A 72,089-nucleotide genomic window follows, 5' to 3' on the forward strand; every position below is an offset into this window, starting at 1 on the left:
CGACAATCGACACGACATCACGATACCCCGCCAGAGACGTCAATATGGAGCGCCCTGGAAAGCAGCTTTGACAAGGAGGTATCACAGGTGTAAGCAAGAGGGATAGACGTGCATTAACAGCCCTAGCGGCCGTCTTATAGTCAAAATTTAAAAGGGTTAAAGGACGAAAGTCACTAGCTGTCTTCAAACCAGCAGATTTAGGTATCAGGACAACCGTACCTCTCTTGAAATCGGCTGGAATTGTGCCACCATTCAAGATTTCATTCACAATATCCGTAAAAGCAGGCCCTATAATAGGCCAAAAGCGAACAAAAAACTCCTTAGGTAGGCCATCAGGACGAGGAGATTTGTGAGATGCTGACCAAGCAATGAAAGCTGAAATTTCGTCTGCAGTAAAAGGAGCTAAAAATTTCGCATTATGGTCCTCTGTTAAAACTGATGGGATAGCAGTTAAAATCTCGTCAACATCAATCGGATCAGAATCAGCCGCAGTATATAACGTCTCATAGTAGCAGGTAAGTTCATGGGTTATTTGATTCTGTAAGGTAAGCCGGCGACCATCAGCTGCCATAAGGCCGTCAATCAATACACGTCGACGGTTCTTGTGGTGACGAAACAGATGGTACATAGAAGTCATTTCATGTGCTAACGTGGACGGTGGTTTAGATTTAATCTTCAATCCTTCCATCTGAAGCCGCTTAATACTAAGAAGCTTGGCCTTAATTTTCCGAATCTCAGAAAGGTGGGCACATGTCATTGTAGAATTATCATAAAGTTCGCGAAGCACCGAATAGTAATATTCAAAAGTCAGTTTCAGAACTCGCGCTCTATTATAACTGTAGGACATTAAAGTGCGACATAATTTTGGCTTCACACAGTGGAACCACCAGTGAAGCTTAGACGGATAGTATCGCAGAGAACGTAAACAAATGTCCCACGCCGTCTGTATTAGAGGTTCGATGTCAGGGTCATCGAGCAAGGAGACATTTAATTTCCACAGCGGCCTATAAAGTTTAAGAGGTTGACGCTCCAAATTAATTATAACAGCAAGGGCACAATGATCCGTAAAACTGGCTGGAATAACATCTACATCTAAAACAGAAACATTAAGGGGATCAGAAATATACAATCGATCAAGTCGACTACTTGAGGTGGCAGTAAAAAATGTAAATTTAACAAAAGTGGGGTGTTTAACCTCCCACGCATCGCGTAGTCGTAATTGACGTACAAGAGAATGTAGCTCGAAACAATAATTAAAATGAGGGGATTGGTCTTTAGCTTGTAACACACAATTAAAATCGCCCCCCAATATCAAGGTCGCAGGATTTTTTCGTAAAAGGTAAATCAGATACTCTTTATAAAAACGAGACCTTTCCTGCCGCTTGCTAGAACCAGAGGGGGCGTAAATGTTAACCAAGGTCGTGTCAAATAACCGACAACCAATGTCCCGTCCCGAGTCTAAAAGCTCAATTTCGGTAACGGGGATACCGTCACAAATTAGGAAAGCAGTACCTGCAGAAAACTCAGGTGCAAAATTTATAATAGTGCGAAAACCAGGAACAAACAGGTGTGCAACGGAGACTTCCTGCAGGAAAACAATATCAGCTGCAGAGTCATAAATAAACTGCTGCAGAGACGCTAACTTCAGAGCAGATTGAATGCCATTTATATTTAAGGATATAAACATGTACGCCAGCAACATCAACCAAAAAATGGGAAGAAAACTCAAATTACACCACACTAGAAGCAACTACATCCATATCATCAACATCAGACATGGCAGAGGGTGATTGTCCAGAATCAACGGAATCAGAGTCGTCCTTCGCATGCTTATGTTTCTTCCGCACCGCGTGGAGATTGGGGGGCACTTTCACCCGACGACGTATCTGATGCACACCAGATTCAAGAGCAGGCGGAGTGGGGGGTTCGAGATCAGGCACGTCAACCAAAGCGTCCGAAGGATTAGCAGGGCGAGAGCAGTCAGAAGGAGGAGCCATCATGGGGAAAACTGCATCAGGAACATCGGCACCGGTTTCAGAATGTGTAGGAGGTGGTAAGATAGGTTTGGAGTCTGCTGATGCGGAGCGCTCAGGTCTAGGAGCGGTTTTCCGACAAACAGCCGTCTCCACCGAAGTGTCGTCAACATGTTGTGATGCCTGTGGCGGTGGGGATGTCAACAACACCTCGACCGAATGTTGTGGCTCTTGCACCGACGGCCTGGCAGCAAGTTTGACGTCATCAGGCAAAGCAGTAGACACAGCGGGAACAGAATCCGAAACAGGCATGGGAGATTCTGGAATTCTCTCATCAGATTCGCAAACCGGCTGCGTAACAGCAGCTTCGTCATCAGTGCTACCGGTATCACTAGCACGACGGCGTTTGTTGTTGGAAACAGACGGAATCGGTATAGGACCAGCCGATACGTCTGGGCGAGTGGGTAGCGGAGGAAAACCTGCATCAGGGGAGGGTGACACCTGTTGTGAAGAAGCTACTGCAGGAGCCAGGTAGGAAACAGTGGAGGAAGCTGCTGGCACAAGATCGGCAACCGTTAATTTGCGGCGCAGTGCTGGGCCATTTTTAAGCACAAATACCCGCTTAGGGCAATTAGCTCGAACATGACCATGTTCATTAAATAGGAAACATGTACCAAGCTGCCCCTCATAAGTAAGATGTACACGATAACCACATACAACCAGATGGGACGGTATATTAGACTTAATATGCATTTCAACTGATCTGACACCATTATAACATTGCAGCTTATGTTGTGCAGACCAACGTTCATTTCGAATTGACCGAACAGTACCATAACCAAGCAAAGCTTCCTTAAGATAGCTGTTGTCAACTTCAGGGGGTAAATTATACACCCGAACTGTGGTATACGTAATTTCAGCATTTGAGACAGTAACACTGCTAACAGAACCATCCCTATGACGGAACGACACTTCCTCACCATGTTTAAGTAATATCTTATCCAGCAAAACCGGGTTCAACAATTTCACAAAAAAGCAGTATAATTCTGTATCAAAATACGCAATATGTACCTGGTCCGATGTAATGCCAATCGTGTCCACAATCCATTCGTGAATTTCCAACGATGTCGGTTGGACATTCCTGGTAGACTTGTTAAACTGAGAGTACACTTCCGCGGAAACAACCGGGAAGCCATAACACTTAATTAATGCGGCAAAAGCCGCAATACAACGCAAGACACAAAACAAACACTAAGGCAAAGAAACAACGAAAAACAGAAGACAAAGAAACGTCACACACAGAAGGTAAATATTCACAACCCGAGGGTAACGGCGAATCGAATACACAGCACGTCCGATCGCTGTCGCGTCTCAAGCGGAACTGCCACTGAGCTAAAGAGGCGCGGCCTAGTGGTACTCTAGCGTACTTCGGCCTCACTGTCGTCTGCATCATCAGACTTCAGCTGACAACACTTCATATTACCGTCTAATATTTGCAGCTATGGCGACCCATTACTGCTTGGCTACACATCTGACACGTAACCGATGGGCTCTCCAAATAACAACACTTGCATTTCAGAACATGTCTTTCATACATGTCTAAAAAATCACCTTCACCTTCAAATACAGTTTCCTTGCGACTCACAGAGACGTAGGCATAGTTTAATGTTGCTATTTCCATTACATCACGTTAACCAGAAAAACGGTTATTTACATCTGCAGCGGAACAAAATTCCGTGCCGCCCAGCGTGGGGCTCGAACCCACAACCCGGGGATTAAGAGTCTCACGCTCCACAGACTGGGCTAGCCGGCTGCCTCGGTTAATACCTGCCGGGTAGCACGTCACACAGTAATCGTTTGGGTTGGGTGGTCCCATACAGAATCTCTCCATGCTGCCTAACGTTTTCCTAACGTCACACTCGTCACGTACTTCACTTTAATTTCATAATCATATCTGAGTGGTAAAGGAATTGCATGACAACATGCAGAGCTAGTGGCGTCAAAATTAACACACATACTTGATGTGACTCAAAAGCCGAACGAGTTGATTTCCGACGTTGTTTTAGATGTGCAAGTGCCAGTCAAAACTCGCGGTGACGGCACTCTGCCGACCATTTCGCTCGTTAACACCGGTCTTGTTGTGTGTGTTTCAAGCTGAAGAGCAACTCCAAGCAAAAAATGGTCAACAGCAACATTCAGACGGTTTCGTACTGCTCAATTGCTACATCAAACGGTATGTTTCCCTTTCAGAACTGGAAAAACACGAGCGTGACAGCATTCGAACCTGTAATCTTCAGATCCGAAGTCTGACGCCTGATCCATTAGGCCACACGGTCACTGACGACCAATTATAACTTGTATAGGACTCATCTCGATACGCTCACACCCCTGAGGAATTGTGTTTTCGTTCTACACAGCCGCTGCCCCATGCTCTTTCCACCCATTCGTTACATTCAACCTTCTATGTGACCGACCAAATATAGACTGGGAAACAAGACCACACACTTTGTGCATTCGGAATCGAAGGCAGGGCACCCCTCGCCACATTTGCTACGATGGCCATTTGCTACTTCTGCAGAAGCGGCGGCGACGACGACGACGACGACGACGACGACGACGACGACGACGACGACCGCAAGAGGCTCTGAGATATGTGAGAAATACATCTATAAAATGTAATTGAGACTGCCTCGTCCCACCTTATGGTGTACCGCTTTGGCAAATGCTTTATCTGCGCCATTCGCCTTAATCACATCTGAGAGTAATTCTTAATAATACGCCGGTCGCTAATTGTTCGTCATCACAGATACTGCTTGCTATACGGCCACGACGCGAAACTGATTTCCAAAATTCGTCTTCCTCCTCTGAGGAAGGAACTTATAACCCCTCGTTTACTAGACCAGCGCTCTACCACTGAGCTACAGAGGCACGGCCTAGCGGTACTCTCGCGTACTTCGGCCTTACGGTCGTCTGCATCATCAGACTTAAGCTGATAACACTTCTTATTACCGGCTAATGTTTGCAGCTATGGCGACCCATTACTGCTTGGCTACACATCTGACTCGTAACCGATGTGCTCTCCAAACAACAACACTTGCATTTCAGAACATGTTTTTCACACATGTCTACAAAATCACCTTCACCTTGAAATAGTTTCCTTGCGACTGACAGAGACATAGGCAAAGTTTAATGTTGCTATTTCCATTACGTGAACCAGAAAAACGGTAATTTACATCTGCAGCGGAACAAAATTCCATTCCGCCCAGTTTTTTTTCTTTTTTTTTTTTTGCGCCTCCCAACTCCCCTTACAGCCCGTCCTTGCGCTCTCCAATTATGCCTTCTTCGGCGAGCTTCTTTAGCTATAAATAAAAATACGCTGCTTCTTCCAAACTTAGAAGACGAATTTGTTAACTCTTCATGTAGTCTGAAAAGAGGAAACTTCTCGGTACATGTTCCGTGGCCGTCGACGTCCTGTGTAAGACGTGCACGTTCCAGTTGAAGTGATGAAAGCGGAGACACTGAATTCCTAAGTGGAAAATTTCTTGTGTTCATTGACCGCAATCGAAGCATCGAAGAAAAATAAAGTCCTCTTGAAGTGGAAGCTCATGCTTATGACGACAGCGAATCAGTCGCTTTGCGCCTACACTTCATAAATTAAAAATTAGAAAATAAAAGTATGACAGCGTATCAGGCGCATTGCACCGAAAATCGATAAAAATAAAGAATTTAGGTTGAAAAAAAGGGAATAAAAAGCAAATAATGCCTGAGTAGTCCTCTCAGCCATAGGGGCGGTACACCCTTCACGCGTTCCATGATATTATGTTCCAAAGCTTCGTGGCGGCCAGTAAATATATTTAATGGTAAAGTATCGACGCATATTATCAAAGGAATAAGTACACTCCCGACCTTTACAAACTGTCTGTCGTCTAAGGAAAAGGAAAACACAATTCTCCCCGACGTGTTAAAAATAAATTAAAATTAAGTAAAAGTCCTCCTTTATTGAAACCCAAATAACTCCGTGGCAGCGTCGTGCGCAACGCATTCGTGATGGGACGCCGATGACGCAGGAATCAGACGTTGGAAAAAAAAGAGAAAGAGAAAACATAAAAAAAAAACACTAAACGACAGCGAACACAAAACACACACGAACACAGGATAATACATTGGGAACATTCGTCGTAATTTCCACATGGCAGTTCTTGTACAATAGGCACTCTTCCTGTAGCATTCTATTTGCAAGGACCATGATTTCGTACTCAAAAACAGTTCAGAGCACTGAGGGAAATAAAGATTGCAGCAATGAAGTCCGTATTATAGCAGTCTGTCGTGGGCAAATGCGAGTGCAATTTGCAGGAAATTGGCAAAGAGTTTAAGATAATCGTTCCTGGTTTTAGTAAGGTCATGTTGCGTAGCCAAATAAACCAAAAAGGCATAGTCACCCGTAAGTCTTAAACGCAGGATGGCGAACACAGTGTGAGCCACGATCCATACGGTAGCGGCACGCTTCGTAGGCGGATACGGATTAAAGTCTGGGATCAAATCCGTGTCCGCAGAAAAACTGGCAGCTCTGGTCCGGTTAATAAGTGCGAGCATCCTGGCGGCAAGGTTCCAGATCGACAATGACCGCAGGCACACGAAACGATGTTCTAACGTGTCGTCTTGTCGACAGTCTTCACACAAGCTCGACGGAGATAAATGGATGCGGCGCAGCTTTTCGTTGGTGGGGATAATTCTGTTAACCACTTGGTACCAAAAGCTGCTGACTTCCGCTGACAGGTAAGGAGCGTGAACGTGAGCCCACGCCGTCCTCCACGCAGACCGCGGGTAGCGCGCCTCCATCTTATTGCCGACTGGCCGTCCTCTTAGTCCCTGGTAGACACCTTTCACAGTCCGCGTTCGATGGTCAAGTACGTCGGCGGCGAGATAACTTTTCTGAATGTATTCTCGAACATACCGCAGCTGAAACGGTATTGTAGTCGGGTCGAGAGGGGCCACGTCAGACAGAGGACGATGAATATCGAACAAGACAGCCGTTGGGCCAAACGGATCCTGTTCAATGGTGACGCTCGTCCGATGAACGAGCAACGCCGCGGCTTTCGTTGCGAAATGAATAAGGCCGAGTCCTCCCTGTTCGCGCGGCAAAGTACATGTGTCGTAAGCCACCTTGAAAATATGTCCCCGCCACAACAGCCACTAGACTGCCTGAGTTATGGCTCTGCCCAAATTCTTGGGTACCTGAAATAACTGTGCGAGGTACCAAGCTTTGCTGAGCAAGAAAATATTTATTAAAAGCACCCGCTGTGTTAATGCGAGGGTGCGAGTCGCGCACAGGCTAGCCATAGCTCGTATGCCATTTAAGACAATGCGCCAGTTGTAAGACGCAGTCTATAGCAGATTGGGTTGAAAACGAACACCCAAAATTTTGTGTTCCCGTTTCACTGTAAACCACGGGCGTTTGAAGCCCCGCGTCGCCGCATAAACGGGCAGAAAAACCGTCTTTCGGGTATTGATGCTCGCACCGGATGCACGTTCATACTGGGTGAGAACTACGCGTATTGTGTCGAAGTCTGTGGCCGAGGATCCAAGAGGCCAAGGTCATCGGCGTAAGCGCGACAAACGTGCTTCTCATCCCCAATCCGTATTCCCCTGCAAGAACTGTGCAAATTACGCAACAAAGGATCTATGGAAATTGCGTAAAGTGCCATTGACAGAGGGCACCCTTGTTTAACAGAACAGCGGAGTGGCACAGGTTCCGACAAAAATCCATTGATGCTAATCCGTGAGGTGGAATTATTGAAAAGGTTAAAAATCATAGTGATAAACTTTACACCGAAACCAAATTTCTGTAGCACTCGCCGGAGATATAGGTGGCTAACTCTGTCAAATGCCATTGCGAAATCGATGGATAAAATGCCAAAAGGAATTCTATTCGTCGAAGCATAGGCAATGGCATCTCGGTACGTCGAGACAGCACCATAGATAGTGCGTTTCGGCACTGCACAGTATTGAAAGGGACTAATCAGTTTTTTCATGACTAATTTCAAGCGAAAGGAGACACATTTGGTAAAGAGTTTATAAGCGCCATTCAGAAGGGTGATCGGTCGAAGATTGCACAGTTTCCTTGTGACTGTAACCTTTGGAGCCAATACCACAATACCCTCCAGGAAGGACGCAGGGACGTCCACGCCATTTAAAATTTCATTAAAAACATCAGTCAGGGCCGAGCCAAAGAAGTGCCAAAAGTGTAGATAAAATTCCGGTGGCAAGCCATCTGCACCCGGGGATTTATTAGGGGAACATAGTTTTAAGACATCACGCACTTCCTCTACGGTAAATTCTTCAGTGAGGTGACGGCGGTCCCTTACTGATAAGACGTATGGAACGTCATGGAGAAGCTCGGAAATGGCAGCAGCATCCGTGCGTTTCTCACTGAAAATTTCGACAAAGTGACGGCGGGTCTCGGCAAGAATTGCCGCCTGGCTGTAAAGACGCGCACCGTCAGCTGATTCCAGCTCCGTGACGTAACGTCGCGTAGCGCACCGGCGTTCGCGCAGCTGGTGAAAGACGGAGGGTGCTTCATCGACAAGCTTCCTGGGGGCCCGACTCCGTACGACAGATCCGCGCAATGAGTCCCTTTTCAAGTTAAGAAGACGGTGTTTTATTTGCCGAATTGTCGCCATCCGAAGAGCGGGATTATCTGTGTGCCAGTGGATGGCATCATTTAAACAGCTCTCATAAAATTGCAATGTACATCGCTCCTAATGAGCAACATTCTGACTAAACTCCAGGATGGTCTTGCGTAAAGCCGGCTTAACAGATTCTACCCACCAAGACAAAGTGGAGGCATATAGGCCGCGATATTTCAGCACCCTCTGCCACACACGCACGATAACCGGCGCAAACTGTGGGTGTGAAATATGTCTCACATTAAACTTCCATAACCGACTTGCGCGGGGTTTAATCGCCAACAGAGAATGAAATCTGCAGACATACGCGCAATGATCGGAAAAAATCACGGGGTGAACACAGGACTCCGTGAGACAGTGCTGTTTCTCCCGAGAAACATAAATTCTGTCAAGCCGACTCCTACCCGTGGGGTAAAAGAAAGTAAATCCCACGTCCCGTGGGTGTAAACAACACCAAGAGTCAATTAAATTCATCTCCGTAACGAGCGTCTGCAATTCAAGGCACTTATACGGCCGCGGCTCCTGATCTCTATCGTCCAGCACACAACTAAAATCGCCGCTCATGACTACAGGCAGGTGGGGGCCCTGTAAAAGGTGACAAACATCACTACTATAAAAAACGCGGCGAAGCGGCTGTCCGTCGGCTCCAGAACGGGCGTACACGTTAATATATCGTACGTTGTTAATCGTGGAAGCTATACCACGACCATTCGGAATTGTAGCAACATTACTAAAATCATGACCAACCCGAATTAAAATGGCAGTACCACAATTACACTCGACATCCAAGTTCAAGAGGACTTGATATCCCGGAATCGAGTGAATTAGGTCTGTCACAACCTCCTGCAAAAACACTACGTCAGCAGCAACGTTATTTAAAAAACCCACAAAACTTGCAAACTTTACATATGACTCCAATTTATTAAGATTTATAGTAGCAACGACAGATGGTGAGCGTGCTACCATAGACTACAGGGGAAAAAAAACTACACAAATTTAAACAAATTAGACTGCGGGAGTGGACCCACCCTCCTCCTCCATATCGTCTGCCCAGTCAGAACGTGCAGACGGTGCAGCCGAAGTAGGCGGTTCTTGTGTGGGAGGTGCAGACGCCGAATCCTGCGAAGAGGGGCGCGTGCGCCGCTGGGGGGTGTCCTCCGCCTTACGCTTAAACGAAAGTTGTGCCGGGTTCGTTGCCTGAGACGTCGTAGTGTCCATCGCTAACGTTGCATCAGAGTGGTGCAACATTTCTTTTAACTGCCGGACAACCTCTTCCCGCCTGTCTTCCGACACACTTGTCGTAGGCGCTGGCTGACTGCTCGCCACAGGACGCTGTGGACGACGTCCTGCCGCAACCGACGGCCGAGATTCGACTACGGGGCGGGGCAAGGGCTTGTGCGCCGACCTTTGCACAGATTTTGGCTTTTGTTTCGACTTTGGACGCGGAACCTGCTTCCATTCCGGAGACGGGCTTCGTTCTCCGCGAGAAAGGGATCGCTTTTCTAAAATCCGTGAACTACTGGCACTGCGGAAGCGTTCGGTATTACCACGCCTCTCCGAAACACTTTCTCGCCGTGGCTTTGGTTCCTGTGTGGCAGTAGCCCCGTCCGGAACACCTTGAAGTACGGCATTTGATGGGGACGAATCCAAAACCACAACAGGGGGAGTAACCACCTGAACGGGTTCTGATCCGGTCCGTTCCGGAACTTCAGGCACAGCCAGAGGCTGAAGTACTACACTAGCTACAGGAACTGACTGCGAAGGGACGGACATGGCTTGAACAGAATCAATACCGGTTGCAATGGGATCAGTATCCACCGCGACCGCAGCAATTAAAGGCGTTGCCATTTCCACGGAACGTGCCAATGAACGGGGAACATCTAACAACACGGCCGCGTATGACGCGTCGTCATCTTGGCCACGGGGCGGCAGCTCCACAGGGCGCCGACGCCAAGGACAATTTTGCCTAAAATGGTCTGTGGCATTACAATAGGAGCAGGTTTGCGGCTGACCACTATACGAAATAAAAGCCCGGTGGCCGGCCATAATCAAAAACGAAGGGACGTGCTTCCTCACAATCATTTTAACACTACTGATACCGTTTTCCACTTGATATATATAAGCGGATGACCACTTTTCTTTCGTAACAGACAAAACTGTACCATAAGGCGTAAGGCTACGAGCTATTGTCTCATTTCTAGTTTCGAACGGAAGATTAAATACTCTCACATTTCTGATACCAAAACCCGCATTTGACAAAGTAACATTGCTAATTGACCCATCAGAGTGTTTAAATTTTCGTACACCACCGTTTTCACTGACGAGGGCATCACACAGTTCCGGACTTTTCAGTTTGACGAAGAAAGAGTTCAGGAACGCGTCTAATTGCAAGCCTAGCACATCACTTTCAGAAAATTTCAAGTCAGTTTTCAGCCACGAATGAATTTCGAAAGCAAAGGGTCGGGTTAAGTTTCTGTCAAATTCACATTGGATATTATTTTCGCGTTCTTCAGAATCCATCGTAACTTACAGTTCAGCTGACTACAGCAGCGAAGAAACAGGCACCGCGCCGAACCGCCGCCAACCGCGAAGCACACGTAAACACCGCACGATACGTCGGAGCGAGCGCGCGATGTGTTCGGGCCCACGGCTCCCAAAAAAGCCTGTCGCTAATTGTTCGTCATCACAGATACAGTTTGCTATACGGCCACGACGCGAAACTCATTTCCAAAATTCGTCTTCCTCCTCTGAGGATGGAACTTATGACCCCTGGTTTACTAGACCAGTGCTCTACCACTGAGCTAAAGAGGCGCGGCATAGCGGTACTCTTGCGTACTTCGGTCTTACGGTCGTCTGCATCATCAGACATCAGCTGACAACACTTCATATTACCGGCTAATATTTGCAGCTATGGCGACCCATTACTGCTTGGCTACACATCTGACACGTAACCGATGTGCTCTCCGAACAACAACACTTGCATTTCAGAACATGTCTTTCACACATGTCTACAAAATCACCTTCACCTTCAAATACAATTTCCTTGCGACTGACAGAGACGTAGGCAAAGTTTAATGTTGCTATTTCCATTACATCACGTTAACCAGAAAAACGGTAATTTACATCTGCAGCGAAACAAAATTCTGTTCCGCCCAGTGTGGGGCTCGAACCTACAACCCTGCGATTAAGAGTCTCACGCTATACCGACTGAGATAGCCGGCTGCCTCGGTGAATACCTAACGGGTAGCATATCACACAGTACTCGTTTGGGTTGGATCTTCAGATCCGAAGTCCGACGCCTGATCCATTAGGCCACACGGTCACTGACGACCAACTATAACTTGTATACGACTCATCTCGAAACGCTCACACCCCTGAGGAATTGTGTTTTCGTTCAACACTGCCGCTGCCCCTTGCTCTTTCCCCCCCCCATTCGTTACAGTCAACCTCTTACGAGACCGACCAAATATAGACTGGGAAACAAGACCACACACTTTGTGCATTCGGAATCGAAGGCAGGGCGTCCCTCGCCGCATTTGCTACTATGGCCATTTGCTACTTCTGCAGAAGCGGCGGCGGCGACGGCGACGGCGACGACGACGACGACTACGACGTTCGTGAGAGGCTCTGAGATATGAGAGAAATACATCTATAAAATTTAATTCAGAGTGCCTCGTCCCACCTTATGCTGTACTTTTTTTTTCTTTATTGTTATTTCATACCTATACATAGGTAGGCCAGAAGTGGCGTAACTAAGGCGCTCTTCGGCCACAGACAAGAACATAGTACAAGCAGTAGGAGATACAAAGGGACATGGAGGTTAAAAAACAGTAGACAAACAGAGTAAAATAACAGAAGCCGTTCACTGTGGAGCAGTCAAGTTAAAAGCAAGTCACACAGCACATAACGGAGAGATACAAAGTAGCACACGTGAACGATGGAGCACGGAACAAGAGACACAGATCCACTAACAGGACGACAAAACACATAATCACTGCGGCGACAATCTCCGGCGGTTGGTGATGCACTTGTCACACGAGTAAGGCCGGGGACCTGCCAGAGGGAAGGAGCGAGGGTAGGAAGGAATGGGGGAGGGTTTGATGCCAATGGGGAGGGGATGGGAGAGGGAGGGGTGGTGTGTGGAAGCCCAGGGAGAGGGGGAGGGGAGGGAAGGAGGGAGGGAGAGAAGGGAGAGAGGGTGCCCACAGGATAAGGAGAGGAGAGGGAAGGCAAGGCTCAAAGTTGGTAGGAGGGGTAGATGGAGGGGAGGAGGGCATCATCTGGGAGGGTGAGTTGGGCGAAGCCACCTTGGGAGAGGGTGTGGAGAGTGTAAAGATGGAGAGCAGGCGGGATACAGGAGTACAGGCGCGGCAGCAGGTTGGGGTGGGAGAGATGGGAGAGACAAGCGGGTGGGGAGGATCAAGGTTGCGGGAGGTGTAGAGGATCCGTATCCGTTCGAGGAAAAGGAGGAGGTGTGGGAAGGGGATGAGGTCATAGAGGATCCGCGTGGGGGAAGGGAGGCGGATGCGGTAGGCGAGGCGGATCGCATGGCGTTCAAGTATTAGAAGGGATTGGTAAAAGGTAGGAGGGGCGGAGATCCAGGCGGGATGGGCATAACAAAGGATAGGACGGATGAGGGATTTATAGGTGTGGAGGACGGTGGACGGGTCCAGACCCCATGTGCGGCCAGATAGGAGCTTGAGGAGGCGGAGTCGGGAGCGTGCCTTGGCTTGGATTGTCCGGAGATGAGGGGTCCAGGAGAGGTGACGATCAAGGGTGACGCCAAGGTACTTGAGGGTGGGGGTGAGGTTAATAGGACGGCCATAAATGGTAAGATAGAAATCAAGGAGACGGAAGGAAGGGGTAGTTTTGCCTACGATGATTGCCTGGGTCTTGGAAGGATTGACCTTGAGCAACCACTGGTTACACCAAGAGGTGAGCCGGTCAAAATGGGATTGGAGAAGGTGCTGGGAGCGTTGCAGGCTGGGGGCGAGGGCTAGGAAGGCGGTGTCATCGGCGTACTGGAGAAGGTGTAGGGGGGGTACAGGCGGAGGCATTTCCGCCGTATAAAGAAGGTAAAGAAGAGGGGAAAGGACGGAGCCTTGGGGCACAACGGCGGAGGGGTAGAAGGTGTAGGAATCCTTGTTATGGATGGTGACATAGGAAAGACGGTGGGAGATGAAGGAGGCGACCAGACGGACGCAGTTTATGGGAAGGGCAAAGGTTTGGAGCTTGAAGAGGAGACCAGAATGCCATACACGGTCATATGCGCGTTCAAGGTCGAGGGAGAGGAAGATGGCAGAGCGACGGGAGTTGAGTCATTCTGATAGGAGGTGAGTGAGGTGAAAGAGAAGGTCATCGGCAGAGAAGGATGGCCAAAACCCACAATGGGTGGAGAGAAGGAAGCGGTGCTGGTGGAGGTGCTGGTGGATGCGGCGGGTAAGAATGGATTCCAGGACCTTGCTGAAGACGGAGGTAAGGCTTATAGGACGGTAGGAGGAGACAGCGGAAGGTGGTTTATCAGGTTTGAGGAACATCAGGATCCGGGAGGTTTTCCACAGGTCGGGGTAGAAGCCGGTGGACAAGACCACATTGTACAGTCTGGCCAGGGTGGAGAGGAAGGAGGCGAGAACTTCACGGAGGTGACGGTAAGTAACACGGTCGTGACCAGGAGCGTTGTTGCGTTTGGTGCGGAGTATAGCTAGGATGTCTTGAGTAGTGATAGGGGTATTGAGTTCGGTGTGTGTAATGTTGTCCAAGTATTGGAAGCCAGGAGCGAGTGGAGGGACAGAGGTGTCAGTTCGATCGTGGACATCGGGGAAGAGGGAATAATCGAACTGGGGATCGTCAGGGACGGTAAAGATATCCGTGAGGTAGGAGGCAAAATGGTTGGCCTTACTAAGGTTGTCAGGAAAGGGACGGTCATTATGCAGGAGAGGATAGTATGGGTGGGGGGGGGGGGGGGTTAGATCCGGTAAAGGCGGCGGAAGGCAGACCAGTACTTGGACGAGTTAAGAGGTAGGGTAGCATTAAGACAGGTGCATGTCTGTCGCCAGTCCCGGCGTTTCTTAGCCGCGAGCAAGTTCCAGATGTGTCTCTGGAGTTGCCGGTGACGTCGTAGTGTGTCCCGGTCACACGTGTGAAGGAAGGCATGGTAAAGACGACGGGATTCTCGAAGGAGGAGGACGGCCTGTGGGGGTAAAGTGGGACGGTGCGGGTGGATAGCGATGGTAGGGATGTGGGCCTCCACGACCTCAGACAAGGTCTGTTGGAGAAAGGACGCGGCATGGGCGATGTCATCAGGTTGGTGGTAGGTGAGAGGGTGGCTATCGACTCGGGCAGTAAGGGTATCCCAGTAGGCATTCCACTCGGCATGGGAGTAATCATGGACATACTTGGGGGGTGGGTCAAGGCGAGGGTCAGGACGGGGACGACGACCGTCAGATATGGTAAGGAGGACAGGGAGATGGTCACTGCCAATAGGATCAAAGACGTCCACCGCGATGCGGCCAAGGAGGTTGGGGGAGGCCAGGACAACATCGGGAGTGGTATTGGATTCAGGGCGGGTGTGTTGGGGAAGAGGAAGGACATCTCCTTGGAGGGTGGCGAGGACCGATGCCACCGCTGTAGCTGGGCAGCGGAGAGACTATGGATATTAAGGTCGGCAGCAATCACGTAGGAGGAGAAGGTACGGTCGATGTGGGAAAGGAAGTCGAAAGGAATAGGGGCAGTGGAGAGGACATAAATGGTGGCACAGGTGATGGTGAGGCCGGGGAAGAAGAGGCTGAGGATCAGATGTTCTGTGGGGTCAGGAAGGAGGGGTTGGAGCCGAACAGGGATCTGGCAGTGGTGGCCAATGGAGACTCCACCACACGCTATTGGGAGGGGATTGTCGGAGCGATGAAGGAGGTAGGGGGAGGTGTGGACGGTGAAGTGGGGCTGGAGAAAGGTTTCGTTCAGGAGGAAGGCATCCACGCAGTGGGTCGTGAGTGTATGCAGAAGGAAGTTCTTGTTGACAGGAAGGGAGCGGATGTTATTGAACAAGATACGGTGCTGTCGCGCCATGATGGGAATTTAGACGAGGGTGTCAAGACGGGAGAAGGTGAAGTGAGCCTGGTTATGGGAGTAGGTGGCATAGGTATTGAGATGGAACACGGAGCATGCGGCGAGGGATATCTGCTGGAGGGTGTGGGGGTGCTGAAAAGGATGGACGTTTTGGAGGACAATGGTGACAAAGCGGATGATGTCCTCGGCGGTGGGGGGGGGGGGGACGAAGTGAGTTACCAGGGGGGGTAGGGTCATCCAGAGGGCGGACAGGGACGGCGAGTTCAGGAGTGGAAGGGGCTGGTCTAGCCTTGCATTTCTGGGAGTATGTGGGGTGAGGGAGGTTACAGGTGTTGCAGGATGGAGGGGACTGAAGGTTGCGGCACTGCCGGAGGAAGTGAGCTTGTTTGCAGTGCGGGCAGACAGGGGCCTTGCGGCACTCAGATGTTGGGTGTGCATTATAGTGCAGGCACCTCTGGCATCGGATGGACTGGGGAGGGGAGCGGGAAGGGTCGACCTTGTAGCGGCGGTTGAAGAGGAGGGCACCCTCCTTAAGGAGAAGGTCGATCGAAGGAGCGTGCTCAGAAAAAACCCGCATAAGGTGGGTGGGGCCGGCAGGGTTGTGGATCCAGCGAACGGAACGAAAATCGAGGTAGGGATGCGCCTTAAGCTCTGCCAACACCTCCTCCTCCGTGATCGTCGGACTAAGCCGAGTGATCACGGCGGTGAGGGTTGGCGGGCGACGCGGGGGTTGGGGTTGACGGGAGGAGGAAGAGGAAGGAGCAGGGGCGAGAGAGGCATTGGGGCCGAAGCGGGTAATGGGGATGCAGGATAGGATGTCGGTGTGGAGGGTGGGGCTAGAGGAGGCGATAAGGACGGAGTCCCTACGAGGGGTGAGAAGGGAGATAGGGGCGCCAGGAAAGTGTTGGCGGAGGAGCAAGGTGAGGTTGCGGGCCTCCAGGAGAGAGGGATATGGATGGGAAAGGAGGTATCTGTAGGAGGGGGTGGTAGAGGAAGCGGTAGAAGGGGCGGGCGGGGAGACATCCATGACATCTTTGGGGGGAGGAGGGGGAAGGGGCTGTGATTTCTTGGGAGTGGAGTAGGCAGTGGTGCCACTTGGACGTTTTACAGGAAGGGAAGAGGGGCGGGGTACAGGAGCAACCAGGAGATGGTGGGAGGAGGCAGGTCCCGGCAGTGGTGCTGGGGCCGGTTCTGCAGATGATGCAGGTGCGGGCGCACGTGCTGGTGCCCGTGCTGGTGCTGGTGAAGGCGCGGCATGGGTGGTGGCTCTCCGAGCCACAACCCTGGCGGGGGCTGCATGAGCGGATGAAGTGGCGTGGGGGAGTGGAGGGAAGGGGTCAGGTGAGGTGGCTGGGGGAGAAGGAGCGACAAAGGGAGCTGGGGAGGGAAGGGTGAGGAGGTTTGGGATGTAGGGGGCGGGGGTTTTTTGAGCACACCAAGTAATGGTGGTGGCAGCTGCTGAGTGGGAGGTGTAAGTTATGGCTGTGATAGTGGCGGTGGTTGTAGGGGTGGTCATGGTGAAATGAAGCAACTGAACGGGAGGAGGGAAAAAGAAACACTAAACGAAGACGAAGATGAAGACGAACACTATACTACACTGCACAAGTCCAGGAAGACGAAGACGGCGGCGGCGGCTGCTGCTGCGACGGCGGGGAGCGGGGTCCGGGGCCCCGCCCTGCTGCTGCGGCGGCGGGGGCGAACGGGCTCGGTGGCGGGCTGGCGGAGGCGGCGGCGATGACGACGAACGGGGCAGACTGCGTCAGCCGGCGACGAGAACGGCGAGCTGGAAGGGCTGCACCGGCGACAGGAGTCGCGCTGCGGGGGCGGCGGCTGCTGCTGCTGCTGCTGCTGCTGCTGACGCTGGTGCCTGCGCTGCCGGAACTGCGACGGGAACCGCTACTGGAACTGGAACTGGAACTGGAACTGGAACTGGAACTGCTGCTGCTGCTGCTGCTGCTGCTAAACCTATCGCTTCGACGATTGCGGAAATCAATCCTCGAAGGGCGCAACTCTCTCGAGTTCCGCCGAAGAAAGTATGCTGTACCGCTTTGCAAATGCTTTATCTGCGCCATTCGCCTTAACCACATCTGAGAGTAATTCTTAATAAAACACCTGTCGCTAATTGTTCGTCATCACAGATACTGTTTGCTATACGGCCATGACGCGCAACTGATTTCCAAAATTCGTCTTCCTCCTGTGAGGAGGGAACTTCCGACCCCTGGCTTGCTAGACCAGTGCTCTACCACCTAGCGGTACTCTTGCGTACTTCGGCCTCACTGTCGTCCGCATCATTAGACTTCAGCTGACAACACACTTCATATTACCAGCTTATATTTGCAGCTATGGCGACCCATTACTGCTTGGCTACACATCTGACACGTAACCGATGTGTTCTCCAAACAACAACACTTGCATTTCAGAACATGTCTTTCACACATGTCTACAAAATCACCTTCACTTTCAACAAAGTTTCCTTGCGACTGACAGAGACGTAGGCAAAGTTTAATGTTGCTATTTCCATTACATCACGTTAACCAGAAAAACGGTAATTTACATCTGCAGCGGAACAAAATTCCGTTCCGCCCAGCGTGAGGCACGAACCCACGACACTGATGTTAAGAGCCTCATCCTCTACCGACTTTTTTTGTTTTTGTTTTGTTTTTTTAATTTGTATAGTCGTTTGTTTCCTATCCATCCTCTTTGCTCGTTTCTGCTGTCTGTTTTGCGCTTTTGTTTCATTCAAAATGCACCAAATTTAATATGTCGTAGAAATAACTGCTCCTGGGAAGGACATAGTCTTGATCTCATACGTGGCTTTATTCATAATCTCAATGAGACAAATGGAAGTCTTTGCAGTGAGTATATCCTTGATTGTAGTACAGGAAAATCTAATTGTTATAACAGATATGCATGTTATCCACGTCCTACGGCATCTCAAGGACGATGTGAAGAAAATTTTGAAATGTTGACTGATACCGGTGCCCATATTTGTTGGTTGTGCGCCAGTGTTGGTGTGAGAGATATACTTGAAAATTTAAGACATTAGGGGCACTGCCGGACAGAATATAGTGGATAAAATGTCCCATGAGCCATAGGTAGCTGTTATGTTTGGCTGCAGGGAAGAGTCGGTAATCCGGGCGCAGAATGTCGTGGATCTGAATCGCATGAGGCGGAGTCCGGTTGAGCACAGCGAGTTTTTTGCCCGTCCAATTCCAGATGTGCCCTTGATCCTTGCAGACAAACAGATGTGCAATAGTCTCAACCATGTGGCACAAGTCGCAGTAGGGACTGGGTGCAAGATTAATCCTGTGCCGCTTTTCTTTCGTCGGAATTGTTTCAGCGACCACGTCATACCATTTGGAGCGAACATCTGTCGGAAGCGTTGGATTATGGATGTTAGCCCAAACGAGGGACCAATTGCAAGCCGGATACTTCTTTTCCAAGGGGCCAGGCAGTGACGGCCGAAGTAAGTGGCGGTACAGTTTTACTGTCGGCTTCTTGAAAAGCTCGTCGTCGAGATAGCTAATTTCAAGGTAATACAGTGCTATATGCTGAAAACGCGGGCCGACGTGGCCAATGTCCACAGGCGGAGATAAGTTTCGAGGGCGGGACAGTTGATAGAGCCGCTTCGTGACGGTGTCCTCGCTGGCGGTGAGTATCTGCCATGAGCGTTTCAGATACAGAGCCAGGGCATGAACGCCGGGGTTTTTCAGCCCAAGGCCTCCCATATCGCATGGCAGTGCTGTCGTGGTGAAGGAAACCTTAAAAATATTGAGCTTCCAGACGTACCAGGCGGCCGCCGCTAGGAGTGATCTTGCTACTATGGGTGGCATAGGTAGGACGGCGGCAACAAATTGTAATTTGGAGAGGGCATAAGAGTTGACGAAAAAGGCTCGCTGCAGACGATCGAGGTGTCGCATGTTCTGGTCGCGCAGGAGTGCTTTTATCGCCTGAATTTGGGGTATCCAATTCTTGTGAGACATGTCCAGAGGCCGGGCAGTGACGTAGAGACCAAGGTGTTTTCTAGTCTGTACACAGGGCAGCCAAGCGTCGCCTGTGATAGGTCGTTCTTGACCAAGCGTTAAGGCGGCGGATTTATTGACGTTTAACATGGCACCACTATCTCTTTGGAATTCCTCAAGAATGCGTTTCACTGCGGTGACATCGCGGACGTCGTTAAGAAGCACGCTGACATCGTCTGCGTAAGCTTGGACCACAGACTTGTTACCATAAAAATGGAATCCAGGGAGGCTATGATGTAGATGGCGCAACAAGGGTTCCATGAGGATCGCATAGAGCGTCGTTGAAAGAGGACAGCCTTGCTTGATACCCCGTGAGAGCTGGACGTACTCCGTCAATGTATTATTGATCAGGAAGCGTGTACGGGTACCACTGATACAGTTGTTGATGAGGTGGATAAAATTAAGACTAAAGCATATTGATTCCATCACGCCGCTGAGATAGTGATAGTCAGCTCGATCGTAAGCCTTATCGAAGTCAAGAAATGCTATGGCCATAGGAGTGCGGGTGGCCCAGGTGAGGGAGACGAGGTCCCGATAGAGCGGCAAAATGGTGGACAGCGACCGACCACGGATCGCACTCATTTGGTATGGTCCCAGAAGACAGGGTAACAGCTGTCGTAATCGGGCATTGAGGGCGCGCGTCAGAAGCTTAAAGTCGGCATTGAGCAGAGTAATGGGCCGCAGATCTTTGGTGGTGGTCGGCGTCGGCGTCTTAGGTATTAAAACAGTTAACCCCTCTGTGAAGGCTGGGGGTAGAGCAATCCCATGTAGTACTTCATTGTACATCTCCGTGAGTTTGTCCCCTAATATAGGCCAATATTTGACGTAAAACTCGACAGAGAGCCCGTCCGTGCCCGGAGATTTATTTCGTGGCGCAGCAAGCAGGGCATCCTTCAGTTCTTCTTTGGTAAAGGGAGCAAGCAAGTCCCGATTGAGGTCGTCGGTAATGCGATACGGCGGGGGTCCAGAATGATACCATTCTCGCACTTTCTCATGAGGTACACCAGCACGGGTGTAAAGTGCAGCAAAGTGGTTGGTAACATGGTTTTTGATGTCTCGCTGTAGGGTATAACAAGCACCGTCTGCATCCTGCAACTTATGAATAAGTTTCCTGCGCGCTGCATGTAACAGTTGGACGATATGATGGACAGACGTGTGCTGTTGCGGCAAGTTTGTGAAGTCACGTGCTCGAATCTGGTGGCCGATGGCGGTGCAACCCGTCAAGGATGTAATCTTGGCTTGGAGTCTGCGTACGTGCGTGATGTTATTAGGCACCTGATGATAATCCCGGTACAATTCCCGCAGGGCACAGAAATAGATTTCAGTGATTTCCTTCTCACCGCGCGCACGAAGCCGGGCGTGGTGCTTGATGCAAGTAATGAGTTTCCCCTTTGCATGAAGCGTCCACCAATCAATCCACGTGGGGTACGTGGGCCTGCTTGATGTTACGGAGTGCCAAGCTGACAGGATCTCACGCTCTAAAGTGGCGTCTTGTAAGAGGCGACAGTTGCGTTGACATCGTCCGAAGCCTCTATAAACTTTCTGCGGTGAGTGATTAAAGACGATGTGGTAAGCGATATGGTCACTGAAATTAACGGGCCAATATTCGCAAGTTCCCACGTCAGCTAAAAGACCGCGTTGCACATATATGCGATCTAACCTGCTGGAAGACGTCTGCGTAAAGTGAGTAAAGGCAACTTCATCTGGGTGTAAGGTCGCCCACGTGTCGACTAACTGCAATTCTGTAACTAGTGTTAGCAGTTCTTGGCTGAAGTTAAAGTTCGGCGTTTGATCGGTGCGGCGCAAAATGCAGTTAAAGTCACCACCCATAATAATACGCAGACGCAAGTCGGTGATTAGATTCGGTATCTCTCCCGTGTAAAACTCCCTCTTCGCCGCTCGCGCGTTGGAACCGGAAGGGGCGTACACATTAAGAAGGAGTACATCATGGAACTGTGCGGCAATGCCTCGTCCGGTAGGTAACATGGACAAACAAGAACATTCAATGCCTTCCCGATACAGAATGATCGTACCTGCCTCCGTTCCTACATTGACAATGGCGTCATAACCGGGGACGTCGGCTAGGAGCGGAGTCAGTGCTTCCTGTACGAACGGCCCGTAAATATTGTCGAAGGCTGTGGATTTTTGCTTGAGAGACAATGCGGTTAACATTCATGGTAGAAATCTTATAGGATTGTCGTGAACGGAGCGATGTGGGACGACTGGTCATCTGCAGATGAAAACAGGTACGATTTTTATCCCTTCAACAGTCGTCCGCTTCGGAGGTCGAATAAGTGTAGACGTCGCCGTCCGTGGACGCTGCATTGCGCCGAGACGTAAGCAGCGTATCTCCAGTTGCCATCGGTTCTTCACGCTCGGTATTGCCAGTCATATCTTCAATATCATCCTCCCAATTATCGACAGACACAGCCGTCGTCGCGCCTGCTGCAGCAGTTCCGGAACCGCATTGCGGGCCGTCACCCTGCACATCTGCAACTTAGGCCGTCCGCGATGGAGCACAAATATGTGCCCTCCCCGTGTCAAGGTTGGAGACATCATCGTCAATATTCATGGGTGAGGCCAACGACGGAAGAGAGTCTTCGGTCCCCGAAGTGTCATCGCAGATCATGCGGCCCGCGTGTTTGGCCTTTTCACGCAAGGGAGGTGCCGATTGGGCTGCCGCAGGACGAGCGATCCGATTTTTCTTGTGCTTTTTCGGGGAGGACCTACTGACAGAGGCTTCCGCATTCTCTAAAGGAAGAGGAAGAGTCTCTGTCTCTTGCTGGCTGTCAGTGGCGGTAGTGGCCGCCTCCACAACGTCAACCCTGGCTTCCTCACGTGAGGCATCACGGGGCACCGCGGCTAGCAAGCCAGCGACCGGCAAGGCTTCCTGAGTGGTACAGATTTCCATAGGTACATCTCCGCCATTCGTAACATCGGCCACACTAAGTCCGACTTCCGCAGCCGACGCAGTGGGTGTATTTGCACGGACCGCCGCTACATAAGTAGTCGGTAATATTGTCAGTTGCGGGGGAGGGCCCAGTTCACCCGCAGGCAGCTGCGTTACATGTCGTTGGATGCACTGTGCCCGGACGTGTCCCGTGGAATTACAGCCTGAACATGTACGAGGCTGTCCCTCATACATGATTATCGCCCTATATCCACAAATCGTTAGGTAGGATGGAATATGCCATTGCAATTCGATCTTAATTTGCCGCACACCGTTCAAAACAGGGTACTTATGGAACGGAGCCCACTTTTCGGCAATTTTACTGATAATTTTGCCGTAGGACTTAATAGAAGCATTAATTTGTTCAGCCGTGATTTCAAAAGGCAACTCGAAAATCATGACGGTGCGAATACCAAGACCAGCGTGGACAACAGTCACCTCACCAACATTCCCGTCACTGTGTCGAAATTTATAGGTACCGCCACATGAATCGATGCTTTTGTCGCACAATTTTGGGTCACGCAATTTGATATAAACTGTGCTACTGACAATAGACAAATGGATACCAATGCTATCGGTGGGAGGCAATTTTACGTCTTCATCGAGAAATCGTTCGACTTCGTAATATTTCGGTCGAGAAAAACTTCCATCAAACATAAACCTCATATTATCTTTCCGCTCTGGGTGATCCATGTTAGGTTCTATTCGTTAACAACAAGATGTTATGCGCGCCGCAACGGCCTTCGACTCACCACGTGCCGCACCGCAGGACCGCAGCTGAGCACGTAAACGACGCTCCAGGCACGTCCGACCTGCACGACGGCCGCGCCTCGACACTAAATTTAAACTTTTCACTCGAGGGAAGACTTGAACCAAGGACCTCTCGTTCCGCAGCTGCTCACGCTAACCACGGGACCACAGCGATCTTCGCCGACTGAGCTTGCAGGCTGCCTCGGTGAATACCTGCCGGGTAGCACGTCACACAGTACTCGTTTGGGTTGGGTGGTCCCATACAGAATCTCTCCATGCTGCCTAATGTTGTCCTAACGTCACACTCGTCACGTACTTCACTTTTATTTCATAATCATTTCTGAGAGGTAAATGAATTGCATGACAACATGCAGAGCTAGTGGCGTCAAAATTAACACACATACTTGAAGTGACTCAAAGGCCGAACGAGTTACTCTCCGACGTTGTTTTAAATGTGCAAGTGCCAGTCAAAACTCGCGGTGACGGCACTCTGCCGACCATTTTGCTAGTTAAGACAGGTCTTGTTGTGTGTGTTTCAAGCTCAAGATCATCTCCAAGCAGAAAATGGTCAACAACAACATTCAGACGGTTTCGTACTGCTCAATTGCGACATTAAACGGTATGTATCTTTTCAGAACTGGAAAAACACAAGCGTGACAGCATTCGAACCTGTAATCTTCAGATCCGAAGTCCGACGCCTGATCCATTAGGCCACACGGTCACTGACGACCAACTATAACTTGTATACGACTCATCTCGAAACGCTCACACCCCTGAGGAATTGGGTTTTCGTTCAACACTGCTGGTGCCCCTTGCTCTTTCCCACCCATTCGTTACACTCAACCTCTTACGAGACCGACCAAATATAGACTGGGAAACAAGACCACACACTTTGTGCATTCGGAATCGAAGGCAGGGCGTCCCTCGCCGCATTTGCTACGATGGCCATTTGCTACTTCTGCAGAAGCGGCGACGACGACGACGACGACGACGACGACCGCGAAAGGCTCTGAGATATGTGAGAAATACATCTACAAAATGTAATTCAGACTGCCTCGTCCCACCTTATGCTGTACCGCTTTGGCAAATGCTTTATCTGTGCCATTCGCCTTAATCACATCTGAGAGTAATTCTTAATAAAACGCAAGTCGCTAATTGTTCGTCATCACAGATACTGTTTGCTACACGGCCACTAAGCGCAACTGATTTCCAAAATTCGTCTTCCTCCTGTGAGGAGGGAACTTACGACCCCTGGTTTACTAGACCAGTGCTCTGCCACTGAGCTAAAAAGGCGCGGTAAAGCGGTAAGTTTCGTACTTCGTCGTTATGGTCGTCTGCATCATCAGACTTCAGCTGACAACACTTCATATTACCGACTAATATTTGCAGCTATGGCGTCCCATTACTGCTTGGCTACACATCTGACACGTAACCGATGTGCTCTCCAAACAACAACACTTGCATTTCAGAACATGTCTTTCACACATGTCTACAAAATCACATTCACCTTCAAATACAGTTTCCTTGCGACTGACGGAGACGTAGGCAAAGTTTAAACTTGCTATTTCCATTACATCACGTTAATCTGAAAAACGGTAATTTACATCTGCAGCGGAATAAAACTCCGTTCCGCCCAGCGTGGGGCCCAAACCAACGACTCTGGGTTAAGAGTCCCACATTCTCCCGACTGAGCTAGCCGGCTGCCTCGGTGAATGCCTGCCGGGTAGCACGTCACACAGTACTCGTTTGGGTTGGGTGGTCCCAAACGGAATCTCTCCATGTTGCCTAATGTTTTCTTAACGTCACACTCGTCACGTAATTCACTTTTATTTCATAATCATTTCTGAGAGATAAAGGAATTGCATGACAACATGCAGAGCTAGTGGCGTCAAAATTAACACACATACTTGATGTGACTCAAAAGCTGAACGAGTTACTTTCCGACGTTGTTTTAGATGTGCAAGTGCCAGTCAAAACTCGCGGTGGCAGCACTCTGCCGACCATTTCACTAGTTAACACCGGTCTTGTCATGTGTGTTTCAAGCTCAAGAGGATCTCTAAGCAGAAAATGGTCAACAGCAACATTCAGACGGTTTCGTACTGCACAATTGCTACATTAAAACGATATTTTTTTTCAGAACTGGAAAAACACGACCGTGACAGGATTCGAACCTGCAATATTCGGATCTGAAGTCCTACGCCTTATACACACACACACACACACACACACACACACACACACACACATATATATATATATATATATATATATATATATATATATATATATATATATAGTGTAAGGAAGTCTGAAAATTCCAGCGCCGGCCAGGTTTGAACACTGGCCCGGCTGGGGCTATTCGCGCCAGCCGAGGCGCTGGAACGTTCCAGACTCCTTACCACTTTTTTTTCATTTTTTTCATTAGTTAACCCTTTTATGAAATGGAACTAAAAAAAAGAACCAAGTGCCACCGCCACTTTTCATCCTAAAAAAAAAAGAAGATAAATCTGTTCCACTTCAGGCGTTGGCTCCTGACTGAACCTACCCCAGAGAGCTGTCTATCTACCAGGGTAAATATAGGAAATCAAGGTTAGGGCTGTCCTTACCAACAAAACAAAATCTTATTTTTTCTGAATTTTATTTTTTTATTGTTGCTATGTTATTTTTTTTGTTTTTGTTTAGTTTTGTTGTGTCATTGATCAGAGGCCTTCTGCGCCCCGCTGGTAATATGTTGAGTCACGTCTTCTCGAAATTTATGTGTTCTGTTCAATTTCTCAGAAATGTTCATTGGTTCAAGCAGGAAACGTTCCTCTCTCTTGACTTAATACATTCCAGCTGCGAGGCGGGTCGTGGAAAGCACTCCCAAGGAAGTTCGAGAAAAATTGTTTGTATTTTGGGTGACGGACAACGACATAATGACTGTCATTGAAGTATGTCCAAAAATCGAGTACAGAGTCTACAGTTTGTCCAAATAGGTAGTGAATGGCATGTCCGCGAATCCAATTCACAGCATTGGTCTTTGTCCGAGGAAAATATTCACGATCCGGAAATAATAATGAAAGGGGAGTAATCCGATCCGGAATGTCCCGCGTTAGAAAAACGACAATAAGACGAATGAATTGCCAAACCTCCGCCGCCGGTCCGCAAACAAACCGATGTTCATCATTGTCTGGGACTCCGTACGTGGAACAGAGAGGTGATTGGGCGAGGTAGATACGATGAAGGCGTGATTGATTGATTTTCTTACCATTGACAGTTAGGTACCAGACAGATTGAACATTCATGTCAAGGTAATGGGCGAAAACCGCGCGCCATACATGACGCCAGTCTATCTGGGGGAACTTTTGTTCAATCGGGTTAGGTGGACGACCTAATTGGAGGACATTGTATACTGCCTTTGTCTTGAGTAAAAGCTGTCTTGGTAAGGTGAGGCGTAGATAACTGAGTTCAAGAAACAAGTATCGTATATAATAGAAATGGACCAGAACGTCCTAGATCATCACTGGGGCTGACAGTGAGACCGGCGTATATGCCGTCAGGAGGAGACCAGTGAGGCTCATTGGGCATCGTGTCCATACCGTCATCTGGGAGCTCACAAATAGGGCGCAAGCTCTATCCAGCACGTGAAACACACCTATCCCACCTCATTCATGGGGAAGAGTAAGGGTTCCATAGTTCACTTTGAACAACAGCCCAGAGCTGACGAAAGATGCCATCGCTGCCATCATGCGACGTGCCATAGTAAGCGGGAAAGGTAGAACTTGTACTACATGGGGCACTCGGGATGCGATATATATATTGACATATCGAGCTCCTTGGAGAATATCTAGGGATCGAAGACGATGATCCATAAGACCTGCTCTGATCATTAAAAGGAGGCGTCTGCAGTTGATGGTGGCTGAACGCCTGAGATCAGATGAAAAGTCTATTCCCAAACAGCGAATGGTATCAACGGTGGTGAGAGGTGTAACACACTCCACAGGGAGTCCCGTGCCAATGAACATAACTTGTGACTTACGTACCTTTAAGGAGCTACCTGACGCCTCACCATAAGTCGCTACCCACGTCAAAACAGCTCTAACCTCGTCGGCATTACGCAAACAGATGACTACATCGTCAGCATAGGCCGTGCAACAGAATCGGTATCGATCTATGGACAACCCTAACAAACGTTGTCTGAGCCCACATAGCAAGGATTCCAAGGAAAAGGCGTACAAAATCGCTGATAGAGGGCAACCTTGACGTACGGATCGACCTATTTTTATCGGAGGAGTGAGTCTGCCATTGTACATAATCCTGGAAGAAGCATCCCGCAGAAGGCGCATCACTACCGTGATAACGGCGACTGGGAAACCCACATGGTGGAGAGCGGCCGTAAGGAACGAATGGTCAACCCTATCAAAAGCTTGACTAAAGTCCAAAGACGCAAGTGCCCGAGAGAGGCATTGTGCCTGGGTAACGGCGATCATATCCCTGTAGCGGCATAAAGCCGTGCGGATATTATTATCCCCTCCCAGAGATGCTTGGTCTGGCGACACAACATATCGGGCAACGGTTTTAAGTCGTGCCGCCAAAAGGCGAGTGAAGATTTTCATATCACTGTTACGGAGGGTGAGGGGCCGATAATCACTGATATTGTAGCCACCATGCGGTTTATGTACAGGAATAATAATTCCTTCCATGAAAGAGTCTGGCACAGGTACTTCTGGAGACTTCAGTTCCCGACATATGGAGGTGAAGGTGGACTCTAACAAATCACGGAAGGTGCGATAAAATTCGAGGGGAAGACCGTAGGGTCCTGGGGAGCGATTGATGGTTCCTGCTCGGATCGCATCGCGGACTTCATCATCAGTCACCTCTGACACCAAGTCAATCGCCGCATCTCCTGGGAGACCACCGAAGTTGAGCTGTGAGACTTCCTCGATCAACTCTGGGGAATGTGGAATTGCGGCGTAGAGCTGCTGGTAGTGGGCGTGAAGCACATTCCCTATTGCAGATTGGGTTACGTAGCGACGCCCATCTTGGTCTGTTAGGATGGGAAAAAATTTTCGGCGACGATGTTGGCGCTCTTGGATGATATGGTACATAGATGGATGTTCATGAGGCATGCGATCAGCAGTACGAGATCGTACTATCGCTCCTTCCAAGTGCCTTCGCATGAGATTGGAGATTTGGGACTTAGCATGGTTTATCCTTGTATGGCGCTCAGGGGAGGCTGGCATCGTGGAGCATTCTCGTAGGATCCTGTAGTAAAAGTGCGTAGTGCTCTTCCTCCAGGCAACAACATCTTTGCCATATCGGATCAAAGTTTTTCGAAGAGCAGGTTTTGCACACTGGATCCACCAGGATATGGTAGACGGATACGTGGGACGGCGTCTATTACATGTGATCGAAGTGTCTTCTATTAGAAGTCGACAGTCAGGTGAATTAAGAAGTGCCGTGTTCAGTTTCCATAAACCACGTCCGTGCCATACTGCCTGTCTTGTGAGAACAACGTCACTGAAGTAAGCCTCATGATCTGAGAAAGCAACAGGCCAGATTTCAGCCTGTCGTGTGTGTTGAATTAGGGATCGCGAGATGTAGATGCGATCCAGTCGGCTAGAGGAGTGAGCAGTGTAGTACGTAAAGCCCAAACGATCACCGTGAACATGTCTCCACGTGTCGACAAATTGTAGCCGCGTCACGACTGTTTCCAGAGCTGCGCATGGTGAGTGACGCGGCAATTGATCCTGAGGTCGCTGGGTGCAGTTGAAGTCCCATAAAAAGGGGTGCAACTTCATCTGCGAAGAAGGCATTGCGTTCAAGACGGTAGCTGGAGCCCGACGGCGCATAAATGTTGACCATGCGTACACCAAAGAGAGTAAGGGCCATACCTCTGCCGTTGGGGAGGTATAGGACATCTTCGGCAGGAAGACCTTCTCGTAAGATGATGGCAACACCACTACCGGTGTCCGAAGCGGGAGAAAGATGCGCCGTGAAGCCATGTGGTGGTGAAAAATCGGCGACATGCACTTCCTGAAAAAGCGCAATATCAATGTCCGCATCATAAATCATATCGCGGAGCAGCGCTAGTTTGTGGGGCGCACGAATGGTCGCGAGGTTAATCGTTGCGACACTATAATGCTGGTGTAGGAGTCCCACAGGCACAGGTGGGGCTGCCTCTTCAGGGGCGAGAGGTCGTCGATCTTGCCGGTCCGCTGAAGAGGTTGCTATTGTGGAGAGTTTGCAGGCGCGGGCGCAACCAATGGGGGCGCCCCATCATCAGCACTGTCCACCCCATTCCCTTCGATCTCCACGTCGTCTGCCCAGGAGACTGATACTGCGGTAGGGTACCGACTGTTTTCATCATCCATGTGGAGAGGAGACGTAGTTTTCGGCTCAGCATATAGACTTTCTTCAACGTCAACCTGTGGGGGCGACTTCGCCAGTAAGGAGAGGTGATCGTTGCCAGTGGTCGCCTGTGGCGGGCCGTTCGCATCGACTTTTGGACATCATAGAGCGGTTTGTCGTCCATCTTCGGTTCTGCATCTCTGGCACCCATCCGTAGAATGGATTCATCAGGGTGTGTACGGCTACGTTTCTTTCTCTTTCGTGTCGACCCTTGTTTTCGAACAGGTCGTTCCGAGTCTGATTGCGGGTGGCCTTCGTCTGACTCCGGATCAGTCTGAAGGAAAGCAGAAGTAGGTACCACTCCCGGAGCAACGTCCATTTCAGCAGCATTTTCAGTCACAGTGCTGCGATGATGTGGAAGGTCGGGATCTGGCGTCTGTGGCACCTCAGAAGGAATCTCAGTAGCGGTTGCATCTGCCTGATCAGACGACGTCAACAGAGCAGGAAGACCCTGTGCAGAGGTGCTACCTTCCTGGGCAACCTTGTCATATGTGGGGACGCTTCCTCGCCGACCGGCGTTCGGATCAGGTGGCGTCGCATCCAGGCAGATCTGACGTGGCCTTCTTGTCCACAACCCGCACATGTTCGGGGTTGGCCGTCGTACTTGACAATGGCTCGCACACCGCCAATTGTCAGGTATGATGGTATATGTTTTTTCAGTTCAATTTTTACCTGACGCACACCATTAAGGACATGGTAGGTCGTGAAAGTTTGCCATTTTTCCTCTACGTAACCGATGACGTTACCGTATGGTTGTAACTCAGAGACAACTACGTCCTTCGGCACTTCAAAAGGTAGTTCAAACACCCTAATCGTGCGTTGACCGTACTCTGCGAGTTTAAGTGTTACTGGTCCGACGTGACCATCAGAGTATTTGAACTTAAGTCCATTGGTATGGCGGCGAATAACATCTTCACAACCTTCGGTGTTTGTCATTTTAATATGAACGACACTACTCGTTATCGAAAAATGGATTCCGATAATGTGGTTAGGATCTAAACGAACACGAGAGTGACAGAATTAGAACCTGTAATCTTCAGATCCTAAGTCCGACGCCTTATCCATTAGGTCACACGGTCACTGACGACCAAGTATAACTTGCATACGACTCATCTCGAAACGCTCACACCCCTGATGTTTTGTGTTTTCGTTCTACACAGGCGCTGCCCCATGCTCTTTCCCACCTATTCGTTACATTCAACCTCTTACGAGACCGACCTAATATAGACTGGGAAACAAGACCACACACTTTGTGCATTCGACGACGACGACGACGACGACGACGCTCTGAGATATGTGAGAAATACATCTATAAAATGTAATTCAGACTGCCTCGTCCCGCCTTATGGTGTACCGCTTTGGCAAATGCTTTATCTGCGCCATTCGCCCTAATCACATCTGAGAGTAATTCTTAATAAAACGCCTGTCGCTAATTGTCCGTCATCACAGAAACTGTTTGCTATACAGCACGACGGGCAACTGATTTCCAAAATTCGTCTTCCTCCTGTGAGGATGGAACTTTCGACCCCTGGTTTACTAGACCAGTGCTCTACCACTTTTTTTATTATCAGATTGACTTGGTATATTTCACGAGAATTCAGACAACCATAGTCAAATCATCATTTAATATTAGCTGCAAAAAGAAAATCAACAAATTAGGTGAAACACAAATAAAACATTTCTTCTGAAGGGGAAGACCAACCCGTTACCCCACCCGTATGAATTTTGGGTGTATATATATACATGCAAAAGAGAGAGAGAAAAAAAAAATTACGAAAAAATACAACAAGGGAGGGGACTCGAGCTCAGGGAAGAAAACAGGAATCACAGGGGAACTTAACCAACCCCTTGACGGTTAAACACAAGAAAAAGCATATTCGCAAAAAGCGTTCGGTATTGTGGTAACCGCTGCCATTTCCAATGCGCAGTTGACAAATAATGGTGAAAAACGCGGGGATCTGGGTCATTACCGCCTTCAATGACGTAATGGACATAGTAACCCAAGAGCCAAACAATCGTGTTCGTTTTCGTCTGAGGAAAATAAGAGATGTCAGGATGTAAGAAGATGTCGTCTGGGAATGCGGTTTCAGGCCCTCTAGTAAGAAAAGCTAATTGACGGCGGACCCAGAGCCAATGATCCCGTCCGCAAGCAACTAGCCTGTGAAGTAAGGTGTCAGTTTGATGACATTCCTCACACTGGTCAGTCGGACGAAGGCCAATACGAAAAAGACGATCACCAGTAGGTATCAGACGGTAAATGACCTTATACCACGTTGAAACAATCTCCATCGGCAAAATGGGAAGACTAAGATGAGACCAGACCGTTTTCCATGACGTTGACGGGGAAGCAAGTTCAACAGAAGAAGGGAAACATGCTGTACCCCAACGGATTTGTAGCATGTTGGTAGTTATATGCGTCATAGAAAGTATATCAGCACCCAGAATACCGACAAGTACAAAGTATTCACGAATGTGCCGCAATTTAGGATTAATCCGTCCAACATCAACAGGAGGGGTCAGACTGGCCGGCCGGAGGCGGGAAAGTAAACGAGAGGTGACTGAATGCGGAGCCCGCGTACAGGTTAAAACATTGCGGCGGGCAAATAAGATGGACGTCTTCACTTTGATATCTGAAAGACCCAATCCTCCAAGCTTCCGAGGCCTGGCCACAACTTCATATCGGACACGGAAGATATGGCGGCGCCACAGAAATCGACTAGACAGCTGTTTCAGCCTGCGGGCCATCATCGCGGGAAGCGGGAAGACCTGCGCAACGTAGTATATTTTACTGAAGACATAGGTCTCTAAAACCCGTGCCTTGTGAAGGAGGCTAAGGGAACGGCGGTCATGTTCAAGGATCGCCCCGTGAACACGACTCGTAACCTCACGCCAATTTAGTGCCGCCATTTTGATCGGATTACGATCCACTATGATCCCCAAGGTCTTATGGCGATCGACAACCGTCGCCCAAGGAATGACGACATGATCAAAGCCTCTCAACGGCAGGAACGTGCATTTGCGATCATTAATGCGAGCACCAGCAAGACCACAAAATGAATCCAAGGTATCCTTAAGCCGCGGTATATCCTCGGCATGTCGTACTAAAACCATGACGTCATCGGCGTATGCACGGACTGCAAAAATTTCCCCCAATATATTCCAGCCACGTAAGTGCATGGTGAGATGGCGAAGTAAGGGCTCTAAGGATAGAACAAAAAGTGACATGGATAAGGGGCTTCCCTGGGGTAACCCCCGTCTGATCGATATCCGGGGGGTAGGGTGACCGTTCACAATCACCGAGACACTGATACCGGTAAAAAGATTAGTTAATACTCGTCGAGCATCATTATTAAAGCCGACAGCGGTGAGCACTCTCGATAAAAAATCATGGCTGACGCGATCGAACGCTTTTTGGAAATCAAGAAAAAGCAAAGCCCCTGGGATATTAGCGGCAGCCGCCACCGAGATTACATCGCGACATTCGAGGACGGAAGTCAGTATCGTGCGTCCAGGCACACAGCTTTGGTGGGCGGCAATAATGGTATCGAGCAGCTTAGAGAGACGGATATTAATTGCTCGAGCGACAAGTTTATAATCAAAGTTAAGGAGAGTAATAGGACGGAGGGAATCAATTGCAGGTCGACCTGTGGATTTCGGGAGGAGGACCATTCTGCCTTCCTGAAAAGGAGCAGGAAGTGAGACTCCCCGCATCACTTCATTTACCATTGACGTTAAGGTGTCACCAATGAGCGGCCAAAATTGAACATAGAACTCCTTAGGAATACCATCTAATCCAGGCGACTTGCGGGACTGCGATCCTGCAACAACATCATATATGTCATCCTTCTGAAAGGGACGCAGAAAGGCGTCGTTTAATTGAGGAGTGACGACGCGAGGCAGCAAGGAGGTAAAGTCGTCAAGAGAGGTTTCCGCCGGGACATGAGTATCGTACAGATCAGTAAAATAGGTGTAAACGAAGTCAGAAATGTCACGGTGAGAGGTGAACACGCGGCCGTCAGCGGTTGTGAGGGAGGCAAGGCACCCACGTTTCCGGCGCGAACGTAAACGGACTAGATGGTAGAGTGACGTCAGTTCCTCTTGGAGAAGGGAACGTGGTTGAGACCTCGTCCGCAGGCCCTCCATTTGAATGCGTTTGAGCTGCAGCAATTTGGCTTTGATGCGCTGTATATCAGTAACCCGGAGGGGAGCATGCGTAGCACTATCGTACAGTTGACGTAAGACAGAATAGTAAAATTCTTGCGTTCGTCGATCTTCTGCCACCTTCGCAGCCCCAAAACGCATGAGAGCCCTACGGATGTGAGGTTTTGCATACAGTGTCCACCATGCCACGATAGACGGGTACCGGTCCATAGTACGAGAACAACGTGTCCAAATGTCCTCCAGAACGATACCAAGGGAGGTATCTTGCAAATACGCGATATTGAGCATCCAAGGAGGACGAAACAATTTTACCGGTTGTCGCTCGTAATTAAACGTAACGGCTACAGCGCAATGATCAGTAAAACAGGCTGGTATCACATCAACAGCCAGAAGTTGCCCACACAAGGAATCGGAAAGGTAAAAGCGATCGAGGCGACTGCTAGACGTGGGAGTAAAGTAGGTATGTCGCACAAGTGTAGGATTGCGAGAAACCCACACGTCACGCAGGTGCAAGGAGCGCACAAGGTCGTCGAGTTCTTTACTGAAATTAAAATTAGGAGACTGATCTACCGGCCGTAGAACACAATTGAAGTCCCCACCTAAAATTATCTTTGTCGGGGATTTACGAAGCAGGTAAATGACTTCTTCTTTATAGAAACTCGAGCGTGCGGTAGTACAACCCGAACCAGAAGGGGCATAAAGAAGGAGTAAACTGAGATCATAAAACGTGCACCCGATCCCCCTTCCACTGTCAAGTACTTCGAAATTCATCAACGGAATGCCTTCTCTATAAAACAAGGCAGTGCCCGTAGAAAGTTCGGAAGCGACATTAAAAAACGTCGAGAACCCAGGAATGGAAAACTGGTCGAATAGGACTTCCTGTAAAAAAACAACATCTGCCCCAGACTGATAGATAAACTGTCGCAAAGCGGCGAGCCGAAGCTCAGAACATATTCTGTTAATATTCAGAGTAAGAAATGTATATGCTTGCATGGAACTTCAACCTACAAAGAAAAACAAAGATCGGTAGAAAGCCGTCAGCTGACGGAGCAGCATACAAGTAATCATACCAGAAACAAGCGCTGAACCACAGAGAGAAAAACTACGAAACAGAACCCTCATCTTCCCACTGCTTTTTCTTCGGCCGTGACGCGGCTCTCCGTGGCTGTTTACGGATTCGACTGCGGCTCCGCGGTGCCGACGCTGCAGCGTTCGGCTGCGTAGGAGCATCATGTAGACATTCCGTGTCAGATTGCGAGAGAGAGGCCTCTACATCCCACTCGTCCGCAGACATGGGTTCACGGTGGGACAGTTGGTGAATAACAACGGGATCCACTGGCTCTGGAGAATCAATCAGTTGTTTGATGGGAGGAGGCTGTGACCCAGAGGGGGCGACAGAAATTCCAGAAGGGGGATGCGAAACAGAGTCAATAGGAGAAGTGTCTGAGAGCACCGGAGAAGACACGTGGCAACCAGAAGCAGGTTCCGTCACGGGCGTCTCCGAAGAGGCTGCCGCGGCAGCAGGAACAACGTCAGATAAGGTGTCAGGGAGCTTCTGCAAAGGCGTGATAGCACCTGTGGCTTCCTCATCCACGATTTCCGACTGAGAAAGAGAGTCCTTTACCGGAGGCCCATCGGAAGGGCGAGCCAATAAGGAAGATTCATCAGCCGCATCATCCTGTGTTCGCCGACGCTTGTTGTGAGAAATCAGCGCGGGAACATCGGAATTATGGGCAGCAACATCCCTACTCAAGGACAACGGGGGAAAATCACGGCCGTTGTCGGGTAACGGATCACTGCGTCCCTCAGTAACAGTGAGCGATTCAGTCCGAGATCCTTGCGGGAGAAGATCAGCTAAAGTCCATTTTTTACGCTGTTCGTATGTAGGTTTTAATACCACCACACGCCGCGGACAATTAGTACGGAAATGACCAGTTTCATTACAATAATAACATGTTCCTTCCTGGCCACTGTACGTGATATGGACCCTATAACCACATACCTGTAGGTGAGAAGGAATAGGTTTTTTGACCACCATTTCCACCGACCGAATACCACTATATACCTGTAAGCGGTGCTGAGCAGACCAGCGTTCCTTTCGAATATGGCGTACGTCCCCATAAGGAAGCAAAACGGACTTCAGAAAAGAGTCGTCAACCTCGGGCGGAAGGTTAAATACCCGAACATTCGTATATACCACTTCTGCATTGGCCAAGAGAACCATACTAGTGGAACCATCACGGTGCGTAAAGGGTACCTGAGAACCATGACGAGAAAGTAGCCTATCAACCTGGAGCGGGTCAAGAAACTTAACAAAAAACACATATAATTCGCTGTCGAAATATGCGGTATGCACCTGATCAGTAGTGACCTTAACTGTATCGACTAACCAGTCATGTATCTCCAAAGAACCGGGCTGGACGTGACGCGTGGATTTGTCAAAGGTAAAACTGACTGTACCTGTACGCGGAACTTTCGTGGGAACCATGGTGGACATCACGGCGAGAGACGACGCCGCGACAGGAAGGGCCGCACGAACACCAAACACCAGCCGACAACCAGCGATGCGACGCGCACGGAGACCAACACGGCACTAAACTGACAGGAGGAAAACACGCTGCGCTACGGTAGAGGCGGAACTAAGAGCACGACCTAGTCGACCGACGCGCGAAGCGAGAATACCACCACTGAGCTAAACAGGCGCGGCCTAGCGGCACTTTTGCGTACTTCGTTCTTACGGTCGTCTGCATTATCAGACTTCAGCTGACAACACTTCGTATTACAGACTAATATTTACAGCTATGGCGACCCATTACAGCTTGGCTACACATCTGACACGTAACCGATGTTCTCTCCAAAGAACACCACTTGCATTTCGGAACATGTCATTCACACATGTCTACAAAAGCACCTTCACCTTCAATTACAGTTTCCTTGAGACTGACGGAGACGTAGGCAAAGTTAAAAGTTGCTATTTCCATTACATCAACTTTAATCAGAAACACAGCAATTTACATCTGCAGCGGAACAAAATTCCGCTCCGCTCAGCGTGGGGCTGGAACCGACGCCCCTGAGATTAAGCGTCTCATGCTCTACCGACTAAGTCAGGGGCGCTACCTCGGTTATACTTGCCGGGTACCACGTCACACAGTACTCGTTTGGGTTGGGTGGTCCCATACAGAATCTCTCTATGCTGCCTAGTGTTTTCCTAACGTCACACTCGTCACGTACTTCACTTTTATTTCATAATCATTTCTGAGAGGTAAATGAATTGCATGACAACATGCAGAGCTAGTGTCGTCAAAATTAACACACATACTTGATGTGACTCAAAAGCCGAACGGGTTACTTTCCGACATTGTTTTAGATGTGCAAGTGCCAGTCAAAACTCGCGGTGACGGTACTCTGCCGACCATTTCGGTAGTTAATACCGGTCTTGTTGTGTGTGTTTCATGCTCAAGAGCATCTCCAAGCAGAAAATGGTCAACAGCAACATTCAGACGGTTTCGTACTGCTCAATTGCTACATTAAAACGGTATGTTTCTTTTTCAGATCTGGAAGAAACACGACCGTGACAGGACTCGAACCTGCAATCTTCGGATCTGAAGTCCGACGCCTTATTCGTTAGGCCACACGGTCACTGACGACCAAGTCTAACTTATATGCGACTTATCTCGAAAGGCTCACACCCCTGAGGAATTGTGTTTTCGTGCTACACAGCCGCTGCCCCTTGCTCTTTCCCACCCATTCGTTGAATTCAACCTCTTAGCACGTTACACAGTACTCGTTTGGGTCGTGTGGTCCCATACAGAATCTCTCCATGCTGCCTAATGTTTTCCTAACGTCACACTCGTCACGTACTTCACTTTTATTTCATAATCATTTCTGAGAGGTAAAGGAATTGAATGACAACCTGCAGAGATAAAGACCGACCAAATATAGACTGGGAAACGACAACACACACTTTGTGCATTCGGAATCGAAGGCAGGGCGTCCCTCGGCGCATTTGCTACGATGGCCATTTCCTTCTTCTGCAGTAGCGGCGGCGACGACAACGACGACGACCACGAATCGCTCTGAGATATGTGAATAATACATCTATAAAATGTAATTGAGACTGCCTCGGCCCATCTTATGCTGTACCGCTTTGGCAAATAATTTGTTTGCGCCATTTGCCTTAATCACATCTGAGAGTAATTCTTAATAAAACGCTTGTCGCTAATTGTTCGTCATCACAGAAACTTTTTGCTATACGGCACGACGCGCAACTGATTTCCAAAATTCGTCTTGCTCCTGTGAGGATGGATCTCACGACCCCTGCTTAACTAGACCAGTGTTCTACCACTGAGCTAAAGAGTCGCGGCCTAGCGGTACTTTTACGTACTTCGTCCTTACGGACGTTCGGTTCATCAGACTTCAGCTGACAACACTTCATATTACCGACTAATATTTGCAGCTATGGCGACCCATTACTGCTTGGCTACACATCTGACACGTAACCGATGTTTTCTCCAAACAACACCACTTGCATTTCAGAACATTTCTTTCACACAAGTCTACAAAATCACCTTCACCTTCAAATACAGTTTCCTTGCGACTGACGGAGACGTAGGCAAAGTTTAAAGTTGCTATTTCCATTACATCACGTTAATCAGAAGAACGGTAATTTACATCTGCAGCGGAACAAAATTCCGTTCCGCCCAGCGTTGGGCTCGGACCCGCGACCCTGAGATTAAGAGTCTCATGCTCTACCGACTTTTTTTTTCTTTTTAAATCGGGCCTCCTTTCTCCCCTACAGCCCGTCCTTCCGCTCGCCATTTGTGCCTTCTTCGGCTAGCTTCTGTGCTATGTTTGGTCCAAATGAGATAGGTGAGTGACGAAGTAAATGTATACAAGTAAATAAAATCCCTTCTTTTGGGGTTATGGAAAGGAAATAGTTCCGCTACATTCTTCCATCATTGAGTGGGAGCGATTTTTATATTAGAGCCAGGCTTACTTCAGCCTGATGGCTTCTCATGGGTGTGTCAGCAACCTATTAGTGCTGCGACACGAGGGCGAAGGTTAAACGAAATAGCCACCTTGTTGTCGTAAAATGAATGAGAAGCTTAATAGATAATTAGATAATTTCATAAAGGAAAAAAAGGAATCTTGAGGTTGAACTACATGTCGTTTGATCGTTCTTCAGCTCTGTCGGTGAGACAATATTCGGTTCAAGAAATTTGCGTAGTTGTCTTTGTATTTGATTTGTCGTTCGAGCTTTTGATGTTCTGTCATCAGGTACATCCAATAATCTGCTTCACTTTTCGTCATAGCCGTTGAGATGTAACGGACTGTCAGTCCTTTGAGCCTGTTGGCTGACCTTCTTTTAGTGTTAGGATATGGCACGTCATCAGGCAGAAGGACGTGTGTCGGTGAAATTGTGTTAGGTGACGTATGTAGCACATGTGCTAGTTTTTGCCTGAAGAGATTCCACACGTCTTTCACATCTTCACAGACGAAGCGATGTTCTGCAGTGTCGACGACATTGCAGCTGGAACAGTTTGGTGTGTGTGCCAGACGTATCACGTGTAGTTTGGAGTTGGTTGGGATTTTTCTATGGACTGCGAGGTACCACGTCGATCGCACATTGGATGGTAGATGGGGGTCAGATATGTTGTCCAATATGTTTTTCCAATTATAATGTCGAAACTTGTTTTCTATTCGATTGCGCAATTTTCCTTCCAGCAAGGTGTTGTAAACCTCCTTAACCCGATATATGTCCTTCTCCGGTATTCTATGGCGTACATAGCTGTATTCCACCAGAAAATGTTTATAGTGGTACAGCTCGTGGGAGATGTGATGCACATCGATTGGTGGATCTCTGCTGACTGGAGTGATTTCACATAAGAGGTGAGCCACTATGGTCCGCGGTGATCGTTGCCACTGTTTATAAGTTTTGCTAACGTATAGCGCTTGCGCTTTGAGGTAGATGTCTGTCAGTTGTAGCCCTCCATTGCGTGTCGGTAGCGTCAAGGTATCATATGAAACCTTAAATATCTGACCTCTGCTGAAAAAATAACCAAGCGCTGCTTGCATTTGGTGTGCAATGGTTTTTGGCAGAGGCAGCACTTGAGCAACATAGTTGACTTTGGAAGTGATGTATGTATTGGCCAGTTGCACTTTTTGTATTACATTTAAATTACGCAAGCTGTGTTGTTTTATGCTTGCCCGTAATGTGGCAAGTAATTTTCGATAATTGAGAGCGGCCGTGCGGCGAATATTACTCGTATATTCTATTCCAAGGCATTTGATTTTTTCCACAGTGTTGATACTTCCAGCGGCTCTGATCTCTATACCCCGACCAAGATTCAGAATACCAGATTTATTGCGGTTGAGTTTAGCTCCTGACGCCATTTCGTAGGTCGCCACAACTTCAAGTACTGTTTCCACCTCGCTTTCGTCAGTCACAAGTACCCCTACATCGTCCGCTTAGGCTTGACATATGATCTTGTGTCCGTGTATATGTAATCCACGGAGTTGCCGAGTCAGAGATACTAAGAGAGGTTCAAGCGCAATTGCGAAAAGCGTCATGGACATTGGGCAACCTTGTGTTCCCGAACTCTGAATATTGATCGGGTGACTGAGTTGTCCGTTGACACTGATTCTTGACGTGCTATTCGTCAGTATGTTTTTCACGGAGGCTATAATTTTCTGGGGGAAGTGCATGGATGTCATACACCGGAGCAGGTACGAATGATTAACTTTATCAAAAGCTTTTTCAAAGTCAAGCGACATCAGAGCACAGCGAATGTTGCAGGCTTGCGATATCGCTATACTGTCTCTGTAGTCGCATAAGGTCTGAAATATCGTTCTGTCCTTTCCCACACTTGTCTGGTAGGCTCCTGTCACTGTACGAATAACAGAATTCAACCTTTGCATCATGATACGGGCGAAGATTTTATAATCACTACTGAGAAGTGTTATGGGTCGAAGATTCTCCACGGTTTTGCCTCCTGGTGTTTTGGGGACTAAGACCACTGTACCTTCACAGAATTCCTTCGGAAGGTCAGTGTCCGCATTTAGTATTTCATTGCATACGAGTGTCAATTTAGCAATTATTTGTTCGCGAAAAGTTTGATAAAATTCAGCGGGTAGCCCATTTGGTCCAGGTGATTTGATCTTTGGGCTCTTCGAGATGGCATCTTCGACGTTTTCGTCAGTTATTCTCGCTGCGAGCACATCAGCTTCTTCAGGAGTGAGTCGCTCTGTCGTCCTAGCAGTGAGAGCTTGCTGCGCTGTTTCATCTGTCTGTGTATTGGCCAGCAATTCACTAAAGTGTCGATGGATCTCGTCTCGTATTGCAGCTTGATCTTTCAAGAGTCTCCCGTCTGAAGTTTTGAGTTCCGTCGGAATTTTCCGTTATTGTCTTTTGTTATCTTGGAGAATGTGGTACATCGATGTTGTTTCTTCTCGTGTACCGTTCTGCAAACGCGTTCGTATTGTACAGCCTTCGAGATTGTGTCCCTGCAGGTTGAGCAATTTTGCTTTTATTCTGTTGATTTGCCCATAATTTGTTATGACTGTAGCATCACGAACGCACAAGTCTCTCAGACAGCTGAAGTAAAAGTCTACTGTCCGCTTCTGCCAAGCGACTTTTTCACGGGAGTAAGTTTTCATTGTCTTTAATATTGTGGGCTTCGCGCAGTTTAGCCACCAATTCAGCGCCGTGCCGTACAAGTGGAACTTCCTTTCACATTCTGCCCAAGTGGTGTGGAAGGCGGCGTGACATCTAGGATCCGAAAGGTGAGTAACGTTTAGCTTCCACTGACCTCTCCCCCTGTAAGTGCCTTGTTTCTCTAAATTTACCGTACATATGCACGCGATATGATCAGAGAAAATCGTGGGCCATAGCTCGGACTGTAAAACGTGTCTCCTTAAATTGGATGTTGCGTAAATCCTGTCGATACGACTGGCAGAATGGCTGGTGATATAGGTGAAACCTAGCCTATCACCGTGTTTTAGTTCCCACGTATCAAACAGTTGGAAGTCTCTGACGATGTCCTCCAGCTCCAGAGATTTGTTAAAATTTGGCGTCTGATCTTTCGGACTCAGCACGCAATTAAAGTCACCCGCAAATATTATTTGTTCAAATCGCACCGCGAAAAGGGGGGCGATGTCCGCCTTGAAAAATTCGGCCCTGCGGCGCTTGTTTCCTGTTCCTGACGGGGCATATATGTTGATAAACCTGGTGTTGTTTATCGTGACACCAAGACCTCTACTGTTAGGCAGTTGCGCCACGTCTGTAAGTAGGATCCCCTCTTTAGTCATAATCGCTGTGCCGAGGCTATTGTCATTGCCAGGATTGATGACGGCGTTGTAGCCAGTGATGTCGTCCAAACGGGTAGCCGTTACTTCTTGCAGCATTAAGATGTCAATATCACCGGCGTACAGAAAATCTTGGAGATTTCTCAGATTGATGGTGCTGCTAATTTTATTTATATTCAAGGTTGCAATTCTGTACGCCTGTAAAGATATCATGTCGACGATACCATGTCAGGTGGGGTACTGTTTGCCAAGGGAAGTGGATGATTGCTCCACTTAGAAGAAGTCGGCATCATCATCTGCCGCACGAGCATCTTTGATGGTGGTTTGTTGTCGGGTGGACACATCCTGTCGACGGTCGGGTGCCGTCCGTCTTGAACGTTGTGCTATGTCAGCCATCTCTGCAACATGGCTTTGCTCCTCCATGTCATCCGCCCAGACTCGCGTGTACGTAACTTCCCGCGTGTACGTGTTGGGTACAGGTGGAAGGTCCTTCAGACTAGCTGTACCGTCTTCAATGTGGATTCCACGGTCGGGGTCAGTGTCCTCATTTCGAGTCTTCTTTTTTGTTGTTCGATCTTCCAGAGGAGTTGCCTGTGCCGTCTCCGCCAGTACTTGGCCTATTTGTTTCGCCTTTTCACGCAGAATTGGCGCGACTTCTGCTGCTCCCTGACGGGCTATTCGACGTTTCTTCCGTTTCTTTGGTGTAACAGTTGTAGGCTGCTGGTCATTATCCTCCGACGTGGCAACCGTATCTTCTTTGTGTTGCCCGACGTCTTCGAGTGATTTGCACATGCCTTCTTCTGCCGTCTTAGCCTGGTCTTGTTCTCCACGTCTGTTAGTTTCCACGTCTTGTGAGTGTGCTGGACCTGTAGCTTCTGTGCTGCTAGTATCAATGGCTACGCTACCATCGGGAATGTCAGCATAAGCAACTACCGCCGTGTCGAAACACATGTCACTGCGTAGTGCGGCGGCGTACGTCACGGGTAGAGTGGCCATTTGACTAGGCGGGTCTCGCTCCCCAGTCGGCAGTTGCGTCACACGCCGTTGAACACACTGCGCGCGGACGTGTTGGGTAGAACCACAGCCCGAGCAGGTTCTCGGCTGGCCATCGTAAATGATGATCGCTCTATATCCACCAATCCAGAGATACGACGGGATATATTTCAGCATGTCAATCTTAACTTGACTGACTCCATTTAATACTGGATACTTGTGCAAGCTAGACCATTAATCGGCGACATTGCTGATAATGGCGCCATAGTCTTTCAGTTTGTTGTTAATCTCCTTGGGCGTAATTTAAAAGGGGAGCTCAAAGATTGGAACCGTTCGTATTCCCATTCCGGCACGCGATACCGTGACGTGTCCTATGTGTCCGTCTGAATCTTTGAATTTTGCCACCCTACCACATGCTTCTACTATTTGGTCAGAAATGGATAACTTAAGGAACACAGTCGGACTGACAATCGACAGGTGTATTCCAATCATTTCATCCACTTTGCTCTGAAAAGTTTCTTCGATAAATGCCTCAACTTCGTAAGATTTCGGTCGGACGTAGTTCGGATCGAAATCAACTTCAAAGTATCGTGTCGCGTTGTCTGATCCATTATGTCAATCTAAAAATGTGATCGTGAACTATGACTAACGCAGAAAGTTCGCACTCGTCACACAGCGCCGGCCGCTCGCAGCGACGATGTAATCACCGCAACAGCCGCACCGCACGTCCGCACAGCACGGCCGCTGGCGGCGGAATCATTTTTAGATGTGCAAGTGCCAGTCAAAACTCGCGGTGACGGCACTCTGAAGACCATTTCGCTAGTTAACACCGGTCTTGTTGTGTGTGTATCAACCTCAAGAGCATCTCCAAGCAGAAAATGGTCAACAGCAACATTCAGACGGTTTCGTACTGCTCAATTGCTACATTAAAACGGTATGTTTCTTTACAGAAGTGAAAAAACACGAGCGTGACAGGATTCGAACCTGCAATCTTCGGATATGAAGTCGGACGCCTTATCCATTACGCCACTTTCACTGACTACCAACTTTATCTTGTATACGACTCATCTCGAAACGCTCACACCCCTGAGGAATTGTGTTTTCGTTCTACACAGCCGCTTGTACCTTGCTCTTTCCCACCCATTCGTTACATTCAACCTCTTACGAGACCGACCAAATATAGACTAGGAAACAAGACCACACACTTTGTGCATTCGGAATCGAAGGCAGAGCGTCCCTCGCCGCATTTGCTACGATGGCCATTTGCTACTTCTGCAGAAGCGGCGGCGGCGACGACGACGACGACGACGAGGGCGACGACGACGACGACCGGGAGAGGCTCTGAGATATACATCTATAAAATGTAATTGTGTCTGCCTCGTCTCACCTTATGCTGTACCGCTTTGGCAAATGCTACATCTGCGCCATTCGCCTTTATCACATCTGGGAGTAATTCTTAATAAAACTCCTGTCGCTAATTGTTCGTCATCACAGAAACTGTTTGCTATACGGCCACGACGCGCAAATGATTTCCAAAATTCGTCATTCTCCTCTGAGGATGGAACTCACGACCACTGCTTTAGTTGACCAGTGCTCTACCACTGAGCTAAAGATGCGCGGCCTACCGGTACTTTTGCGTACTTCGTCCTTACGGTCGTCTGGATCATCAGACTTCAGCTGACAACATTTCATATTACCGACTAATATTTGCAGCAATGGCGACCCATTACTGCTTGGCTACACATCTGACTCGTAACCGATGTTCTCTCCAAACAACACCATTTGCATTTCAGCACATGCCTTTCACACATGTCTTCAAAATCACCTTGTCCTTCAAATACAGTTTCCTTGCGACTGACGGAGACGTAGGCAAAGTTTAATGTTTCTATTTCCATTACATCACGTTAATCAGAAAAACGGTAATTTAAATCTGCTGCAGAACAAAATTCCGTTCCGCCCAGTGTGGTGCTCGAACCCACGTCCCTTAGAAGAAGAAACTCATGCTCCACCGACTGAGCTAGGCGGGCTGCCTCGGTGACTAGCTGCCGGATAGCACGTCACACAGTACTCGTTTGGGTTGGGTCGTCCCATACAGAATCTCTCCAAGCTGCCTATTGTTTTCCTAACGTCACACTCGTCACGTACTTCACTTTTATTTCATAATCATTTCTGAGACGTAAAGGAATTGCATGACAACCTGCAGAGCTAGTGGCGTCAAAATTAACACACATACTTCATGTGACTCAAAAGCCGAAAGAGTTACTTTCCGACGTTATTTTAGATGTGCAAGTGCCAGTCAAAACTCGCAATGACGGCACTCTGCCGACCATTTCGCCAGTTAACACCGGTCTTGTTATGTGTGTTTCAAGCTCAAGAGCATCTCAAGCAGAAAATGGTCAACAGCAACATTCAGACGGTTTCGTACTGCTCAATTGCTACAATAAAACGGTATGTTTCTTTTTCAGAACTGGAAGAACACCCTCTGTGACAGGATTCGAACCTGCAGTCTTTGGAACCGAAATTCGACGCCTTATCCATTAGGCCAAACGCTCACTGACGACCAAGTATAGCATATATGCGACTTATCTCGAAACGCTCACACCCCTGAAGAATTGTGTTTTCGTTCTACATAGCCACTGCCCCTTGCTCTTTCGCACCCATTCGTTACATTCAACCTCTTACGAGCCCGACCAAATACAGACTGGGAAACAAGACCACACACTTTGTGCATTGGGAATCGAAGACAGTTTTAGACATTACTCTCATGGAGGAAATCCCGCATGGTGACTGTTGTATTAAAACCAGATGCAATTTCTGTGTTTCATCAACACTCTGAATGTCCAAAGATTACAGGACGCCTCCAGATGTGCTTGAGAAACTACTATTGGTTTTCCAGGGAACGATCAGATCGTAGACAGTTTGAGACATTACTCCCATGGAGAAAAGTCCGCATGGTGCCTGTTGTAGTCAATCCCGATGCAATTTCTGTGTTTCATCAACACTCTGAAGGTCCACAGATTACAGAATGATTCCAGATGTGCTTGGGAAACTACTTCTGGTCTTCCAGGGAACGATCAAAACGTAGACAGTTTGAGACTTTACTCCCATGGGGAAAAGTCCGCATGGTGCTTGTTGTATTCAATCCCGATGCAATTTCTGTGTTTCGTCAATACTCTGAAGGTCCACAAATTACAGAATGCCTCCAGATGTGCTTCGGCAACTACTACTGGTCTTCCAGGGAGCGATCAAAGCGTAGACAGTTTGAGACATTACTCCCATGGAGAAAAGTCTGCATGGTGCCTGTTGTATTCAGTCCCAAAGCAATTTCTGTGTTTCATCAACACTCAGAAGCTCCACAGTTTACCGAATGCCTCCAGATGTGCTTGGGAAACTACTACTGGTCTTCCAGGGTACGATCAAAGCGTAGACAATTTGAGACATTACTACCATGGAGAAAAGTAGGCATGGTGCCTGTTGTATTCAATCCCGAAGCAATTTCTTTGTTTCTTCAACACTCTGAATGTCCACATACACTCCTCGATATTGAAATAAGAATACCGTGAATTCATTGTCCCAGGAAGGGGAAACTTTATTGACACAGATACATCACATGATCACACTGGCAGAACCACAGGCACATAGACACAGGCAACAGAGCATGCACAATGTCGGCACTAGTACAGAGTGTATCCACCTTTCGCAGCAATGCAGGTTGCTATTCTCCCAAGGAGACGATCGTAGAGATGCTGGATGTAGTCCTGTGGAACGGCTTGCCATGCCATTTCCACCTGGCGCCTCAGTTGGACCAGCGTTCGTGCTGGACGTGCAGACCGCGTGAGACGACGCTTCATCCAGTCCCAAACATGCTCAATGGGGGACAGATCCGGAGATCTTGCTGGCCAGGGTAGTTAACTTACACCTTCTAGAGCACGTTGGGTGGCACGGGATACATGCGGACGTGCATTGTCCTGTTGGAACAGCAAGTTCCCTTACCGGTCTAGGAATTGTAGAACGATGGGTTCGATGACGGTTTGGATGTACCGTGCACTATTCATTGTCCCCTCGACGATCACCAGAGGTGTACGGCCAGTGTAGGAGATCGCTCCCACTCCATGATGCCGGGTGTGGGCTCTGTGTGCCTCGGTCGTATGCAGTCCTGATTGTGGCGCTCACCTGCACGGCGCCAAACACGCATACGACCATCATTGGCACCAAGGCAGAAGCGACTCTCATCGCTGAATACGACACGTCTCCATTCGTCCCTCCATTCACGCCTGTCGCGACACCACTGGAGGCGGGCTGCACGATGTTGGGGCGTGAGCGGAAGACGGCCTAACTGTGTGCGGGACCGTAGCCCAGCTTCATGGAGACGGTTGCGAATGGTCCTCGCCGATACCCCAGGAGCAGCAGTGTCCCTAATTTGCTGGGAAGTGGCGGTGAGGTCCCCTACGGCACTGCGTAGGATCCAACAGTCTTGGCGTGCATCCGTGCGTCGCTGCGGTCCGGTCCCAGGTCGACGGACACGTGCACATTCCGCAAACCACTGGCGACAACATCGATGTACTGTGGAGACCTCACGCCCCACGTGTTGAGCAATTCGGCGGTATGTCCACCCGGCCTCGCGCATGCCCACTATACGCCCTCGCTCAAAGTCCGTCAACTGCACATACGGTTCACGTCCACGCTGTCGCGGCATGCTACCAGTGTTAAAGACTGCGATGGAGCTCCGTATGTCACGGCAAACTGGCTGACACTGACGGAGGCGGTGGACAAATGCTGCGCAGCTAGCGCCATTCGACGGCCAACAAAGCGATTCCTGGTGTGTCTGCTGTCCCGTTCGTGTGATCATTGCTTGTACAGCCCTCTCGCAGTGTCCGGAGCAAGTATAGTGGGTCTGACACACCGGTGTTAATGTGTTCTTTTTTCCATTTCCAGGAGTGTATTACAGAATGCATCCAGATGTGCTTCGAAAACTACTACTGGTCTTCCAGGTATCGATCAAAGCGTAGACAGTTTGAGACATTACTCCCATGGACAAAAGTCTGCATGGTGCCTGTTGTATTCAATACCGATGCAATTTCTGTGTTTCGTCAACAGTCTGAATGTCGACAGATTACAGAATGCCTCCAGATGGGTTTCGAAAACTACACTGGTCGTCCAGGAATCGATCAAAGCGGAGACAGTTTGAAAAAATTACTCCCATGGAGAAAATTCCGAATGGTTCCTGTTGTATTCAATCCCGATGGAATTTCTGTGTTTCATCAACACTCTGAATCTCCACAGATTACAGAATGCCTCCAGATGTGCTTGAGAAACTACTTCTGGTCTTCCAGGGAGCGATCAAAGCGTAGACAGTTTGAGACATTACTCCCATGGAGAAAATTCCGCATGGTGCCTGTTGTATTCAAACCCGATGCATTTTCTGTGTTTCATCAACACTCTGAATGTCCACAGATTACAGAATGCCTCCAGATGTGCTTCGGAACCTACTATTGATCTTCCAGGGAACCAACAATGCGTAGACAGTTTGAGACACTACTCCCATGGGGAAAATGTAAGTAGGCTGTTTAGGTTTTTTTATTGGTAACGCCGCCGCCACGTAGCGTTCTGTATAAAAATCACTGGCTGTGCAATGTGCAGTCTGTGGCTGGTTTGCATTGTTGTCTGCCATTGTAGTGTTTGGATGCGGCAGCTGGATGCTAACAGCGTGTAGCGTTGCGCAGTTGGAGGTGAGCCACCAGCAGTGGTGGACGTGGGGAGAGAGATGGGGGAGTTTTGAAATTTGTAAGAATTGGTGTCATGAACTGATATATATATATATTATGTCTATAAAAGTAAATACATTGGTTGTTCTCTATTAAAATCTTTCATTTGCTAACTGTGCCTATCAGTAGTTAGTGACTTCCGTAATTTGAATCTTTTTGTTAGCAGGCAGTAGTGGCGCTCGCTGTATTGCAGTAGTTCGAGTAACGAAGATTTTTGTGAGGTAAGTGATTTGTGAAACATATAGGTTAATGTTAGTCAGGGCCATTCTCTTGTAGGGGTTATTGAATGTCAGATTGCGTTGCGCTAAAAACTATTGTGTGTCAGTTTAAGCACATTCGTGTATAAATTTTTCAAAGGGGACATTTCATACGGCGACCCTGCCAGGAAAACCTCACTGGAATCTTCTGATTTTTTTCTTGTAGTTTGTGTAATTAGTGTAGCTTTTGTTTATTTGCTAGCGCGTAATCATAGAGAGAATATCCTTTGTAGTTGTAGTCTTTCATTTTTGTACAGTAAAACAGTTGTGGCATTCATGTAGATTTGCACAAAGTATTTCGCAGCTGCGCTTTCAATTAACTAGATATTATTTGCTATGTCAATGTGTTCTCTTATTTTTTCTCATCAAATTGTGTTTTTCTGTGTTGTAGTGTGAAATATTGTGACAATAATGGCGTGTGAAAAAAGTAATACTAGGCTACAAAGTAAACTGAGAAATGACAGTGAAGACGAAAGCAGTGTGTTAGCGCCACTGTGTAATGAATTAACTAATGTTCAAAGTATTAATTTGGTAATTGTGCATAGGGAAATGGAGCGGGCTGTAAATAATGGTGTAGGCAGTGAAACAGTTAGTGAACAGGGAAGCATTATCGATCGATCGGTCGGCAACAGCTCGCGTCAGGAATCCGAAATGACAGGACAGAATCTTGCAAATACTGTACATTCAGGTTTTGCATCCTCATCGTTTTCTTAAATAAGTCAAGACACATTTTCTGCTTGTCAAAATGTGAATGTTGCCGGTGCAAATGCACTACCGAAAAGCATAGAGGGACAGATTCCAGACATTAATACATTATTATTGGAATTAATGCAACAAATGAAACAAAACCAGAGACAAACATAGCAACAGTTAGACACAATGGAACAAAATCTTCAAAAGTTAGACACAATGGAACAAAAGCTTCAAAAGTTAGACTCAGTGGAACATACGCTTGACCAACACGTGAAGATTTAACTACTGAGTAGCATAAAATCGAATAGAAATGTCAAAAAGTCTGTAATGACGTAAAAACAGAAATTTGTGAGCATTTCCAACCTATTTTTTCGTGGCATAAAAATATATCACAGAATCAAGAATCCGCCATAAAAGAACTGCAAACTATTGTTCATGAAAATAATGAGACGTTGCAAGCTAAAATTTACTCAGTTGCATCTACCAATTCGGTTACGCAACTTGCAATAACTCAGAAAAACTTAAAGGACACAGTAGATACGATTTCAAAACAAATGGACGCTATGAAATGTGGTTCAGAAAAACACAATGAGGAAATAAGTACACTATCGGAGAAAGTAACCGAACTTTCGGATCAGTTCATTAACATATCTGCAAAGGTAGATGATGATCTGAATAATACAGAAGAGTGCGAACAAATTAGGAAATTAAAACAAAATCAGAATGAAATTAATACGCAACACCAAAGAGAAATCCGGGAAGTACACGATCAGCTGACACAGGTAATACAAGAATTACGTATTTCAAAGGACACTCGCGCTCCAACACGGGAAGAGGGACTTAGAAATACGCAAAAACCACAAAATAATAACACAGGCCATTTCGGAATTTATGAAAGAAATTGGCAAGGTGCACCGAATTTTGAGATGGAACCGTCGACACCGTAACAATGACCGATATGCTACCCGCCGACACGATGATTTTGACTATAAGCTGTTCATTACTGCACGTGAATTCAAAACCTTTAAGAATTCTGTCAACGACATTCATCCACAAGCGTGGCTCCATCAATTCTCCCATTGTTTTTCTCCTAACTGAACATTAGAGCACAGATTAGAATTTATGTGTGGCTACTTAGAGAATGAACGAGCTGTAAGAATGCGATCGGTCATTCACGTTTGTCACAATGAAGGAGAATTTTATCATGCCTTCCTTTCAGCATATTGGTCTCAAGCTACACAAGACCGAGTAAAACATAGCATCATTATGATGAAACATTTCGAACAATCTGAATTTTCCAGTCTTGTGAAATATTTTGAAGACATGTTACATAAGAACCAGTATCTTTCAAACCCATACAGCCCCACAGAACTCATCCGCATTTGCTTAATCAAATTGATAATTGCCTGAACATTTACTACATATTATTTTGGCAGGACGTAGCAAAGAGGACATTGAAGCTTTTCAGGGACTGTTACAAGAATTGGGAATTGACACTGACAATCGCGGAACGCGAAAATAGGAACACAACAATTACAAGTCACATCCGTCACAAATCCGAGATAAAAGAAATAATAACTGGACACGACAAGGCTATTCTCACAATACAAATCGTGACCAAAATAGACACCACCCGTATGGCAACCGTTGGCAAAGTAGTAATAATTACACGGAAAGATCACCTCACCGCGGTAGTGACAACACAGAGACAATCAGAGAAACAGACAATATGGGAACCAAAATAATTATTATCAAGGGAGACAGAATAACTTAAGACGCAACGGTCCAGCGCGATTCAGGGAGAAATTCTCCACCACGTGACCGACAAGAAAGAAACTATGGACATGACAACAGACGATATAATCATAATGACAGACCGGAATTTCATCAGAACTGGCGGGATTCAAACAGAGCTGGGCCCTCTCGGCAAGGTGAATTTGTAGAAGTTAGGTCTCCTAATCCCAATAACGACGCAAGCCAACAAAGAGATAGCAGACAATGACTCGCACCGCAGGCAGCGTCGTGCGCCGGCTCGCGCAGAGAAAAATAACATAGACGCTAACCTTGAGAAAAATTCCAGTATTCTTTACCGACGTATACTGCATGATAATTGCGTTCAAGCTGAAACTCTGAGTACTATGAAGAGTAAAAGATTGTACCACATTTCAAATGTAAAACCGTTTATTGAAAGATAATCTGCTTTTTAACTTTGTCTTTGCCATAAAAATTTTCAATTCACGCTACTAGAACAATTTGTCACACTGAGAAACTTAACATGTAACAATGTTTTGCAGTTAAGTATCCAGTCTAGAACCTACGGAACATATTTAGACAGTATTTACAAGTGCATTGTTATAGTGAACAGACGGCACAGTGTTATTGTGTGTGTGTACATTCTTGCTTGTTAGTTGCACGATTACGTAACGACTATAAGGCTTACATACTTAGAACATTTACCAGTACTCCTAATCAGATTATAACGCTACATTTTGGTTTACTTAAAAATACATTCTTTATTTGAAGAACATTTGGTGAGACTAAAGATGACTTAGCATTTGGTTTCTATGATAGCTACACGATTATATCATGACGCTACTAACATGTGACACGATTTACATTGTTGTTTTTGCGGTGTATCTGTTTTATATCTGCACAGTTTTTCTGTATTATTCTAGAAAGTAAAACATATTTTAGTTGTAACTTTTGTGGTATAGCTACAATGAGACAGCCTTTTCTGTAGCACTACAATACGTTACAGTACAGTACTTACTTCATCACGGCAGTAAGTGTATTATCTACGATATCTATATGCAAAGCATTTCACTCTTGCTTAGCATGAGATAAGTACATTGACTTCTGCAGAACTTCGCTTTCGGAGGACGATAACTACGACACTTCCACAGAGATTATCTCACAGCAAAACGCACATTTAGCACTACAGGGCATGCATTTGAGTGATTAATTTTTTAAGTAAACCATTTATTTTTCAACGTAGTTGAATTACAAATTAAGTTTTTCGTGATACATTTCATTCCATTGCTGCAACCTCTAACACCTGAGGGTAGAATTATATTAATCCTCAGGGGGGTACACGCTCACTTTATGTACCATGTGTTTGGCAAGCACAAGGAGCCCTAGCTAATATGGTATTTGTAGGTCGCACCAGTGTTCAAGAAGGGTAGTAGGAGTAATCCATTTAACTACAGACCTATATCATTGGCGTCGGTTTGCAGTAGGGTCTTGGAGCATATACTGTATTCAGACATTATGAATCACCTCGAAGGGAACGATCTATTGACACGTAATCAGCATGGTTTCAGAAAACATCGCTCTTGTGCAACGCAGCTAGCTCTTTATTCGCACGAATTAATGGCCGCTATCGACAGGGGATCTCAAGTTGATTCCGTATTTCTAGATTTCGGGAAAGCTTTTGACACCGTTCCTCATAAGCGACTTCTAATCAAGCTGTGGAGCTATGGGGTATCGTCTCAGTTGTGCAACTGGATTCGTGATTTCCTGTCAGGAAGGTCGCAGTTCGTAGTAATAGACGGCAAATCATCGAGTAAAACTGAAGTGATATCAGGTGTTCCCCAGGGAAGCGTCCTGGGACCTCTACTGTTCCTGATCTATTTAATTGACCTGGGTGACAATCTGAGCAGTTCTCTTAGACTGTTCGCAGATGATGCTGTAATTTACCGTCTAGTAAGGTCATCCGAAGACCAGTGTCAGTTGCAAAGCGATTTAGAAAAGTTTGCTGTATGGTGTGTCAGGTGGCAGTTGACGCTAAATAACGAAAAGTGTGAGATGATCCACATGAGTTCCAAAAGAAATCCGTTGGAATTCAATTACTCGATAAATAGTACAATTCTCAAGGCTGTCAATTCAACTAAGTACCTGGGTGTTAAAATTACGAACAACTTCAGTTGGAAGGACCACATAGATAATATTGTCGGGAAGGCGAGCCAAAGGTTGCGTTTCATTGGCAGGACACTTAGAAGATGCAACAAGTCCACTAAAGAGACAGCTTACACTACACTCGTTCGTCCTCTGTTAGAATATTGCTGCACGGTGTGGGATGCTTACCAGGTGGGATTGACGGAGGACATCGAAAGGGTGCAAAAAAAGGCAGCTCGTTTTGTATTATCACGTTATAGGGCAGAGAGTGTGGCAGATATGGTACACGAGTTGGGATGGAAGTGATTGAAGCATAGACGTTTTCCTTCGCGGCGAGACCTTTTTACGAAATTTCAGTCACCAACTTTCTCTTCCAAATGCGAAAATATTTTGTTGAGCCCAACCTACATAGGTAGGAATGATCATCAAAATAAAATAAGAGAAATCAGAGCTCGAACAGAAAGGTTTAGGTGTTCGTTTTTCCCGCTCGCTGTTCGGGAGTGGAATAGTAGAGAGATAGTATGATTGTGGTTCGATGAACCCTCTGCCAAGCACTTAAAATGTGAATTGCAGAGTAGTCATGTAGATGTAGAACATCGGTACCATATTTCTGTAACACAGAATTACACAGCTATCTGATTATTTGACAGAGAAACAAACATGTTTTTACTACATCAGTGACACATGTTTACGCAATTACGCAGGTGGATAACTTCACACTTATGAAATTGTAATTTGCCTGTACTTTGTAAACTGTTCATATTTTTTAGGAACCATTGTGATACTATGAGAGATTTGAGTGATGTATTTGGTATGGGATTATGATTTTTAAAGTACGTTTGCGGTAGATGACACTTTTGACATGAGCAGAGAATTTTTTTTTTTAGGTTTTGAAATTATTGGAGGAAGCTACGAGGATTTTGAGAATTTGACTGAGGTTTATGATATTATTACGATGACTGTGTATTATGATGTTGCGGTATGATTATGATCAATAAGATGATGCTACCTTATATGAGGAATTTGATTATGCTATGTATTCCTTATGATGAAATATTGAAGAAGTGTCGACGAATATGTATATGTGTAATAAGGTAAGAATAATGAGTAGTGGTTAGGGACTCTGATTTGTTTACGTTAGATTAGGTTAGGTTACGTTAGGTAAGGTTAAAGAGGATGTTGGAAACCGAGAATCGTACTTTTAGATTATGAAATGTATGTAAATGTGTGAATGTATTACAATGCCGACGAAAATTTTTTGGACACTGTTATATCAATAGGATTTTGTTTCTACAGATGTGTAACGCAAATTCTTGACCTGTGAAATTTTTTTATATGAGACTGTCATTGTAGCGGAAACTGCTGTCGTAAATATTTCAGTAAGAAAGGTAAGTGACCTTGACGTAATGCATTCTGGGCGCCCAGCTGAGAGGTAGTCGTCTGACAAAAGAAAGCTATTAGGTGAAAAAGAAAGAGGCCATTATCCTCGCTATTGACATTCATTCCTTTGTAGAAAGCATCGCAAATACGACAGGCTCAAACTTGAAAACATATAATTTTACCATGGAGCTCTGAACTGATGATAATTATTAAAATGCTTAATGAAACGACGAGAAACGTTTCACGAGTATTGTCTTGCTAGTTGAAAGATTGTTTACTGCATTATGAAATGCCATATGGCTAGTGAAAGACGTTTCACGCCTTGCTTTGCCTATTTTGTTTAATACCTAGTTTCTAGCTGCACTGCAGCTTTGGTTACTACAAAATTTAATGGATGTACTAATATAAATATTTTAAGCCTACAGATCCAGTAAATAATAACTTCATGATGTACTTAAAAAAACGAAGGAGCTCAAAAAGACATTTCCCTTCACAGGAATTGCATACAGAATTTTCTTTTCAAGTACATGGTAATATTCTTTTTTACAATAAGTTTTTGTGGTGCACCCCTTTAATTATATAGACATTAAGATGTGAATATAAATTTCCCTTATTTGTGTTGTTGTCTTTAGTGTACTATTTTTTCTGCTTGTGGGTTTGTCATGTTTAGGTATAAGTTATTACATTTATTGCTGCTTGCTTTGCTTACTTGCATTTTTTTGTCATTGCTGTTTGTATTAACTGTTTTGTGCTGCTGCATTGCCTCGTCCCTTAGTTACGCATTTGAGCTCAGTAGATTTAAGTTAGCTTAAGAGGGGGTAGAATATATAAGAAACTAACTATGGTGAATTGGAAGAAAAGCATTGAGAAGGTATAAGAAAATGGTTTGGCCAAAAAAAAGTAGTGTACTGTGGAGAAAAACTATTTTTGAAAGAGGATGTGAACAAAATACAGAAACCATTCTTGGATAGGATATTTTTGGAGGAAGCAGATGTTGAGACACGACGAAAGATCTACAGAATGAAGTTTTGGGTTTGAGTGCAGTACCAAATTTTACCTGTCCTTTCCTTTTGTGTTATCCCACTATGTGTTTGTGTATCCTTGTGTATTTGTTTTCTTCCTGCCTCTGTGTACTGTTTCATAGAATTTTTTCTGTTCTAATACTAAGCTACAATCACTATGATGAGGAATACACTTATCCTCAAATATAATTTGCATTAATAACATGTTATTTACTTTGTAAAGATGTTTACACATTATTTATTCTGTTTTGTTCCAATACTCATGTGTGAAGTTGATGTTTCAAAAGTTAATCTGATCTTTTATGTATGTACTTATGTCGTAATTTTTGTAACACTGATGTATTTGCTATTTAGATTCTTTTGTAAAGCCTGTACTATTGCAAATGTTATCTGTATTGTTATGTTCCTTAAAGATGTATTTTGTACCTTTGTTATTGTATTTTCATGTTATAAAATTGTAATTGACACCAGTTCATCAAATTAAGTAACTTGTAAATTACATTTCACTGCACACTTTTCTGTTGGTCATAGTATATGGACAATATGTGAGAAGTGGGGACTGATAGTGTTTGCACGTGCGTTAATAATTCAACAAGGGACTAGATAACAGCATTGCTGGTTCTAAGGACATTTCAAACAAATTCTTTGTCAGTGGACAAGGGGTGGTTTATGGACCTGCTTGTACACAACACTCTTCGATGGTGATTGTATGACTCACTGATACCATTATTTCTACAAGGACTGCAGTGGGCCTGCACCTCTGGTGGCCCACCAATACCATAATCTCTACCAGGACTACAAGGGGTCTACTCTGTGATGACCTACCTACCAATATTCTTCAAAACTTCGACTGACTCTGCTGTGGGTTTGCTCTGTTGTGGCCCATTACCTGTCTGCATGTCAAGAGTCAGCACTGTCTTTCTGTTGGAAGGACAACACTACTTTTCAAGACTGCAAGGAAATCCACTACTTCCGTGTGCATTTTCATTTACTACTCAGACTTTGAGAAAAACACTGCAATTTTACTTTGATGAATGATCAGGACTGTCTTTATGGACTGTGAGAAAATTGTAGCTTTTGACCAACATCGTATCGATAAGTGTGTGCTTTTCATTTCTTTGTCATTGTGATTAAGAAAAAATTTTTCAAATCTGTATTGGCCACTGCCCAAAACAATTTGTAAATTTCTTTTGTGCGGAGCATGGGGGCTATGTAAGTAGGCTGTTTAGGTTTTTTTTATTGGTAACGCCGCCACGTAGCACTCTGTATAAAAATCACTGGCTGTGCCATGTGCAGTCAGTGGCTGGTTTGCATTGTTGTCTGCCATTGTAGTGTTGGGCAGCGGCAGCTGGATGCTAACAGCGCGTAGCGTTGCGCAGTTGGAGGTGAGCCACCAGCAGTGGTGGACGTGGGTAGAGAGATGGCAGAGTTTTGAAATTTGAAAGAGATGGTGTCATAAACTGATATATATATATATATATATATATATATATATATATATATATATATATATATATATATTATGACTATAAAGGTAAATACATTGTATGTTCTCTATTAAAATCTTTCATTTGCTAACTGTGCCTATCAGTAGTTAGTGACTTCCGTAGTTTGAATCTTTTAGTTAGCAGGCAGTAGTGGCGCTCGCTGTATTGCAGTAGTTCGAGTAACGAAGATTTTTGTGAGGTAAGTGATTTGTGAAACATATAGGTTAATGTTAGTCAGGGCTATTCTCTTGTAGGGATTATTGAAAGTCAGATTGCGTTGCACTGAAAACTATTGTGTGTCAGTTTAAGCACAGTCGTGTATAAATTTTTCAAAGGGGATGTTTCAAAAAGTCCGCATAGTGCCTGTTGTATTCAGTCCCGATGCAATTTCTGTGTTTCATCAACACTCTGAAGGTCCACAGAATACATAATGCCTGCAGATGAGCTTCGGAAACTAACACTGGTCTTCCAGGAATCGATCAAAGCGTAGACAGTTGTAGACATTAGTCCAATGGAGTAGAGTCCGCATAGTGCCTGCTGTATTCAATCCCGATGCAATTTCTGTGTTTCATCAATACTCTGAAGGTCCAGAGATTACAGAATGCCTCCAAGTGTGCTCCAGAAAATACTACTCGTCTTCCAGGGAACGATCAAAGTGTAGACAGTTTGAGACATTACTCCCATGGAGAAAAGTCCACATGCTGCCTGTTGTATTCAATCACGATGCAATTTCTGTGTATAATCAACACTCAGAAGGTCCAGAGATTACAGAATGCCTCCAGATGTGCTTTGGAAATTAATACTGTTCTCCCAGAAATCGATCAAAGCGTAGGCAGTTTGAGACACTTCTCCCATGGAGAAAAGTCCGCATAGTGCCTATTGTAATCATTTCCGTGCAATTTCTGTGTTTCATCAATACTCTAAAGGTCAACAGATTACAGAATGCTTCCAGATGTGCTTCGGCCACTACTACTGGTCTCCGAGGCAACGAACAAAGCGTAGTCAGTTTGAGACACTACTCCCATGGTGAAAAGTCCTTATGGTGCCTGTTGTAATGAATCCCTATGCAATTTATATGTTTCATCAACACTCTGAAAGTCTACAGATTACAGAATGAATCCAGATGTGCTTTTGAAATTACTACTTGTCTTCTAGGGAACGATCAAATCGTAGACAGTTTGAGACATTACTCCAATGGAGAAAAATCCGCATGGTGCCGTTTGTATTCAATCCCGATGCATTTTCTGTGTTTCATCAACACTCTGAAGGTCCACAGATTACAGAATGCCTACAGATGTGCTTCGGAAACTACTACTGGTCGTCCAGGGATCGATCGAAGCGTAGACAATTTTAGACATTACTCCCATGGAGAAAAGTCCGCATCGTGCCTTTTGTATGCAATCCCGATGCATTTTCTGTGTTTCATCAACACTCTGAAGGTTCACAGATTACAGAATGCCTACAGATGTGCTTCGGAAACTACTACTGGTCGTCCAGGAATCGATCAAAGCGTAGACAGTTTTAGACATTAATCCCATGGAGAAAAGTCCGCATGGTGCCTCTTATATTCAAACCCGATGCATTTTCTGTGTTTCATCAACACTCTGAAGGTCCACAGATTACAGAATGCCTACAGATGTGCTTCGGAAACTACTACTGGTCGTCCAGAAATTGATCAAAGCGTAGACAGTTTTAGACATTACTCCCATGGAGAAAAGTCCGCTTGGTGCGTTTAGTATTCAATCCCGGTGCATTTTCTGTGTTTCATCAACACTCTGAAGGTCCACAGATTACAGAATGCCTACAGATGTGCTTCGGAAACTACTACTGGTCGTCCAGGAATCGATCAAAGCGTAGACAATTTGAGACATTACTCACATGGAGAAAAGTCTGCATAGTGCCTGTGTATTCAGTCCCGATACAATTTCTGTATCTCATCAACACTCTAAAGGTCCCCAGATTACAGAATGCCTACATATGTGCTTCGGAAACTACAACTGGTCTTCCAGGAATGGATCAAAACGTAGACAGTTGTAGACATTAGTCCCATGGAGAAGAGTCAGCATGGTGCCTGTTGTTTTCAATCCCGATGCAATTTCTATTATTCAAAATCACTCTGAAGGTCCACAGATTACGGAATGAATCCAGATGTGCTTTTGAAACTACTAATGGTCTTCCAGGGACCTATCAAATCGTAGACAGTTTGAGACATTACTCCAATGGGTAAAGGTCCGCATGGTGCCTGTCATATTCAATCCCAATGCTATTTCTTTGTTTCATCAACACTCTGAAGGTCCACAGATTACAGAATGCCTCCAGACTTGCTTCGGAAACTACTACTGTTCTTCCAGCTTACGATCAAAGCATAGACTGTTTGAGACAATACTCTCATAGAGAAAAGCCCGCGTGGTTCCTGTTGTATTCAATCAAGATGCAATTTCTGTGTTTCATCAACACTCTGAAGGTCCAGAGATTACAGAATGCCTGCAGGTGTGCTTCGGAAACTTCTACTGTTCTTCCATGGTACGATCAAAGCGTAGACAGTTTGAGACATTACTAGAATGGAAAAAAGTTCGCATGGTGCCTGTCGTATTCAATCCCGATGCTATTTCTTTGTTTCATCAACAATCTGAAGGTCAACAGATTACAGAATGCCTCCAGATGTGCTTCGGCAACTACTACTGGTCTTCCAAGGAACGAAAATAGCGTAGACAGTTTGAGACATTACTCCCATGGAGAAAAGTCCTCATGGTGCCCGTTGTATTCAATCACGATGCAATTTCTGTGTATCATCAACACTCAGAAAGTCCAGAGATTACAGAATGCCTCCAGATGTGCTTTGGAAATTAATACTGTTCTCCCAGCAATCGATCAAAGCGTGGGCAGTTTGAGACACTTCTCCCATGGAGAAAAGTCCGCTTGGTGCATTTTGTATTCAATCCCAGTGCAATTTCTGTGTTTCATCAACACTCTGAAGGTCCACAGATTACAGAATGCCTACAGATGTGCTTCGGAAACTACTACTGGTCGTCCAGGATTTGATCAAAGCGTAGACAGCTTGAGACATTACTCCCATGGAGAAAAGTCTGCATAGTGCCTGTGTATTCAGTCCCGATACAATTTCTGTATCTCATGAACACTCTGAAGGTCCCCAGATTACAGATTGCCTACATATGTGCTTCGCAAACTACAACTGGTCTTCCAGGAATCGATCAAAACATAGACGGTTGTAGACATTAGTCCCATGGAGAAGAGTCCGCATGGTGCCTGTTGTTTTCAATCCCGATGCAATTTCTATTATTCAATAACACTCTGAAGGTCCACAGATTACGGAATGAATTCAGATGTGCTTTTGAAACTACTAATGGTCTTAAAGGGATCGATCAAATCGTAGACAGTTTGAGACATTACTCCAATGGAAAAAAGTCCGCATGGTACCTGTCGTATTCAATCCCGATGCTATTTCTTTGTTTCATCAACACTCTGAAGGTCCACAGATTACAGAATGCCTCCAGATGTGCTTTGTAAACTACTACTGTTCTTCCAGGGTACGATCAAAGCATAGACTGTTTGAGACAATACTCTCATAGAGAAAAGCCCGCATGGTGCCTGTTGTATTCAATCAAGATGCAATTTCTGTGTTTCATCAACACTCTGAAGGTCCAGAGATAACAGAATGCCTGCAGGTGTGCTCCGGAAACTTCTACTGGTCTTCCATGGTACGATCAAAGCGTAGACAGTTTGACACATTACCCCAATGGAAAAAAGTCCGCATGGTGCCTGTCGTATTCAATCCCGATGCAATTTCTGTGTATCATCAACACTCAGAAGGTCTACAGATTACAGAATGCCTCCAGATGTTCTTTGGAAATTAATACTGTTCTCCCAGGAATCGATCAAGTCGTAGTCACTTTGAGACACTTCTCCCATGGAGAAAAGTCCGCATAGTGCCTATTGTATTCAGTTCCGTGCAATTTCTGTGTTTCATCATTACTCTGAAGTTACAGAGATTACAGAATGGCTATTGGTGTGCTCCGGAAATTACTACTGGTCTTGCACGGAACGATCAAGTTGTAGACAGTTTGAGACATTACTCCCATGAATAAATGACACCATGGTGCCTTTTTTATTCAATCCTGATGCAATTTCTGTGTTTCATCAATACTCTAAGGGTCAACAGATTACAGAATGCTTCCAGATGTGCTTCGGCCACTACTACTTGTCTCCGAGGCAACGAACAAAGCGTAGACAGTTTGAGACACTGCTCCCATGGTGAAAAGTACTTATGGTGCCGGATGTAATGAATCCCGATGCAATTTATATGTTTCATCAACACTCTGAAGGTCTACAGATTACAGAATGAATCCAGATGTGCTTTTGAAATTACTACTTGTCTTCTAGGGAACGATCAAATCGTAGACAGTTTGAGACATTACTCCAATGGAGAAAATTCCGCATGGTGCCTTTTGTATTCAATCCCGATGCATTTTCTGTGTTTCATCAACACTCTGAAGGTCCACAGATTACAGAATGCCTACAGATGTGCTTCGGAAACTACTACTGGTCGTTCAGGAATCGATCAAAGCGTAGACAATTTTAGACATTACTCCCATGGAGAAAAGTCCGCATGGTGCCTTTTGTATTCAATCCCGATGCATTTTCTGTGTTTCATCAACTCACTGAAGGTTCACAGATTACAGAATGCCTACAGATGTGCTTCGGAAACTACTACTGGTCGTCCAGGAATCGATCAAAGCGTAGACAGTTTTAGACATTAATCATATGGAGAAAAGTCCGCTTGGTGCCTCTTGTATTCCAACCCGATGCATTTTCTGTGTTTCATCAACACTCTGAATGTCCACAAATTACAGAATGCCTACGGATGTGCTTCGGAAACTACTACTGGTCGTCCAGGAATCGATCAAAGGGTAGACAGTTTTATACATTACTCCGATGGAGAAAAGTCCGCATGGTGCCTGTTGTATTCAATCCCGATGCAATATCTTTCTTTCATCTACATTCTGAAGGACCACAGACTACAGTATGCCTCCAGATGTTCTTCGACAACTACTACTGGTCTTCCAGGGAGCGATCCAAGTGTAGATAGTTTAAGTCACTACTCTTATGGAGAAAAGTCCGCATGGACCCTGTAGTATCCAATTCCGATGCAAGTCCCGTGTTTCATCAACACTCTGAAGGTCCACAGTTTAGAGAATGCCCCCACGTGTGCTTCTCAAACTGCAACTGGTCTTCCAGGGACCGATCAAAGATGAGACAGTATGAGACAATACTCCCATAGAGAAAAGCCCTCATGGTGCCTTTTGTATTCAATCCCGATGCAATTTCTGTGTTTCATCAACACTATGAAGTTCCAGAGATTACAGAATGCCAACAGATGTGCTTCGGAAACTACCACTGGTCTTCCAGGAACCGATCAAAGCGTAGACAGTTGTAGACATTAGTCACATGGAGAAGAGTCCGCATGGAGCCTGCTGTATTCAATCCCGATGCAATTTCTGTGTTTCATCAATACTCTGAAGCTCCAGAGGTTACAGAATGCCTCCAAGTGTGCTCCGGAAACTCCTACTCGTCTTCCAGGGAACGATCAAAATGTAGACAGTTTCAGACGTTACTCCCATGGAGAAAATTTCGCATGGTGTCTGTTGTACCCAATTCCGATTCAATTTCTGTGTTTCATGAACCTTCTGAAGGTCCACAGATTACAGAATGGCCCCAGATGTGCTTCGAAAACTACTACTGGTCTTCCAGGGTACGATCAATGCGTAGGCAGTTTGAGACATTACTCCCATGGAGAAAAGTCCGCATGGTGCCTGTTGTATTCAATCCCGATGCAATTTCTGTGTATTTTCAACACTCAGAAATTCCAGAGATTACAGTATGCCTCCAGATGTGCTCCGGAAATTAATACTGTTCTCCCAGGAATCGATCAAAGCGTAGGCATTTTGAGACACTTCTCACATGGAGAAAAGTCCGCATAGTGAATATTGTATTCAGCCCCGATGCAATTTCTGTGCTTCATCAACACTCTAAAGGTACAGAGATTAGAGAATGCCTATTGGTGTGCTCCGGAAATTACTACTGGTCTGCCAGGGAACGATCAAAGCGTAGACAGTTTGAGGCATTACTCCCATGGAGAAAGGTCCGCATGCTGCCTGTTGTATTCAATCCCGATGCCATTTCTGTGTGTCAACAACACATACTACCGAACGCCTCCAGATGTGCTTCAGAAACTACTATTGTCGGCCAAGTAAGGATCAAAGCGTAGATAGTTTGAGACAATACTCCCATAGAGGAAAGCCCGCATGGGGCCTGTAGAATTCAATCCTGATGCAATTTCTTTCTTTTATCAACACTCTGAAGGTCCACAGATTACAGAATGCCTCGAGGTGTGCTTCGGAAACTACAACTGGTCTCCCAGGGTACGATCAAAGCGTAGACATTTTGATACATTACTCACATGGAGAAAAGTCCGCATGGTGCCTGTTGTATTCAATCACGATGCAATCACTGTGTCTCATCATCACTCTGAATGACCACGGATTACAGAATGCCTGCAGATGTGCTTCGCAAACAACTACTGGTCTTCCAGGGAACGATCAAAGCGTAGACAGTTTGAGGCATTACTCCCATGGAGAAAAGTACGCATGGTGCCTGTTGTATTCAATCCCGATGCAATTTCTGTGTTTCATCAACACTCTGAAAGTCCACAGATTACAGAATGCCTCCAGATGTTCTTCGGCAACTACTACTTGTCTTCCAGGGAACGATCAATTCGTAGACAGTATGAGACGTTACACCAATGGAGAAAAGTCCGCATGGAGCCTGTTGTATTCAGTTCCGATGCAATTTCTGTTTTTCATCAACACTCTGAAGGTTCACAGATTACTGAATGCCTCTAGATGTGCTTCAACAACTACTACTTATCTTCCAGGGAACGAACAAAGCGTAGACAGTGTGAGACATTACTCCCATGGGGAAAAGTCCGAGTAGAGCCTGTTGTATTCAGTCCCGATGCAATATCTGTGTTTCATCAACAGTCTGAAAGTCCACAGATTACAAAATGCCTGCAGATGTGCTCCGGAAACTACCACTGGTCTTCCAGGAATCGATCAAAGCGTAGACAGTTGTAGACATTAGTCCCAATGAGAAGAATCCGCATGGTGCCTGTTGTATTCAATCCCGATGCAGTTTCTGTTTTTCATCAATACTCTGAAGGTCCAGAGATTACAGAACGCCTCCAGGAGTGCTCCGGAAACTACAACTGGTCTTCCAGGGAACGATCAAAGCGTAGACAGTTTAAGACATTACTCCCATGGAGAAAAGACCGCATTGTGCCTGTTGTATTCAATCCCGATGCAATTTCTTTGTTTCATCAACATTCTGAAGGTCCACAGACTACAGAATGCTTCCAGATGTTCTTCGGCAACTACTACTAGTCTTCCAGGGAGCGATCAAAGAGTAGACAGTTTAAGACACTAATCCCATGGAGAAAAGTCCGCATGGAGCCTGTGGTATTCAATCCCGATGCAATTTCTGTGTTTCATCAACGCTCGGACGGTCCACAGATTAGAGAATGCCTCCAGATGTGTTCGGAAACTACTACTCGTCTTCCAGAGAACTATCAAAGTGTAGACAGTTTGAGACATTACTCCCATGTAGAAAGGTAAGCATGGTGCCTTCTTTATTCAAACCCGATGCAATTTCTGTGTTTCATCAACACTCTAAAAGTCAACAGATTACAGAATGCTTCCAGATGTGCTTTGGCAACTACAACTGGCCTTCCAGTGAACTATCAAAGCGTAGACAGTTTAAGACACTACTCCCATGTAGTAAAGTCAGCATGGTGCCTGTTGTATTCAATGCCGAGGCAATTTCTCTGTTTCATCAACACTCAGAACGTCCACAGATTTCAGAATGCCTCATGACGTGTTTCTGAAACTGCTACTAGTCTCCCAGGTATCGATCAAATCGTAGACAGTTTAAGACATTACTCCCATGGAGAAAAGTCCGCATGGTACCTGCTGTATTCAATCCCGATTCAATTTCTTTGTTTCAACAGCACTTTGAAGGTCCACAGATTACATTATGTCTCGAGGTGTGCCTCGGAAACTACAACTGGTCTTCCAGGGAACGATCAAAGCGTAGACAGTTTGGGACATTACTCTCATGGAGAAAAGATCGCATGGTGCCAGTTGTATTCAATCCCGATGCAATCCCTGTGTTTCATCATCACTCTGAATGACCACGGATTACAGAATGCCTCCAGATGTGCTTCGGAATCTACTACTGGTATTCTTGGGAACGATCAAAGCGTAGACAGTTTGAGACATTACTAGTATGGAGAGAAGTCCGCATGGTGCCTGTTGTATTCAATCCCGATGCCATCTCTCTGTGTCAAGCACACTCTGAACTTCCACATACTACAGATCGCCTCCAGATGTGCTTTGGAATCTACTATTGTCTGCGAGGTAAGGATCAAAGCGTAGAAAGTTTGAGACAATACTCCCATGGTGAATAGTCCTTATGGTGACTGTTGTAATCAATCCCGATGCAATTTATTTGTTTCATCAACACACTGAAGGTACACAGATTGCAGAATGAATCCAGTTGTGCTTTGGCAACTACTACTGGTCTGTCAGGGAACGAACAAAGCGTAGACAGTTTGAGACATTACTCCCATGGAGAAAAGTCCGCATGGTGCCTGTTGTATTCAATCCCGATGCTATTTCCTTATTTCATCAACACTCTGAAGGTCCACAGATTACAGAATGTCTCGAGGTGTTCTTCGGAAACTACAACTGGTTTTCCAGTGAACGATCAAATCGTAGACAGTTTAAGACATTACTCCCATGGAGAAAAGTCCGCATGGTGCCTGTTGTATTCAATCCCGATGCAATTTCTGTGTTTCATTAAAATTCTGAACGTCCACAGATTTCAGAATGCCTCCTGATGTGCTTCTGAAACTGCTACTAGTCTCCCAGGTATCGATCAAATCGTAGACAGTTTGAGACATTATTCCCATGGAGAAAAGTCCGCATGGTGATTGCTGTATTCAATCCCGATGCAATTTCTTTCTTTCGCCAGCACTTTGAAGGTCCACAGATTACAGAATGCATCGAGGTTTGATTCGGAAACTACAACTGGTCTTCCAGGGAACGATCAAAGCGTAGACTGTTTGAGACATTACTCCCATGGATAAAAGACCGCATGGTGCCTGTTGTATTGAATCCCGATGCAATCTCTGTGTTTCATCATTACTCTGAATGACCACGGATTACAGAATGCCTCCAGATGTGATTCGGAAACTAGTACTGGTCTTCCAGGGAACGATCAGATCGTAGACAGTTTGAGGCATTACTCCCATGGAGAGAAGTCCGCATGTTGCCTGTTGTATTCAATGCCGATGCCATTTCTGTGTGTCAACAACCTTCTGAAGTTCCACATACTACGGAACGCCTATAGATGTGCTTCAGAAACTACTATTGTCTGCCAGGTAAGGATCAAAGCGTAGACAGTTTGAGACAATACTCCCATAGAGAAAAGCAAGCATGGTGCCTGTTTTATTCAATCGCGATGCAATTGCTGTGTTTCATCAATACTCTGAAGGTCAACAGATTACAGAATGCCTACAGATGTGCTTCGGAAACTACCACTGGTCTTCCAGGAGTCGATCAAAGCGTAGACAGTTCTAGACATTAGTCCCATGGAGAAGAGTCCGCATAGTGCCTGTTGTATTAAATCCCGATGCAATTTCTGTGTTTCATCAATACTCTGAATGTCCACGGAATACAGAATGCTTCCAGATGTGCTTCGGCAACTACTACTGGTCTTCCAGGGAACGAACAGAGCGTAGACACTTTGAGACATTACTCCCATGGTGAAAAGTCCTTATGGAGCCTGTTGTAACCAATGCCGATGGAATTTATATGTTTCATCAACACTCTGAAATTCCACAGGTTACAGAATGCCTCCAGATGTGCTTTTGAAACGACTACTGGTCTTCAAAGGAACGATCAAAAGGTAGACAGTTTGAGACATTACTAGTATGGAGAAAAGTCCGCATGGTGCCAGTTGTATTCAATCCCGATGCAATCCCTGTGTTTCATCATCACTCTGAATTACCACGGATTACAGAATGCCTCCAGATGTGCTTCGGAATCTACTACTGGTATTCTTGGGAACGATCAAAGCGTAGACAGTTTGAGACATTACTAGTATGGAGAGAAGTCCGCATGGTGATTGTTGTATTCAATCCTGATGCCATTTCTGTGTGTGAAGCACACTCTGAACTTCTACATACTACAGATCGCCTCCAGATGTGCTTTGGAATCAACTATTGTCTGCGAGGTAAGGATCAAAGCGTAGACAGTTTGAGACAATACTCCCATGGTGAATAGTCCTTATGGTGACTGTTGTAATCAATCCCGATGCAATTTATTTGTTTCATCAACACACTGAAGGAACACATATTGCAGAATGAATCCAGTTGTGCTTTGGCAACTACTACTGGTCTTCCAGGGAACGAACAAAGCGTAGATAGTTTGAGACATTACTCCCATTGTGAAAAGTCATTATGGAGAATGTTGTAATCAATCCCGATGCAATTTATATGTTTCATCAACACTCTGAAGGTCCACAGATTACAGAATGCCTCCAGATGTGTTTTTGAAACTACTACTGGTCTTCCAGGGAACGATCAAATCGTAGACTGTTTGAGACATTACTCCAATGGGGAAAAGTCCTCATGGTGCCTCTCGTATTGAATCACGACGCAATTTCATTGTTTTATCAACACTCTGAAGGCCCGCAGACTACAGAATGCCTCCAGATGTTTTTCGGCAACTACTACTGGTCTTCCAGGGAACGATCAAATCCTAGACAGTTTGAGACATTACTCCAATGGAGAAAAGTCCGCATGGTGCCTGTTGTATTCAATCCCGATGCTATTTCTTTATTTCATCAACACTCTGAAGGTCCACAGATTACAGAATGTCTCGAGGTGTTCTTCGGAAACTACAACTGGTTTTCCAGTGAACGATCAAATCGTAGACAGTTTAAGACATTACTCCCATGGAGAAAAGTCCGCATGGTGCATGTTGTATTCAATCCCGATGCAATATCTGTGTTTCATCAAAATTCAGAACGTCCATAGATTTCAGAATGCCTCCTTATGTGCTTCTGAAACTGCTACTAGTCTCCCAGGTATCGACCAAATCGTAGACGGTTTGAGACATTATTCCCATGGAGAAAAGTTCGCATGGTGATTGCTGTATTCAATCCCGATGCAATTTCTTTCTTTCGCCAGCACTCTGAAGGTCCACAGATTACAGAATGCATCGAGATTTGCTTCGGAACTACAACTGGTCTTCCAGTGAACGATCAAAGCGTAGACTGTTTGAGACATTACTCCCATGGAGAAAAGACAGCATGGTGCCTGTTGTATTCAATCCCAATGCAATCTCTGTGTTTCATCATTACTCTGAATGACCACGGATTACAGAATGCCTCCAGATGTGATTCGGAAACTAGTACTGGTCTTCCAGGGAACGATCAGATCGTAGACAGTTTGAGGCATTACTCCCATGGAGAGAAGTCCGCATGTTGAGTGTTGTATTCAATGCCGATGCCATTTCTGTGTGTCAACAACCTTCTGAAGTTCCACATACTACAGAACGCCTATAGATGTGCTTCAGAAACTACTATTGTCTGCCAGGTAAGGATCAAAGCGTAGACAGTTTGAGACAATACTCCAATAGAGAAAAGCAAGCATAGTGCCTGTTTTATTCAATCCCGATGCAATTGCTGTGTTTCATCAATACTCTGAAGGTCCACAGATTGCAGAATGCCTCCAGATGTGCTTTGGAAGCTACTACTGGTCTTCCAGGAATTGATCAAATCGCAGACAGTTCGAGACATTTCTCCCATAGAGGAGTGTCCGCTTGGTGCCTGTTGTATACAATCCCGATGGTATTTCTGTGTTTCTTCAATACTCTGAAGGTCTACAGATTACCGAATGCTTCCACATGTGCTTCGGTAGCTTCTACTGGTCTTCCAGGAATCGATCAAAGCGTAGGCAGTTCGAGACATTACTCCCATGGAGAAAATTCCGAATGGTGCGTGTGGTGTTCAATCACAATGCAATTTCTGTGTTTCATCAACACTCTGAAGGTCCATAGATTACACAATGCCTCCAGATGTGCATCTTAAACTACTACTACTCTTCCAGGAATCGATCAAAGCGTTGACAGTTTGAGACATTACTCCCATGGAGAAAAGTCCACATCGTGCCTGTTGTATTCAATCCCGATGCAATTTCTGTGTTTCAGGTACACTCTGAAGGTCCACAGGGTACAGAATGCTTCCAGATGTGCATCCGAGATTACTACTGGTCTTCCAGGGAAAGATCAAAGCATAGTTAGTTTAAATATACCTATCATGGAGAAAACTCCGCATGGTGCCTGTGGTATTCAATCCCGATGCAATTTCTGTGTTTCATCAACACTCTGAATGTCCACAGATTACAGAATTCCTCCAGGTGTGCTTCGAAAACTACTACTGGTCTCCCAGGAACGATCAAAGCGTACACAGTTAGAGACATTATCCCTTGAAGAAAAAACTGCATGGTGGATATTGTATTCAATCTCGATGCAATTTCTGTATTTCATCGACACTCTAAAGGTCAACTCATTTCAGAACTGCCTCTAGATGTGCTTCTAAAACTGCTACTATTCTCCCAGGAAACGATCAAAGCGTCTACAGTTTGAGACATTAATTTCATGGAGAAATGTCCGCATGGTGGTTGTTGTATTCACTTATGATGCAATGACTGTGTTTCATCAACACTCTGTAGGTCCACAGATTACAAAATGCCTCCAGATGTGCTTCGGAAGCTACTACTGGTCTTCCAGGCATCGATCAAATCGCAGACAGTTTGAGACATTAATCCCATAGAGGAAAGTCGGCATGGTGCCTGTTGTATTCACTCCCGATGCAATTTCTTTGTTTCATCAACACCCTGAATGTCCACAGATTACAGAATGCCTCCAGATGTGCTTTGGAAGCTTCTACTGGTCTTCCAGGAATCTATCAAAGCGTAGACAGTTTGACACATTACGCCCATGGAGAAAAGTCCGCATGGTGCCAGTTGTATTGAATCCAGATCCAATTTCTGTGTTTCATCAACACTCAGAAGCTCCATAGATTACAGAATGGCTCCATATGTGATCCGTAAACTACTACTGATCTTATAGGGAACGATCAAAGTGTAGACAGTTTGGGACACTACTCCCATGGAGAAAAGTCCACATGGTGCCGGTTGTATGCATTCCCGATGCAATCTCTGTGTTTCATCAACACTTTGAAGGTCCACTGATTAGAGAATGCCTACAGATGTGCTTCGAAAGCTTCTACTGGTCTTCCAGGAATCGATCAAAGCGTAGACAGTTTGAGACATTACTCCCATGGAGAAAAGTCCGCATGGTGCCTGTGGTATTCAATCCTGAGGCAATTTCTGTGTTTCATAAACTTTCTGAATGTCCACGGATTACAGAATGCCTCCAGATTTGCTGCGGAAACTACTACTGGTCTTCCAGGGTACGATCAAAGTGTAGACAGTTTGAGACATTATTTTCATGGAGAAAAGTCCACATGGTGATGGTTGTATTCAATGGCGATGCAATTTCTGTGTTTCATTAACACTCTGAAGGTCCACAGAATACACAATGCCTCCAGATGTGCTTCGGAAGCTACTGCTGGTCTTCCAGGAATCGATAAAAGCGTAGACAGTTTGAGATATTACTCCCATGGAGAAAAGTCCGCATGGTGCCAGTGGTATTCAATCCAGATGCAATTTCTGTGTTTGATCAACACCCTGAAGATCCACAGATTACAGAATGCCTCCAGATGTGCTTCAGAGAGTACTACTGGTCTTCCAGGGAACGATCAAAGCGTAGACAGTTTTAGACATTACTCGCATGGAGAAAAGTCTACATGGTACTTGTTGTATTCAATCCCGATGCAATTTCGGTGTTTCATCAACACTCAGAAATTCCACAGATTACAGAATGCTTCCAGATGTGCTTGGTAAGATACTACTGGTCTTCCAGGAAACGATCAAATCGAAAACAGTTTGAGACATGACTCCCATGGAGAAATGTCCGCACGGTGCCTGTTGTATGCAATCCCGATGCCATATTTGTGCTTCATCAACAATCTGAAGGTCCACAGATTACAGATTGCCTCCAGATGTGTTTCGGAAACTACTACTGGTCTTCCAG

The sequence above is a fragment of the Schistocerca gregaria genome, chromosome 3, assembly GCF_023897955.1.
Source record: "Schistocerca gregaria isolate iqSchGreg1 chromosome 3, iqSchGreg1.2, whole genome shotgun sequence".
In the NCBI taxonomy this organism is placed as follows: Eukaryota; Metazoa; Arthropoda; class Insecta; order Orthoptera; family Acrididae; genus Schistocerca; species Schistocerca gregaria.